The 72,089-nt window shown below is 40.2% G+C and overlaps 2 protein-coding genes and 1 long non-coding RNA gene across 3 annotated transcripts; 2 read left to right on the plus strand and 1 right to left on the minus strand.

Annotated features, from left to right (window-relative positions):
- Positions 1-7,861: 7,861 nt before the first annotated feature.
- On the plus strand, positions 7,862-8,832 carry LOC124274693 (calphotin-like; the record flags this gene model as incomplete). Its single annotated transcript, XM_046710058.1, has 2 exons — positions 7,862-7,946; positions 8,279-8,832. Coding segments are annotated over 2 exons (639 nt in total), but the record flags the coding sequence as incomplete, so codon positions are not given.
- A 2,081-nt stretch (positions 8,833-10,913) lies between these two features.
- LOC124274694 lies at positions 10,914-31,589 on the plus strand. Its single transcript, XR_006898001.1, has 3 exons — positions 10,914-10,925; positions 26,613-26,616; positions 31,475-31,589. It is a non-coding gene; the product is annotated as an uncharacterized LOC124274694 (long non-coding RNA).
- Positions 31,590-48,362: 16,773 nt separating this feature from the next.
- LOC124274697 (disks large homolog 2-like) lies at positions 48,363-68,431 on the minus strand. Its single transcript, XM_046710059.1, is given in 14 exon segments — positions 48,363-51,967; positions 53,126-53,217; positions 53,939-54,048; positions 54,737-54,844; positions 54,847-54,917; positions 55,097-55,198; positions 55,893-55,940; positions 58,176-58,208; positions 62,214-62,325; positions 62,579-62,657; positions 62,954-63,130; positions 63,896-63,998; positions 65,249-65,351; positions 68,299-68,431. Coding segments are annotated over 13 exon segments (1,245 nt in total). The 5' UTR covers positions 68,299-68,431; the 3' UTR covers positions 48,363-51,860.
- Between the last annotated feature and the right edge of the window lie 3,658 nt (positions 68,432-72,089).

The following is a 72,089-nucleotide window of genomic DNA, read 5'->3' on the forward strand; positions in this document are numbered from 1 at the left end:
GGCGCTCGAGCGGGCACAGGCGTTCAGGATCGAGCGCTCGCTAGCGTTCGTGGGCACTCGCGGTTCTGAACACGCCTCCGGATGGTGTATGTGAACTGTGGGTTCGCACTGACAGAGGTCAGGGATTGATGCCAAACACGGACACTGTTATTCTGTTGCCATATTAACCACCATTTACTTGTTACCTTGTTGCCATAGTAACCTACGCAGTTGTATCCTATAGATTGTACCCGATATCAGTTATGATCGTATGACTGTGCCGATGTGACGTTGTTGTGATAAGTGATGGAGGGACTGTGTGCAGGTTAAGTGTGCATCGTGGTTTGAATATATTGGGATGAGGAAGGCAAAGTTGGGGGTAACTGCGTATGAGTTACATGTGAGACACAAGTGGTACAGCATATGTCAATGTGTTCTATAGAATGTATGATAGCGTGTTTTGTCATGTATAGTTGGGGATTTGGGTTAATAAATTTTTTAACCAAATCTTTTTGTTTTGTTTGTGACGTCTCCATAGCTTATGTCTTTGCACAGAATTAAATGCTTTTGAAAAAATCAACAAACAATGCATATAACCTGCCACTTTGAGTATTTAAATATCTTTGTATCACACACTGTAATATAAACATGTTATCAATTGTTGTATATCCCTATCTATATCCAGCCTGAGATTCATTTAATTTATTTATTGTTTCTCCCCAAAATATTAATCTTTGGTTGATGATTGAGGTGAAAACGTTACTAAATATGCTGAACAGTGTGATTTCCCCTGTAGTTATCAACATTGTTCAAATTATTTTGCTTGTGTAAAGGAACTATTATCCCAGGAGGTAGGAAATTTCCCTCTCTAATATCAGATTGAAAACTAACTCAAGATAAGGTAGGAGAAGATCAGCAAATACCGAAAAAAATTCTGCAATTAAATCATCTATTCCTGGGGATTTGGAGAGTTTAAGGTTGTTTATGCTATCTAAGATCTCTTCTCTGGATATTGGAGAGTCAAGAATTTCTTTGTAAGGTCACTGTTTGGGTCATCATTCAACAAAAGTCATGGTCATCACTTTCAGTATTTCTCTCAATATCTACATTTTCACCAGAAAACAGTGTTCTAAAGTGGTGAAACCACTCTTGGGTTTGGATATTGCTTTTGGAACTCGCTTTCGATTTAAATATACTGAGTCAAAAAGAAACTTCACAAAATGTAATTTGAAAATAATGAATAATTTTTCTCTGATGATACATCTATGTATCCGAAATGGGATCCCTATCTTCGACTCTAGAAAACGTTAGCAAAACCCACTCAAACCCATCCATTCCTCGTGCAAATGACGTTAGTGCCAAATCAGGTTTTGCACGTGCAGTCGATCACGTGATCTTCGCATCGAAGTTTTCTTCATATGCACGTGTTTGCATTGGCCTCAAGAATTGAAAAACACTTTTAAACCACAGTTCTAACGGTACTTGAAATGCCACGATTGTCAAATGTGCAACGTGAACGTGCCGTTGGCATGTTGCAAGCGGGAAGATCAGTTATTGACGTCGCAAGAGCAATGGGATGCAGCCGTCGTACTGTGTATGACTTGCGAGGTCGTCTACAATAAACTGGCACCACTTCTGATCGCCCAAGGTCGGGTCGTCCACGTGTGACGTCACGAGCAGAAGACCGTCAAATCGTCCTATGTCACCTACGTGACAGATTTCTGCCGGCTACACGAACCAGGGCTGAGATGTTTAGAGGTCGACTGTCCTCACAGACCACTCGAAATCGGTTGCGGGCTGCCAATCTCCATTCTCGACGTCCATATTGTGACTTGACATTCTGTATACCCATGTTTTGGAACGGCGGTGTAGCCTAATGGAACTGATTATGGCACTCAGTGTATCAAGTACATCACACAGAACTCAGCAATGAAATAATAACAATTTAACCATCTTACCATCTTTTGTTCTTTTATAGTGCCCTGAAGAAAGAATGTGAAGGTTTTTTGACTCAGTATATTTCAGTTCGTACCAAAACCTTTTGGAGTCATTGATGTTTTCTATTTTATTCTGTTTTTCTTTATATACTATCCAAAAAAAGAAACGCATAGACGATCTGTATTTTTAAAAATCTATTAATTACCTATTGTGTTCAAACAATCGTCAAATTGTAACGACAGTGTTGATATTTCCTCACTTTCTTTTCATATTTGATGCGGCTAGACAAGGGCGTCTACAATAAAGTCAATGCTAGCATCAATACATGTAAGCGCACTATCGACTGACTTGTCTAAGAGGTTTTGCACAGAATCTGATAAAATCTTTTGTCTAAAATATTCAAGTTTGTCATTATCCCAAACAAATTTGAAAGCATTATTATATGTGTTATGTGTACATGTGCATGAGGGCGGTGGGGTAGCCTAATGGTTAAAGCCTTGGCTCGTCATGCCGAAGACCCGGGTTCGAATCCCCACATGGGCACAGTGTGTGAAGCCAATTTCTGGTGTCCCCCGCCGTGATGTTGCTGGAATATTACTAAAAGCGGCGTAAAACCAAACTCAGTCAGTCAGACATGTGCATGATTCTCTAACATGAAGCGCACGTAATTTCATAGTGACCGGGACATGTGCTGATTCAGTTCGAGATAGTATCGCAAAGTCGGTTACATAATCAAACAGATGCAGAGGAGATAATATAGATAAGTTATTAAGTTATATTTCTGTTGAACTAAGCAGCCAATACCTACATATTGGATGCATATTAGTTTATATTGTATTAATTAAGTATCATTTCGCATTAGATATCATAACGACATTCAGGCGAATTCAGAAAACCCGTTTATCAGACAATAGCGAAGCATCTTAGAGTATCTTAGCTTGACAATGGTGTAAGATTCTACACCGAAGCGTCGCTTTATGCAATAAACAATGTGTTATCAATAAAGTCGTGTGCTTCATTTTGACACACCTACTTCTAGTATGAAGAATGAGGACTATTCTTATGGAAATACATCTTCTTTATTCTATATAGGCGACGTTTCGACATAGATTATAATGTCGTTGTCAAGCAATTGAATCTATGTCTAAATGTCGCCTATACAGAATAAGGAAGTTGTATATACATAACACTGTCCTCATTCTTCATCTCCTCAACTTCTAGAGTGCTAGAATGCCAATAAACCCCATTTATCATACGCGTACCTCTCCCACTGAATACTTGAGGAATAGCGAAAAGGCTGATTGACGAACTTCGGATTTACATAATACAAATGTACTGATATCATAGTATACACAGTCATATATGTATCTAATGGAATTGTCAGTAAAGAGGTGCATGCGGAATAAAGAGTTCACTATAACAATGAAACAAATAAACCGTCGGTCATAATTCAATAAATACGTATGCTTGATGTTGACTATTAAACTTATGTAAACCAGATATTTTGATACGAATGTAATATATTTTATACCAGTGTCATAGTAGTTTTCTGGTTGTTGGTATTGTGGGAGTGTACTTTGGCAGAGACTCGGCAACTGTTCCCAGCCTAGTAACATTCTGAAACGTTTTTAAGACACTTGATATTTTTATTTATTTTATTATTTTTTTTGGGGGGTGTGTGTTTCAAATACAGTTTTCAATGTATTCCCCTCTCTATACTGTATACCAGTTTATATACTTTATTGTAGAGAGGGAAGTTACATTTGCCTGAATACGATCGCGAATCCTTGTAATCAGGAAGTGGACTCCGTGTGTCCCACTGGGACGTTTTAAACCAATAATTCTCTTTGACTAGATTGGTGATATCGCTCTGTCTGAGTGAACATGGACTATTTGAAGAGTAAAGACATGTCGATTTGTCACGGTGATAATCGACGACCATTTACTATTGTTAGTCAAGCTGATCTGCGAAACGTGACGGTGTGCATTAGGCCGTGAAATGATCGCGCCCATAGCTAGTATTATAGCACGCTAAATATAGCGACAGACAGACAAACAGACAGAATATTTATTAAAGTCTCACCCTGTTATACATATACTGAGTCAAAAAGAAACTTCACATTCTTTCTTCAGGGCACTATAAAGAACAAGAGATGGTAAGATGGTTAAATTGTTATTATTTCATTGCTGAGATCTGTGTGATGTACTCGATACACTGAGTGCCATACTCAGTTCCACTAGGCTACACCGCCGTTCCAAAACATGGGTATACAGAATGTCAAGTCACAAGAAATAAAATGCGAAATTTCTCAGTTCAATATCGTGTATGACCGCCCCGCGCATTCACCACTGCCAAACACCGTCTCCTCATCGACTGCCTGATGCTTGTGAACACGTGGTTGGGGATTCTGCGCCATTGCTCTTGCAAGGCAGCTCCAAGTGCCTACAAATTCTGAGGTTGGTTCCTGAGACCACGAAGCCTTCTCCCAAGTGCATCCCAAACGTGCTCTATTGGATTAAGGTCAGGGGACCTCGATGGCCAGTCCATGACGTTGATTCCAGCGTTTTGAAGGAAATTTCGTGTCAACATCGCGGTATGCGGCCGAGCATTATCATGCTGGAACTGTAGACCTGGGCAATGAGCCGCCATGAAAGGAACGAGTTCAGGGGTGAGCACCTGGTCGCGGTAAGCAGCAGCTGTGAGGTTTCCACGGATGACCAGAAGTCGGGAACGGTTGTTCCCACAGAAAGCACCCCACACCATGCAACTTCCGCCCCCGAATCTGTCGACTTCCTGTACACAACACCGTTCACGACGTCGTCTCTCTCTCTCTCCGAGGGTAAACCTGGATTCATCGCTAAAGACGACTCGATTCCAGTCTCTGGGTCCATCGGAGGTGACGTTGGGCCCACAGCAGACGTTGACGTTGATGAAACGGCGTCAATATTGGCCCACGATATGGACGTCGAGAATGGAGATTGGCAGCCCGCAACCGATTTCGAATGGTCTGTGAGGACAGTCGACCTCTAAACATCTCAGCCCTGGTTCGTGTAGCCGGCAGAAATCTGTCACGTAGGTGACATAGGACGATTTGACGGTCTTCTGCTTTGAGAATATTTCGCCCAAACAAAACCTATGAAAGATGAGGCGAGGTGAAAGTGGATTTAACGTCGTGCTTGAGAATATTTCGCTCATATGACGACGTGCATGCGTGTGTATGTGTATGTGCGGCTGCTTGTACTAGCCCAGACTGAAGCTGGTTTTATAGTGCTAGCCCACTGAGATACCATGCCGCAGTGAAGCAGGAATACCCCACTCAGACACATTATACTGACTCCGAGCCGACCAGTCCTTGTTGTACCCATTAATGCCGAACACCAGGCAGGGACCAACAAGTACCATATTTTAACGTCTTTTGGTATGACGCGGTCGGGGATCGAACCCACGACCTTCCGCTCCTTGGCCGGACGCTCTAACCACTACACCACGGAGGCGGTTAACCTTGCAAAGTGATATTTAGGTAGATATATAGTATTCCCAGAAATTATCGAGAAAGTTGTTTCGTCAAATATCTAATATGTGTATATAAACTATAGAAGTTTTACTTGAATGAATATGTGAAGATATGATTCTCTTACAGTGTTTTTAGTACTTTGTGAGGCCTCCATGCCCTGCGATACACGACTCAATGCGCCGATCACTACCGATCAAAGTTTGTAGGAAATCGTGTGACAGCGTATCCCAATATTTTGTGGCCACGCCTCACTAATAATATTTATTTTCTCATCCGATATCCCTCCTACGGTCCCGTACATTTCTTATTCTTATAAATTAAGTTATGCCGTGACCACGACTTATTTAAGTCGTGTCTACGACGTATCATCTCGTGGCCTCGCCTTAATATCTCATGGCCACATCTTATTATCTCATTACCACGCCTTAGTATCTTGTGGCCTTGCCTTAACTATCTCGTGGCCTCGCCTTATTATCTCGTGGCCTCGACTTATTATCTCGTGGCCTCGCCTTATTATATCGTGGCCTCGACTTATTATCTCGTGGCCTCGACTTATTATATCGTGGCCTCGACTTATTATATCGTGGCCTCGACTTATTATCTCGTGGCCACGCCTTATTATCTCGTGGCCTCGCCTTACTATATCGTGGCCTCGACTTATTATCTCGTGGCCTCGCCTTATTATCTCGTGGCCTCGACTTATTATCTCGTGGCCTCGCCTCATTACCTCGTGGCCACAACTTACTATTGATATTTAGTTTCTCATTCGATGTCCCTTCTACGGTTCCGTAGAAAGACGAGAGGGGCAAACAATTTCACACTCATACGTGTAAATTCCTATGATAGTGATGCATCATATTGCAGTAGGAAATGGCTGTCTGTACAGTTGTAATTAATTAAGTTACTTCCAACCTGCTACGTTGTGATACAGGTAAGCTACAGCATCATGGCTTGGTTGTCTGTAGATACGTATTGGGAAATATTTTAAGCAGAGAAGACGCCGAGAATATTACAGTTCAGTTACAGAGAAACCTCGTTATCCAAAGGTCTTCAGGTTTCCATCTGTGTGTCAAGTTATCCGCAGTTCGTCACAGGCGGGATACAGGTATCAGACCAAGTGCCACTCACGCGCGGAAAGGTCACGTGAGTTCCAGCGGAATATGCATAATGGCCGAAGCTCAGATAACAGAAACTGTTTTCGCGATGAAAACATAATTAACCATATTTTTGAAATAAAAATTTGGGTACATGTTTCGGATGACTTTATCTTTCACCCAGCAAATTATTGCAATTGTCTAGTATTCTCCTTTAACTAAAAAAAGTCGTCACTAATCTTTAGAGAAAGATGCGGTCAAACGTTTTCTATGATAATATATGCCTATGGTGATATCTTGTGCAGTATTTTGAAGTTGTAAATGGATTAATCATTTTCTAATACGTATTGCATTGCACGACATATGGACGCTGGCAGGTTTTCATGACTTTGTTAACACACAAACCTGTTACACCTGCGTTTCATTTTAATAAATCAATCAGCCAATCAAAATATAACACTTGTGACACCACCACATATTTTGAAACTATAAGAAACTGGTATCTACATCAGCCTTCCAAATCACAACTAAACAGTGGAGTGAAAGGTGAGTATATCCACAAGACTCTGAAGGCGAAGACCTACAACAGCCTAACAGTTAAAACTTTAACTTTTACATGCTCTTGGAATCTTTCAAAGGTACTTTTGTACTTAGAACATTGTTTCAGCAACAAGTTGACAATTTACTGACACTTGAGACCAAGGCTATTTGATTATTGTTTTGATTACTTATTACAAGCAAGGGATTATCTCAGGGTTCATTTCACATTTTCATTTGCTCCTAAACAACCAAACGTTTAATCAAAGGAATCAAAAGTGATTGTCATCACCAAATACAAATGCACTTTTTATAAACCGTTTACATGTCTTTTTCGGATATGACTTTGAGACAGCTATACTGACATTAATGGGTGGTGCTATCCAGTTTTCCCCATTATAGTCGGTGCTTGTTTCAGATTACAAGAACAACAACGAGAAGGGAGGGATCAAGTAACGCAATGGTACAGTATTCCTGCACTGTTAAGTTAGACTTAACAGGTGTCAACGTTTTATATGTTGTATATGCCGACTTCATGACATTGACAAGAACAATACTTTGTTACCCGTGGGGTAATTCTTGTGTAAAGAATAAGTTCTTTTGTTTTCTTCACATTCACTTCAAGATAACCATATTCACACCATGATACAAAGTCACTCATATAATCTCAATAACGATCTCCCCGTCCCAGTTCATCCTCATGTGGAGGTAAACGGTCTGGTCAAAAAGTTAAAGTAGAAACCTGTAAGTAAATTGCTGTTAAATCACTGTAATGCTGTTAGTGACTTTTCGTTCTAGACTGTACTTCCCACAACGTGCGCCTTCATCCTGATGATGAGCTTGAGTGTCTTGGGTCAAGACTGTCCGCCACCGGACACAGGCTGTCAGGACTTGGAACCTGAATCGGTTGAAGTTGAAAGAGACTATGCAGCCATTAGGTAATGTTTGTCCTGTACAACAAAGAACACAATGACAGCAGTATCAGCAAACTATTCACTTATACTAATACAAAGCCTTTTGAAAATACCCAATAAGTATCTGCATCGTTCTAGTCATCCCCGTCTCAGTCTCCATCGTTGTAGTCATCCCCGTCACAGTTACCATCGTTGTAGTCATCCCCGTCTTAGTCTTCATCGTTGTAGTCATCCCCGTCAGTTACCATCGTTGTAGTCATCCCCGTCTTAGTCTCCATCGTTGTAGTCATCCCCGTCCCAGACTCCATCGTTGTAGTCATCTCCGCCACAGTTACCATCGTTGTAGTCATCTCACTCCCAGTCTCCATCGTTGTAGTCATCTCCGTCCAAGTCTCGGTCGTTGCAGTCATCCCCGTGCAAGTAACCATCGTTGTAGTCATTCCCGTCCCAGTTACCATCGTTGTAGTCATCCCAATCCCAGTCTCCGTCTATGTAGTTATCCCAGTCCAAGTCATCATCTTTGTCGTCATCTCTATCCTAGTCTCCATCGTTGTAGTCATCTCCATCCCAGTCTCCATCGTTGAAGTCATCCCCGTCCCAGTCGCCATCTATGTAGTCATCTCCGTCAAAGTCCCAATCGTTGTAGTCATCTCCGCCCAAGTCTCCATCGTTGTTGTTATCTCCGTCCAAGTCCCAATCGTTGTAGTCATCCCCGTCCCAGTTTCCATCGTTGTTGTCATCCCGTCACAGTCTCCATCGTTGTTGTCATCCCCGTCCCAGTCTCCATCGTTGTTGTCATCTCCGTCCCAGTCTCCATCATTGTCGTCATCTTCGTCCAAGTCTCCATCGTTGTAGTCATCTCCGTCCCAGTCTCCATCGTTGTAGTCATCTCCGTCCCAGTCTCCATCGTTGTAGTCATCTCCATCCCAGTCTCCATCGTTGTAGTCATCCCCGTCCCAGTCTCCATCGTTGTAGTCATCCCCGTCCCAGTCTCCATCGTTGTAGTCATCCCCGTCCCAGTCTCCATCGTTGTAGTCATCTCCGTCCAACTCTCCATCGTTGTTGTCATCTCCGTCCAAGTCCCAATCGTTGTAGTCATCTCTGTCCCGGTTTTTCATCGTTGTAGTCATCTCCGTCCAAGTCTCCATCGTTGTAGTCATCCCCGTTTAAGTCACCATCGTTGTAGTCACCACCGTCCCAGTCATCATCGTTGTAGCCTTGACACACATGTACTGTCCGATCAGCTGAATTATGTCAAAACCAGTCAAGTTAAGAATGTGTTTCCTGATATTGCTTAGTTACCTGGTATTCTGCTAGTTTGTGAATGGTTAATTAGCTGGACCGATGCCCGCCATTGAAATCAACGCATAGAAACCTTTCAAGTTCGATGTAAATGTGACTGATTTCTTCAGAGACGATCTGTTATTCTTTCAGGACAAAAGCTGAACGTGTACTCACAAGAGTCAATCGATGTATCTCCTCTGGGTTTGAGGATGAGCAGAACTGCCCTATACCAGAGAATCTAACGGACTTCTCCGAGAGAACCGGAGCCAGCAGAAAACGGTGTGAACAAAATATATTGTAATTAATATCAGCTATTTTACTGCATGAGAAACTCCCTGCGTTAAGACTAGATGATACCTACACAGAATGCCATGTCTGAACTACCGTTTACTATAACAAAGAGAGGCCTGTGGGGGGTCTGTAAGCCCATCCGATGTAAGCTTTTACTGCACTGCTTCTATGCTATTTCTTCACCACCCATATCTCAGCAAAGGGACACAACCACAGAATACAGTATACTTAAAAAAGAAGGGACATTACATTTTGGGGTGTCATTATGGATTGTGTCAAAATGTGGATTTTGAAAATGATTTTTCCATTCACAACGTGTTATGAATTTCGGGAACACACGACAATTTCGTGCGTGCGTTTTTCATTATGTGCACGTGAGCATGGTCGGTGTAAATTCCGAAATTTAGAGTGAAACATGTGTTTTGCTGGACCGATTACAACCACGATATCGACAGACAAATACCGTTAGTGACAGACATCGATCTTGGCAATCAAGGACGACGACTGGGTCACAACACCGTTTCATCAAAACGACCGTGTTACGAAACTGTGGTCAAGGTACCTCTCAAATTGGAGATGGGCTTCACAGAACTACAGACCCTTGAAGATCCGGGTTAGAATTGGTCTTCAGTAACCCATGCTTGTCGTAAAATGCGACTAGCGGAATCTGGAGGTCAGACTCACTGACTTGGTTGACAAATGTCATCGTATCCCAATTGCGTAGATCGATGTTCATTCTGTTGATCATTGGATGTTTTGGTCCAGACTTGATCATCGCCTTATGGCTGGAATATTGCTGAGTGCGGCGTAAAAATATAGAATCTTGCCCAAGTGTCTTCTGATATCAAATATCTCAACACGAGTTGATTAAATATTCGAATCTTGCCGAGGATCAACGAGTGTTGATATATTCGATATCAGAAGACACGAGATATCAAGATATCCACCGACCACTCTCAACAAACTTGGCAGATGCCCTGCAGGAAGAATGGGATTGAATGAACCAACTTGACATTTGGCGTTAGGAGTATGCCTCATCGAATCCGGGATTGTCCTGAAATTAGGGACGGATTCATCCGATATGAACTAGTTTGACATTACATGTAACTGACGTGATGGACAGTATAGGCGTTTTGGAAAATCCTCTTGTACCCCNTGTTGAAGCCATTTATGTTTTCCCGTATATGCACACACAAAAATAACGATGAAAATTATTGTTACTTATAAAACGACATCTGAGAAACATCTGTGTCGGTCAACAGAAAAAGAGACAGCAAGATATCTGTAGAAAGCATTTTACGGTTTGCAGGCAGGCCCTGCCGATCTCAGTGATACCTCTCTATGGGAGATCCTGCGAGCCTTGTCCCCCAACAGTTCGTTACCTACATCGTTTCTTCCGGCGATGTTACGTAATCTTCCCCTTCAGACAGTGGACGAGATACGTTTCGTGTCAGTAAGTATTCATATATCACACGGTGATTACATTTCTAGGCTTCCGTGCCTCGGGTTTCACGATTGTGAATGAGTGAGTGAGTGAGCGAGTATGGTTATACGCCGCTTTTAGCAACATTCCAGCAATATCACGCGGGAGACATCAGAAATGGGCTTCACACATTGTACCCATGTAGGCAATCGAACCCGGGTCTTCGGAGTAACAAGCGAACGCTCTAACCACAAGGCTACCCCACCGCCCCTTCACGACTGGGGGTTTCACAATATCTGCGCAGTCTGGTTCCCGGCGTCTGTTGCGCTAACGCTTCGACACTGAACCGAACCGAATCCCTTACCCAGTTGTCAGCTTGTTTACCCAGTTGTCAACTTGTTACTGTTGCCAAAGCCATACAAAATAACGGATGGGTATACATGATATATCAAAAGTCTAATAAAATCTAAGGTAGGTAAACAATAATTAAAATATATTTATCCCAATACCAAACCCGAATTTTGACCCGTTCGGGTCACCATATGGTGCAAGGGAGACAACTCTATTTGATTGAAGGAAAACAGGCTATGAAACCGTTTACGATTACTAGCGCTGATATGGAATTATTTCGATTGGATTATAATTAGTGTTGTAGGGATGTTGACAGTGACACATGCAGTCTACTGTCTATGTTGCCTCGTCGGTATTGTTTGTCACCAGCTCCTTTTATAAATAAAGTTCCAAGAATGCCGTGATTTCTTTTGTAAATTCCATACATTTTATAAACCCCAAAACTTACTTCTACTGTGTTCTGACATTTGGCTGAATACACTATAGAACTTCCTAACATTTGTCTTATCTAACTTTCAGAGATGAATGCAGAGAGCCGTGTTGGTGTTCCAACACAAGGTGCGTGCCAACACGCTACATCCGGGTGTGGGTGTGGTCATGGTGTGTTGGCACCAACCTCCCTTTTGGTTACAGGGCTGGCCTAAACTGGCGCTGGCTGTGGCTGCCACAAGACTGTGAGTGTCGAGAGCTCAGTCTCTTAAGCGCGGTTGTAAAAAAAACACTAAAATAAAGTCTTGACAAGAAGGTAAAGGAGCGTTGTTTTTTATATGAATTCCTTGTTGTCCAAAGTTTCGCATTTCGTTACGCGGAGGCATCCCGTATACGACTCAATTCTGCGACGATGTGTCCAAATCCGCAATTTGACCTGAATGTGATCTAGGTTTGGCAAAATAAGAAATCTCAAGACAGACACTTAACTAGGAATACACAATACCATTTTGGCTGTGATCAAGGGTAACAATATTATATTTGGGATAACACCTTCTCAGTAAAGTACAAATTCTAGTACACTTGTTTGGTTGGGTCCCATCCAGGGTTCGAACCAACGCTCTCAGAGTCCTGCATCTAATCGCCTGCACACAATACTGTGGAAGACCCTTTTCCTAAGTGAGTTAGATCGCTGATCTTGTGATTGGGCGCCAGACTCTTAGAGTGTGAATTCGAATCCAGGATGAACTTTACTGGAAATGTGTAATCTAAAATGGAACATGTGTTAGAGTGTTTGTTGAACACTATTCAAATATTGACGACTTCCATGTGTGTGTATCGTGCCTCGCTACAGACACTTGTCACATGCTCGATTGTAGCTCAAAGTTGTCAAATCTAGACAGCAAACTCATCAATTCTTTAAACGCCAAATACAGCAGAACTTTTACACGTTGTCGAAACATTCTCGTGTAGAAACTGCTGGCGAAGACACAGGGTACTCCTGAAAACATCACTGACGTTATCAATAGACGGACCGATCCACTCCCGGCCGATAAGCCCCGCCCACTTCGGTGTTGACGTTGGGTTGGGTGGCTTGGGGAGGGGCAACCACTGACTAATCACAATGGCGTCACCGCCGGCGAAACGTACGTCATTGCGAACGTTGTGGATGAATTCTGCTCGTGGTACTTTGGTATCCGTCGTTTGTGAATGATATTTAAAGAGAAAAGTTATACGTATGTCATTTTTAACATATTTTAGTTGTCAGATTGCAATTGGCGAGTGAAAATTAGTTACATGCCCGATGTAAAATCGTCTCTGACAGCTGCTGACAGTAGGAAGCGTATTTTCTTTCCAACCAATTAATCTATCTGGCAATTCACGCCCGTCAAAGATATTAGCAGTGGGAGGGTAACTGAATTTTGTTGTTGGGGTTTTTCCAAAATTCCCATCATAATTTTATAAAACCGTGAACACAACCACATGTATTTGATTGATGGCCAATAGGATTTTGCATGCCATAGCTTATAACATAACAATTTCTCTCTTGGAAGCGAGGTGTGTATCAATATAATACTACTTACAATATTATTGTCACTTCGACCACAACCTCGCTTCTGAGGAAGACATCGTTATGTTACAATTTGTGTCATGCAAAATCCTTTTGGTCATCAATCGTATACATATTTTACTACAGCTAGTAAGTAGTTTTGATTCTTTAACTTCCGTGAAGTGATCTGAACACAAGTAAGATATCGTTCCAGGCTTCCACAACGCTCGCTTCGCACTCACAAATATAACCGATTTAGCACGAACTGCGGGGTCCGGTGGAAATCTATGCATGGTGACACCATCGCCCGACCTCTAGGAGCAATTGACGGCAACGCAACTATTCGGCATGTCTTCGTTGACGTCGAGAAATCAGCAAAATGACGAGCTTGTTACACACTTTACGTACAACTAACTGAAAATCCTTCCTCACATAACGTCACTTCCTGTTCACTACAGTGCTCTGTCGACAGAGTTACGTAACCTCTCTGTGGTTTCGTTCGCGGGCGAGAGTGAAGCAGACGACTTTGGGGCAACTTTTAATCGATCGGTATTAATTAACCACAAGTTTTTATGAATGAATTTGGTGTACCGCTGAAGACTAACCACATGTCTTTCATATGTAATGGTTAAAAGAGTACAAAAACAAAAGTTTATTCGTTCTTTAACTTTATGTACAGGTATGTCACAGCACCAGAACACATAGAAGATCCAAGATACAGTCTGCACCTGTACACTGATCCATCTTCCAGAAATAGGAAACCAGTGAATGTTGAAATAACTTGGATGAGTTACGATACAAGCAATCACTTTTTAGAATTATCTTATTAGTAAATATATTATTTAAAATAAACATCTAAAAGCAGGAGCCAACAAACTAAGTTAATACCAAGTGACTGTCCTGCCATGATATGTATAGTATTTGTTTGCCTAGTTCTGCCCTAAAATCATATGAATCTGATATGTCAATCAATTAAATACTTATTTATAACTGATTAGATTATTATTAATGTTATTACCCTTCCACATGTACTCAAAGAAAGCATGATTCTTAAAACATACCTTGCTATCATTTCCAGTGACTTAATCAAAATGACAGCTGTAATATTACTCCTAAAATGTACCAATATATGTGAATACTTTAGAAGACAGACAGACAGACATTTTATTCAGTAATAGGCCACTGGCCCAAAATACATTCATAAATATGATAAGATGTTACATGCGTTTTACCAGGAGACTATATAACGTTGTAGATTATCCCTGGTTTTACATAAAACATCAGAATCTCTTATTTTCCCAACATTATATAAAAATAGGCACAAATTATTTATAACATTTATGTTTGTTGAAGTCATTATGTTTATAAAACTGTGTTGTGAAATAGGATGTTTCAAATATTTACCAAAAACTTATTCCTTATATCTAAGTAGGCTTTACAATAAAGTAAAACATGTATTTCATCTTCAATTAAATTAAGATTATTTTTGTATCAAAAGGACAGAATCTTGAATAATAAGGGACATTGTTATATCTACCGGTCTCAGAACTAAGTTTAAATTTACCGCATCTAAATTTTGTTAAACAATTTCTTAAATATGGGGCAATACCTAAACTGAGATAAGTTTCAACATTTTGAATACTTTATGTTGAAACAAAACTTCAAATACTGTTCTGATAATTAAGAAATACACTTTATATCACTCCATCCAATACTCCAGAATGTCGCTATTCTTCTCCACACATAGCTTTCGTATTCGATCCACATGGAGGAAGGTAATTCAATTCAAGGTCCCATGCATCTCTTAATAAAAATTCTGAAATATTTAAAGCATGGTTTTATCGGCACTCATATGAATTAATTTTGATATTTTGATATTGCATAATAGGCAGCTGCTGACACTGACTATATTTCCACATAATAAAAATATTACTCCTCGAATATTTTGGTCGACCCTAACCGAAATCAGATCGCTGTCAGATTTGTTTACATTGAGTCACGGCTCTCTCGCCTGTCTCATTTGAGCTTTATGGCCTACCAGCGGTGTGCTGTTAGGCCGTTTTAGAAATATACCAGCAATTTCACGACGAGGACACCAGGACGAGGACTTACACACTGTACCCATTTGAGGAATCGAACACGGGTCTTTGGCGTGAAGAGTAAACACTTTAACCACTAGGCTACACCACCGTCCCTTATAGACAGTGAATGTACGCGACAAAACCCTTGCCATGATTATACGGAATTTCTCCTAAAGGACAAGTCAATTGTACAGTTACGTAAGTTTTCTGTAAACTGCATCCCATGGCTTGTCATTAAATATATACTGTTCTATTCATCTGAAACACATAACTTCCATCGTTTGAAACAAGAGATAAACATTAGGGTATAGGAGCTGTAGGTGGTTGTATCGTACTGGTTTAATGGTAACAAGATATTTGATAATCAACCCATGAAGCAAACGACATGACGGGCCAGAGGTGCATGCACTCAGGACTACTAAACACATTTTACTGCCCAAAGTTACAAAACTACATACCCTTGGCCCTGGTTTAGACGTGTTACTGTACTCAGTTACAGAACTTCAGACCTGGTAAAGTAGGCGTGTTACTGTACTCGGTTACAGATCTTCAGACCTGGGACCTGGTATGGGTGTGTTACTGTACTCAGTTACAGATCTTCAGACCTGGTAACGACGTGTTATTGTACTCAGTTACAGAACTTCAGACCTGGTATAGTAGGCGTGTTACTGTACTCAGTTACAGAACTTCAGACCTGGTATAGTATGCGTGTTGACCTGGGCCCACTTGCACAGAGCAATCTTAGTTACAATCAATCTTAGGGCCTTACAATCAACTTTACAATCACCATACAATTGCCCTAATCCACTTGCACAAAGCCGATCTTAGCGCGATTGTAAGACGGCATGGATTTAAGATCGCGATCTTAGCTAAGATCGCACTCTTCAACGGTGGAGGTGCGAATTTCTTAAACTCGACTCCTGTCTACAGTTGTCTGCAAGTGCGCATAGCATACTGCGCAAATAGAGAGTGATACTGGTCCCTGCACACAATACATACCTCCCTCAATCGCACTTTGCAGAATTTTCATGACAAACATTCCAAGAAATCTTCGAAGGAAACGATTACGTGGACGATAGCATATATTTTTCTACATTTTAACTGTCTTGATTTATGAATTGAGAATGTGATATTTCAACCACGGAAATACCTACCCATGTTTTATGAAAATATTGAACTGCGAAAAAATACATTCATAAATTTGGGTCTAGATTTAGTGACTTAATAATTATGAAAATTATAATAATATATCTAATATCGACAATATTTACTTATGATATAACACCTAAATGCATGATTTGCCACTGGTTGTCAATGAGACATTGTTTAATGCACAGCTGTTTTTTTTCCTTTTTTTTTTTTGTGTGTGTAAAATCAAAAATATACCCTAGAAGTATTGGTTTTCTCACAATATAACCAGAAAATGTAATATGGCTACAGAAGTGTTGTAAAGAATTCATGACAGGGAAATACGAATATCAAATAATTTATCGAGAGAGCAGTTGTTAAATACTCATTCACAGTATATTAATGATATGACCCTATTGCGTTGATAAATATTTTTCTAAAAGTGAAATTAAAATTGAATCTTGATTTTGCACGTTAACTTGATTACTTTAATGATTAACTAAGACAAAATCACTCCATCACCGAAAAGAAAATATCTTGAGCTCTGCGATTGGGCATGACAGACTCTACGGCAACGGCATAAGCCAGGGGAAACCACTCCCATCTTGCCCATAAACTAAAATTATCTGCTCTTGAGTTAATGAAAAGGTCACGGCCATTGTTAATCGCACGCGGACACCATTTGCTAGTATCCTTCCTTGATTATCAAAAAGGTATGTTGTTTCACACTTATTCCAACATTGAATCGGTTGGGAATAGTACTTTGTGATATCGACTCGATAGTTCTGTGGTTCACTACAGCAAATAACAATGTATCCGACGTTAAATCGGTTGTGCATTCTCCGTGTTGTTGAAGTGTCGAGGCGAATCATACAGTACAGTTTTATGCAATATAAAAGCACGCTATCTCCAAACGTAAAGCTGATTATTTGCGTGAAACTTGAACACCATTTTGTCACAGACTACAATGATCTTAGCTCCTTACAATTGGTCCGGACCAATTGTAAGTTTCGATTGTAACTTACAACGATCTTAGCCTACAATCGCTTTGTGCAAGTCGATGGCGATTGTAGCCGAAGCCTAAGATCGCGATCTTAAGGATTTACAATAATTGTAGCGCTAAGATCGTTCTGTGCAAGTGGGCCCGTTGCTGACAAAGCAGCCTTTCTTACCGACGCACATCTTCCACCAGGTTGGTACGATGTGCCGAGAAGAATGGTAATGTTGGACCAAGTAGCAAGGCGGCCCTCTTGTTCATCTCAGATTCCCGTTCATGCTATTGGTGAGTCCACACTGTTACGTCACATCTTTTTTGACAGACAGTGTTTTTAATGCTCTGTCTCTTCGCTGCATTTTCCGGTTCATGACTTCTTGGTCAGGGGCTCCTTTCACGAAGCAACCTCTACTAAGGATAACCTTAACTCCCATTCTTTAACATTGCACTAAGGTTACCTTAATGACTTACGATCACCTTAGTGCTTTGTGAAAGGAGGCCCTGGTTTGCTTAAACCCGTAGTCGCAGAAATTCTGCAGAAAGGTGTCATACAATAGATACCTTTCCCTGCTTATTGTGTTAGTGGCTGCCGTTAGGGCAGAACATACTTAATCATGCTACTCTAACGATAGGAGTTAAGACTTTGATCACCAGTCGAGTTGAGAAATATCACCAGCTTCACCTTATTACTCTCTCAGTTGTTTTCACGTAATTTCACCTAAAGACAAGTTTTGCTTGCAAATAAGCTTTTCGATCAGGGTTTCAAATCAAAGACTTAGTTAGGACATTTCAGAAGTTTTAACGTAGACCTTTCAAATGAATGCACTTATCAATAGAGTCAAAGTAGAAACTTCTGTAAACAAAGTGTCAAGTCACACCCTGTTCGTTCACAACCGTCAAGCAACGCCTCCTCATGAACTGTCAGATGCGTGTAAACACATTATTGGGGAGTCGGCGCCATTGTTCCTGCAAAGCAGCATCAAGATCCTGCAAATTCTGGGGTTGGTTCCTGGGAGTGCGCAGACCTCTAACAAGAGCATCCCAGATGTGCTCGATTGGATTGAGATCAGGTGACCTTGAGGGCCAGTCAAGAACGTTGATTCCAGCGTTCTGCAGGTAATTCCAGGTCAAGATGGTTGTATGGGGTCTGGCATCGTCATGTTGAAGATGCAGACCTGGACCATGTGCGGCCATGACTGGAATAAGTTCGGGGGCTATCACCTGGTCGCGGTAACCTGCAGCAGTAAGGTTCCCACGGATAACCAGAAGTCGGGAGCGGGCAATCCCACAGGAAGCACCCAAAACCATGACCTTTCGCCCCGAAATATGTCAACTTCCTGAAAACAACACTGAGCCTAACGTTTACGTCGTCGCCTACACACTCTCATCCTACCATCAGCGAATCTGAGGGTAAATCTTGATCCATCACTGACGACAAATCGAGGTGTCGTCGGGTCTACAGCAAACGCTGACATCCATGTAATGGTGTCAAAATGGTTCCTCGATATGGTCGTCGAACACGAAGGTGAGCAGATCGCAGCCGGTTCTGGATGGTTTGTAGCAACAATCGACCCTAAACAGCTCATTTCTGGTTCCTGCAGACGTCAAAAACGGTTATTTGGTGACGTAACACGTTTTAGCACTGTTGTAAGGTGCACGATTATTGGATTCGCTTCATTGTGCTGTGACATTTTTCTTGAGTCGATAATTGGGGATTAATATTATGATACCCGGAAACTGTATGCCATGACAAATAATATTTTAATTTACAAATATAGTTATTATTTTTATTTGGACTCATTTAATTACTTAAATGCTTTTGCTAGAGGCTCAGTAAATTTGATGATTCCGTGTTGTTGCTTCGCAGCTACGTAGATCGATGCTCATGACATTAATCATGGGATTATCTGGTCCAGTCTCGACCGTTTAGGAGTAGGGTCAAATGTTACGTCGCACGTGGTATTTTGCGATATAGCTATCTACAAATCGCCGGATTGTCTGGTCCAGACTTGATTATTTACAGACCGCCGCCATATAACTGGAATATTGCTGAATACGGCGTAAAACTAAACTCACTCACTCACTACAAATCACCGTCGTGTAGCTCGAATACTACAGTGTGCAACACGTACCCAACGAACAAGGAATCATAAAGGCCGGGTGGGACAACTTAGGAATGGCCAGCGAGTCCTAACTTGACGCATAGAAGGAAGCGAGCTTCAAAGACATAATTTATTTCATTGGAAAGATCTCGAGAAGATGTACCCAAAAAGTTCATGTGCCAGTGCGCTCACGTGTTCATAAGCTCACAAATTGGCTCTGAAAATGCATTTCTGCAGAAATTTCCGGCAGAATTTATTTTTTCCGCAGAAATTTCTGGCAGAATTTATTTTACCACAGAATTTTCTGGCAGAAATATTTTTCCCGCAGAAATTTCTGGTAGAATTTTTATTTCACTACCAGAATTATCTTAATTGAAAATATTAGACACCATTTTAGGATACTCAATATGGACTTTCTTTAAATGATGTTATTTTCTCCTGTAAACAACTTCAAGTGGGAGGGATAATGGTTCCCAGAAGTAGATCGCCGCACAAATCTTACAAGGCATTTTTAACATCTTATCAAGACGAAATGAAAATAAAAATAATATGGTGATTTCTTTATACATCCTTTATTCACGTTCTGTATTACATGAGTTTCACTGGACAAAGTTACAGTCATTTCATCTCTGACATGAGCCCTGTTGTCTTTGAGTGCCAAATGTTTCAGAGATAGATCCTCTAGGAGAAATGTGTGTACAATATATATATAAATAAATGTCAGGGTTGAGATTGCGATCTGATCGGATATTCTACCTTCGCAGTCTTTACCAGTATCCTACTAGTAGAGATTGAAATCGGATCCTACCTGTCAGATCCGATTCTACCAGTACAATTTCAATTCAACTGGTAGAAACTCTGATTGTTCTGTAGGCAAACAACACTTTATTTGCTGAACAATAATATTCATTTGTTATGCATGTTATTTAAAATATGAAAATGTAAAGAAATTCAAATAATTCCATATCAATGTATCTCACTTTAATACAAATTGCATTAATTGATAATGTCCTAATCATGACCATTTTGTTGATACAAACTATGGTTCAACATTCACATATGAAAAAATCATATGTAGGATCAGAATGGAGCTTCCACTGGTAGAGATCGTAATTGCATAGGTTATTCTATATAATAAGTTTCTACCAGTACAGACTCCGCTTGCAATCTCTACCCAGGCATATATATCATCTCTCTATATATACATTGTATATATACTGTATAGTTTAGTTGAATGAATTCATGTATTCAAGTCATTGAAGGCTTAATATTAGCATATATTCTGAACAACATGAAAAACACACTCAGTCTTTATTTATAAATATAAATGCATTCAATATGTTTGGACACATACTAGATACATAAAAACAATATTTGATCATTTATATATTCCTAGAAATGTCACCAGCAACACGCTTAACATGACCAGCGTACCGAGCTGAGATGCCTAAGCGACAATGTATCACTGTTCAAAGTGACAATACCCGAGAAAATCTAATTGTTTTCACACCTGACAATTGGTTGTTTATGGGGCTGTCCCTATAACCGGCCACCGTCCCGGTTCGGTTGTCCCTGGTGGCCACAGCAATTAACGATTGCGTAATCCAGAGAGCGGCCACTCAGGGAAAACACCAAAACAATGTCGGGCGGTGCCGCATGGACAATACACGTCTTTTGGGTTCTATCCAGTACGTTTTGTCTGTTCAGTTAAACACCAGATGATGATATTTTGTTGATTGTAGGAAGACATTAACAGAGAACTTTGTAATGAAACATACATTGGGCCCGCACATTTAAGTTTCATATCTTTAAAGTTATAACTTTATAAATATTCTCTTTCATGTAATCAAAATACTTTTTTTCTAAACGATGCATAGTTTGATAGTTTATCCATGTATATTGTGGTATTACACAGATATGATATAAAGCAGCATGCGCAAATATATTTAAGTCATATGACTGCACCCCCAAGTACTTACAAAGTCGTATCGGAAATATTTATTGTCCTGCAGCAACAACAGGTGTGCATTGTCTGCCGAACTCAAATAACAATATAAACCCGCATACCATGCAGATTTTATGTGGTACAGGAAAAGGTAGGCAACGGCTCAGTGTCTAGTGTTGTCACAAAAAATTTTCACATGACTGAAATAACTAAGATACGAAAAAAAGAATTATATGCATGAATGGGAGGATGGGTGATTTACGATAAGGGTTACTATAATTCATTGCAACTGACAAATCTCAATTAGAGGGGGTAATCATAATTATCAAAGGAGCAGGTGCCCACTCTTTGCACAGATCAGACTTTACAGGGATTAAGTAAAGCAACATGTAGGCATGCATCAAAGGGATTAACAGCAAGAACTATATAACATGTCATGTATTCAACAACAACTATAGAATAGTGGTAATAAAGCAGTGACAACAGGAGGAAGTCAAATGTCCAAGAGGTAGAAAATATACATGGCTGGAATGCTCTGCTAAGTTGTTGCTATCAGTTCATTGTATGCAGATGGGATGAGATATCCTTCATCTTTGTTAATGGAGGGTTTTGTGTCCGTGGATTTGAACTGCTTAATCCATGTTGATGTATATATAAGTCTGCTACAGCTCCTCAGTCTCACTTGACAACGGTATAAGAATCTATACTGAAACGCCGCATCCTATATAATAAAGACGTTGTCATCCATGAAGCGAAAATGTGTTGAAAGAACGATATGAATGTAAGTCACTGACGTGAGGCTCTAAAATCAAATGGTGGTGTGCAAATCATATGCGTTTAATTCGTGATTGGAATATTTTTTTTTATTGTATGTTTCCTTTCACACTCGTATTACGGTGGGCAGACAATAAGCCCACTGGGATAAAAAGCCCTCGGACAAAACCCCTAGGCTAAATGCCCCAGGACAAAAGCCCTTGCAAATTTCAACCCATAGGATAAAACACCCTCGGTGTATATTTTGAGTTGACAGGTGATAACATGATGTTTTCTAAGCAATTCCTCCACTGCTGATAGTTGTTACAGGCTCCTCAGTGACGATGTTGTTATTTAAACAATGGAATGAAGTCTGCTAAATGTTGTTTCAGAGAACTGGCTTAAATTGGTCACTTCCTCTTATGTTTGATTTCGTTGGGCAGGTACTCATTGTGGTATGTCAATGAACATGGTGTTTATTAAGATGGTCTATTAAGATGGTCAGCGCTATTATTATTTAAATGAATTGCTGATTTCCTGCTACCTTCTTTAATGTTTGGAATCCAGCGGCCGGCTATTGGTGACGGTGTTCCCAGCACTCGCTTTTGACTGGTATAGGACACAATATTAGACTGGTATGAACTGTAGCACAAGTATCAACTGCACAACTGCATTATGTGCATGTCGATTTACATTTGTGAAGTATGTGCTATTCCCTCGCGTAATGGGTTTCCGTGGTATTAAGAAATTTACGACTATGAATATGATCGCTCATATTGCAAAGTCATATAAACATAATATAGTGTTAGACGACATACCTTTGTATCATTTAATGTCAATAAAACACTTTTTGTCATTCTGAAGTTCATTGTTGTCCGTATCGGACGACAGGCGGCCATTGTGCACAACTTGGTGACGTCGTATGTTTCCGTGGTATTTCCTTCAGATCAAATTGCGCACAGCACATGTCACAATCTTACACATTGTCAACAGCCGATCCGAGAGTGTCAATGTAGGTTTACAGTAATATCGAAGTTGTTAAATTGTAATACAGTAAACGATTTTGTAGAATTAACACAATAGTCACATTTCTTCAGCATAAATAGACATAAAGTTGCATTAGGTTTAATAGTAGATGACTGTACGTACGCAAATTGATGAAAGTCTGAACATATTTTGCTCAGAGCTGTGCCGATCAACTGATGAACGTAAACAATCGATAGGTGGCGCGATTTGGCGAGTGGCTCGTGAGAAATTATGTCATTAGAAAATACCACGGAAACCTAAGTACCACGGAATCATATGACGGCATGGTTACATATGCTATTTAATGTTATATTATATTGTATTGATGTGGGAATGAAAAAAAGATTTGTTGGTATTCTATTACATCTCTTCATTGAGGACCTTTGAGGGCTTTTGTCATGGAGGCATTTAGCCTAGGGGTGTTTTGTCTGAGGGTGTTATGTCTTTGTGGGCCTATTGTCCTACCACCCGTATTACAACACAAATCATAAAATAGATAAGATCTATATTATGATCTCGGTAGCAACAGCATGGAGAGTGTTGTTCAGTGACAAAACAATGTGAAAATACATCGAGGACACTTACGCAATGGATTGATAATATATCTAAACGATATCAAATACAGAACATCATATAACATATAGTGTAGTAGTTATGTACTAAGCATGTGTTTCAAGAGGAGGTGCTGCTTAAAAACTAAATCCATGTCTACATCTATTAGCCATTGTCAGACAGGCTTTGTCGCCACTGTAGTAGTCAGGCTGTCGAAGACGAAGTCCATTTCTTAGTTAGCTGTCCTTATTATTCTGATCTTCGGTATGATCTGTTTAGAAAAACTAGTATCTTTTACCCACATTTTGCTCAGTTATCAAACACTGAACAAGCTACACTCCTCTTACAAACAGAAATTATTGTTAATCCACTGGCCGCTTTAGTTAGCCGTATGTACCGGCGTAAGCTATCATCCCTATAAATTTCTTTCTTTTTCCTTGGGTCTTTCATATGAGTGATACTCCTTAATGTTTTAATCTTATATTTTATACATTTTATGCACATATTGTCTAGTGTGTCTCATTGGCCATCTGGCCTGGTGTCTGTATTTTTCTATGTCTTTTTACCGTTGCCATTTTTTGACATGTACATTCACGTGACACAAAAATAAACTATTTTGTCTTGCCTGTCTATAAATATTTTAACTACCAGTCCTACGTTCTTTGAAATATATTTGGACTTTGGACCGTAGCCTGGGATGTTGATACGCTTTACAACAGATTACGTGAACACCCAGTGGGGCGTGGAGGGAGGTGTGGGTGGTCGTGTACACCATTGTGTTTGTTTTGCAACGCCAATAACCTTTCTCAAAAAAGATGTGCAAAAATGGTGTGTGTATGGTGTAGTGTGCAGATTAGCCAAGAAGAACGCGTTGTTCATCCTGCAAGACCGTTCAGGCAGACGGTGAAAATATCTCTATTCGTTAAGTCGGCAAATCACAGATACATGTTATTGTGAGTACTTGATAACTGAAGCAACGTTTCTGTGTAGGTTCTCACACCATGTTCAAGCTAACGGTGACAAAAACCAAGTGATTAGAATGATCGAATGCTGTGACAAACATCGTGTACTTGAAAAACAAGGGGTAGATAATTGGACGAGGCCAGGTGGGAAGTAAGAACAATAAATAGCACAGCCATGAAGCCGATAAGCAGGACGGATTAAGTTGTAAAAACAGTCATAAAAAAACGGGTGCTGATTGATAAAGTCTATAGCGTGGTCAGCCATTCGTAGGCTATGGTATGTAGTACCCTTCGTCAGTAACTACATTCGCAGCGCTCGTCACACGTTGCTTTATGCAATGAACAAGAAGTTGCTATTAACAAAATGATTAAGAAGCCGCATGCTAGAATGCCAATGAAACATACAATCATAATTGCTGTTCATAACGTTGTTGTATAATATGTATATATATACAAGCTACTTTAACCGACCTTGTACACCTGAAACATAGTGTATCGAATATATGTAACACAGAACTGAACCAAAACATATAATGTATTGTCTAGTGTCATGATGATATGAATTGTTGAAATTCCTCAAACCGGTCTTGGGGGTAATAACAGAAGTGTATATAGTTTTAGTTTCCTGATCATGAATCAGTTATTGTCATTCTGATGCAAATACCCCAAGCCCAACAAGATCAGATCCAGATCAGTTGATCACACTGATTGCTAATTACCTAAAATAAACAAGAAGTGGCCCACACGCAGGTGTCTCATAAATTATCTGATACAGGTGAAAGGACGGTCAAATACACACTCTCCCAAATAATGAGTCATTACGAGTATTTACACAGGATGGTATTTGTTGGGATAGTTTATTACTACTGTCTAGAACACATGTTTTCTACCCGCATTACGTTATTACACAAACTTTTCACAACATAATGCAGGATTTGAAGAAGTGAAACATTTCAAGTTTTATACAATATGTATATACATGCATCCCTGTCTCAATTCACAACATAATAATATTGTAATCAGAACCCTTGACCTGAACACTCACCACTTGCCTACTACCTATGGAAGATTCGTTCTGTTAGTTCATTCCCGGGAAGACGACAACTGTGATGTTTGAAACAACAAATCAGTGGAGCATGCAAGGATTTTCAAGTCGACTGTCTCTGGAGAACAACGGAGGTTCTGTGTGATTTTAAGTACATGGATGATTCTAAATTGTTAACCGGTAAATAAATGAAATACTCCCTCGAACCATTATTTACACCCCTTAAAATACATATGACATTTTTATCCGTGACCATTTTATCGATAACAAATAATTTATATACATTTGAATGTCATTATTCAACTGTAGAAATATATAGTTTAAGTGCAGTTCTTATCTAGGCACATCCATGATATCCGCGATGCAGCATTGCGTTTGTGACTCACTCTAAACATGTATCCATCTATACAGAGATACCTTCCTCCACGTGAGGTTGGAATGAACTTGTACTCTAACTGCTGATTTGCCATTTCGAAAGTAATGCATTGGATTGCGCGGATAAGCAGGAAATATACCCATAATAATTAGTGAGTAAATATCAACAAATAATTAGTGAATTAAAATCAGTGTCAAAGGCAATCAGTAGTAGTGAATCAATGTCAATCAGTTAGTCATTTTTTTAAATAAATCAATGTCAATTAATAAGCAGTGAGCTGAAATCATGTTCATATTACAATGTGAGTTGATATCATGAAAATGAACACCGATTTCGTTATGCAGTTCAGTTTATAGTATAACCCACCTCACTAATCCATTAAAACAACATGAGTCTACCTCGGCGAAACATTAACACTGTAATACCAAATGTCGTCTTAAGGGGAAGACACCTAATCCTGATTCGATTATTGTAAGACTGTTTGAAAAATAGCTTCATTGTGGTTTCTAGAGTACACATCTGCCATATACAATGCAGTGTTCCATTGTACAGTTCAGTGACTATACAAACAATAGAGATACATAAACCATACCAAAGGGACAACGGCACTCATGTGAGAGATGAAATGAATGCAACTTAGCCCAATGAAACTCATGTAATACAGAGTGTGAATAAACGATGTATAAAGAAATAATCAAATTATTTTTATTTTCATTTCGTCTTGATAATATGTTAAAACATGCCTTGTAAGATTTGTGCGGCGATCTACTTCTGGGAACCATTTCCCCTCCCACTTGAAGTTGTTTACAAGAGAAAACAACATCATTTGAAGAAAGTCCATACTGAATTATCCAAAGATGGTGTCTAATATTTTCAATTAAGATAATTCTGGTAGTGAAATAAAAAATTCTGCCAGAAATTTCTGCGGTAAAAAAAAAATTCTGCCAGAAATTTCTGCGGAAAAAATAAATTCTGCCAGAAATTTCTGCAGAAATGCATTTTCAGAGCCAATTTGTGAGCATATGAACACGTGAGCGCACTGGCACATGAACTTTTTGGGTTCATCTCCTCGAGATCTTTTCAATGATATAAATAATGTCTTTGTAGCTCGCTTCCTTCTGTGTGTCAAGTTAGGACTCGCTGGCCATTCCTAAGTTGTCCCACCCGGCCATAGATTATTGTCTATTTCACCACCCGTTCTTCTTACCGAGTCACTTTCTCAGTTCGATACTTAAAAGCAATGTCATTATTTAGCGTTGACAGAATTTCTAACTGTGATCAGGGAGACTATCCCTGGTTAATATAGAACAAACTTTATGGATAACAACTTCTTTTCATTCAAGCTTCATCAGCCTTCTGCCTAGCCAGTTATGTTAATTATCTTGTTTTCTTTGTTACATTGTTACATCCAGTATATATACACTTCCCCTTCTTCATGTCCCATTATGCTTGATAACGGTACAAGAATCTGTATCGAAACGTCGCACTCACGAATAAAAAAGAAGTTGTTATCCATAAAGTTTGTTCTATATTGTACTTCCCAACTTCTAAAATGCCACTCAAAGAAGTTATCCCTGGTTACATACACAGGAGCTACGAGTTGGGACAAAAACCGGGATAGTATAACGGTTCACACATACGTAAGAAAGGTACACAGAATGCGTTCAGTGAGCCAGCGTTCCGATTAGAGGCTTACAAAGAGAAACGTGACTGTGTACCCAATCAGGAAGTTTGCCCACCCGGAACCGAAACTCACATCGTTGATTGGTTGCAGACAGAGCTGATTTAGACACGAATATCAACATGCTTCAGCGGTTGTCCTTGCCTCACCGGTGGGTCTAAATATGTTAATATTCTAATAAATTACTTAAAAAATCGCCTCTTTTCCCCAACTAACTTGTTTTATAGTCACTATATGTCTTGTGCCCCACAGGGGCGCCCAAATAGGAATCGGGTCTCTTTGAGCTGACAACAGCGGTTTAGTTCAAATTTCATAAATATAGAATGTTACGTGCTATGAAAACAAAAGTAAAGGTATTCTCAGTGTTGTTGTTTTGAGGTTTTTTTGTTTGTTTTATCACTTCACATTTCTTTGTAAGAGCAAGACTGCATATGGTGTATGCATGACAATACACCAATTAGTGGACAAATATGCTACATCAACTCTGTGTGCGTGTGTATGGGAGGGGGCGTGCGTGCATGCATTCAATGGTACCTGGTCCAACCAATTTGCCAGGTTACTTATCACTGAGTACATTGCACCATGATTAGCTGATGTTGACTCATAATAATGATTTATAAGAGTCCTGAGAAAGGTTGATTCAAGACAGGCAGTCAACCTGAGCTGATTGTAGGTCGGTATACATATTAGGCTATTGACTCATGCACAACCCGGGTGGAGCGAGATGCACGTCAGAGGCTGTAACAAAGCCATTGACTGAATCCCCATCCAATCAAAATTCTCATACTGGCTGCAACGAATTGTTGTACATGCGCAGACGAATGGTATTCCGGGTCGGTGTGGTGACGTCTCAATGAGAAAATTGTTCGTTCTGTTCTTGAAGTTGAAAATGACGCCATTAAACATTTCTATTTAACACCTTACACACTCCTAATAGTACTAAGTGTAAGCAGGCTTCTTTCGGAAAGTGGCCGCTTTCAATTTCAAAACTATGGACGACTTAGGTGAACCTGTGTTGATCAAGGTGCATCCCAAATTATCATGGTTGACTTTCAACACATACTTCGTATTTCGGTTGAACTAAGTTTTTCTCACCTACACATTGACTGTAATACAATTAAGTGATATAATGGCGTTATTGTTGTTAATCGAATTTTATATCCAAACAATCAGAACGCTACCGCTCCCACTGAAAACATCATTGATGGGTTCGTGGAAGTTTGCAGGGTCTCAGGTACCCTTCTCCGCCTGGTCACATTTTCAAATGCAGTGATTTATTTGAAAGGCCATGGATATGATTAATTTTTAGATGACTCAAGATATTGTCAGTGCTGACACTGTTATGGAGATGCTTCACATTATCTTTTAATGATTCCCTCAGGTTACGGTTATTAGATGTAATTGTTACTAGCAGCCAGAAATATTTTATCTCATAAAATAGGTAGAGGTCGAAGGTACCTGATGCACTAGTTATACGCCAGTATTCATAACATTTAATAGGTTTTATCATTGGGTAAACATGCAAAGCAAAGAAAGTATCATTCGAGAGTACTTGAATCCTTAGCAAAACTAAGCCGTCTTTTGTTTAAAACATATAATAGCAAATTCACCTCTATATTTTATACGGGTCAGAAATATGGGGTTTCAGTCATGAGGAGTGAGTATGGTTTTACGAAGCTTTTAACAATATTCCAGCAAGATCACGGCGGGGGACACCAGAAATGGGCTTCACACATTGTACTCGTGGACGACTTAGGTGGGGACTCGAACCCGGGTCTTCAGCGTGAAAAGCGAACGCTTTAACCACTAGGCTACCTCAGTCCTGAAATTTGAACATAGGACTGCTTGTAAACGATATTAGTGTAATACATTTTGCAATACCAGATGTCTTCAAAATATTATAATAATATGTATGCTACTCCAGACGATCCAAAATAGTAAAAATAATTCGGCTTCAAAAAGTACATTCATCCTACAGTTGACAGGGTTTGGCATGTATCCAGCGCCTTGAGCATGCACTAGTGCGTGGATATGTGCGCTATATAAATATCCAATAACAATAATAAATAATGTATCGATGTCATCGCGAATATCCATATTACAAATGATTTTCTATGTACATCAACATCTTCGTAAGACCAAGACTGGTGTGCAGATCAGAAAGCTCAAAATCATACAATCATTTTTGGTCAGGAGAAATACATAACTTATTTAACATACAAGAAATCTAGACGTGTTGGACTAAAATACGGTGTAGTTCCCATCATCTTCGGACCGAATCTGGTAGACACAAAATGGAACCCTGAGGCAGCGGCTTTACAAAATTATACAAATATAATTATTCTGAAGATGATTACCATTATTCTAACATGTAAATGTTACCAGCTTCTGAGGGCAAAATATACACGAACATATTATGATTCCCAATAAGGCAAACATTATCGTTTAAATGTCACCTGTCCATCAACTACATTTAACTTTACAACAGACAGACAGACAGATTTATTTCGTAGAGTGGCCATGAGGCCAATAGTACAGTCACATTATTACATCATGTTCTTTGGAGCGCAGGCATGAGAAGTACACTGGCATTTATAAGTATCATAAAACGTTAGGGATTTTGTTTACAAATATGGCTAGGCGTAAAGTAACATTTGCATTTTGGGTGTTAAGTAAATTTACAAACTTCTGCATGTTGGGATTTACACAATAATATTGTGGTATATACCTGATTCGTAAATAAGAAAAACAGGACATTGTAATAGAACATGGTACTCGTCCTGGACAATATTGACGCAATGAGCGCACATGGCAGAACTGATATCTTCATCTTTGGATCTTCTATAGGTTTGTACATTGAGTTTATTGATGCCACATCTAAATTTGGTAAAGAGATCTGCGGAGTTGCATAGAGGATAATACTTCTAAATATGTTTCATGGACAATGTCATTTTTAAATAGTGAATATGCATACAAATATTTGGAGCTTGCAATATCGGATGACCATTCTTGGTAATATATATCTCTACAGCGTTGTTTGAATAGCTTTAAGAACATATTAGGATCTACTTTACAACACCTGTCTGTGTTCATTGTAAAAGCTACATACACATCTTTGTTAAATAAATGTGATCCGTGAACACCCACTGTTTATTTTGCATTCGTATCATGGGCCTTTGCCCGACAACACACTCGAATAAAGAAGTATAAGGTATAATAGTATTTTATAGATGCACACACACACACACACATCCCTTACACACACACACACACTTTGTAATCAATATTTACATAATCGTTCTGTGTATGTGTAGCAGAATGTAAATATTGTGTATTTTAAACCTAAGTATATAATTTAGTTAAGCAATATAACAACCCTTTGAATTAACACAGCACTCTACTAATCCCTTGGTTAAGTTATGTAAGCCTGCATTGGGTTCTATTTTACTTCAGACTCCTGGCCCAGCCACGGCTTGGCCAGTGATTGATTGCTATTGTTTCTAGAGCATGTGACCAGATCTGGAGTTTTCCTGGTCACTGCTACAATTTCAACTCTCTTGACTGCAACAATTCCAACTCTCTCACCTTTATCACAGCACTGCACTTATTGGGGTAAGTTACTTTGGATGTCTTTGTATGTATATTATCATAAGGAGGTTAGGATATGATGTTTTAGTCTAGTTAATTTATCATTTTAATAATATGTCTGAAATATATTATGTGCTGTAATATCATCTACATGATGATATGATGTAAATATTCTATATGCTTAATATCATGACACACTGTTATTTATTCACTTGACTCTGAAGATTGTATCTGAAGATTGGCGGAAATGTACTAATACAGTCCGTGTTAGTAAACAGTAAGCTTTGTGATGTTGACATCAGTTGTACGGAATACATATTCCTTGGTTGACTAGTCTGCGACTTGGTAAAAGTATTTGCAGCTCTTCTGTATCTCCTGCTGCCATAATACTTAGCTAGCATATGCTGTCATCTCTCACGTGAGATTAATTAGTTTGCATTAGTTAGTTTAGATTAGTTGGTTTAGATCAATTAGTTTAGATTAATTAGTTTAGATCACTTAGTTTAGATTAATTAGTTAACATACTCGTTAGTGTCAGTTTCCCTGATTAGTTCCCGATTGTCATAATTTGTATATTTTGTCACGTAAACTTATTCTTGTTTAGTTTACGGTGGTTTAATCCATCTTATTAATCGAATTTGGTATTAAGCGTTAATCTGGCATAATCCATAAAAGTGTTTATTGCCGAGTAAGTTGATATCTTAACTTTGTTGATTTCTGGGTAAGTATGTACTTTCCTAACCTCCTTTATATCCAGTAGTGGTTAGTATTACACGGGTTTGTTTGGTAAGGTACAGCACCACACATCTTGGTTCTCCTGTCCCATCTCTGTCCTTTGGTCTCTATGTATTTGGGGTAGAACCATATATTTGTGGCATAAATTGTGGGTTAACAACTTTGTTCACATTAATACCTTACTAATCTATAATCATTAATACCACCACCGTTAAAACATGTGGTACTTCATAATTTCCATGTAAATACATGTTAATCAATCATACAACATGTAGTTTACAGCTACTTCTCTTTACATTGTGTCATAAGACACATCTAAATTACCCAACGTGTAATCTCGTTCATTGTTTGCGCTCACATACAATTTACGTGAGGATTTGTCCCTGCATCCTGGTGCTGCATCAGTCTCATTACGATGTCTTATCATCCTTTTGATCTCATCCTTTCTGTTACTGCATACTTTGATAGTTGATAATTGCACAATGTCTCAGTTATCCTCTTCAGAGCTTGAATCCTTTCTTGAAAGTTTCAAGAAGTTAGGTGTTATACCTAAAGGCAAGACTGAACAGGAACTGCGAGAATGGATAACCGGCATGGTGGCAAACCCTTCTCCCTCGCCCCCAACTCCACCCACCCAGAATTTGGCAGGTTCACTCAGCGTCAGGCAACCTCCTCGGGTGTCTGTTTTCTCTGGTGATCCTGCTTCTAAGGGTGAGACACCTATTGATGTTTGGCTGTATGAAGTTGACAGTTTATCAACTGATTTATTCTACTCTGAGGAGGAGATTAAGCAGTCACTCAGGAGAGCTCTTAAAGGAGATGCTGCACGCATTGTTATGAGGCTTGGTCATGCAGCCTCACTCACTTCCATTCTAAACAAACTTAAGAGTGTATATGGCTCTTCTGTCATCGAACAAGGCGAAGCTCTCACGGCACAATTCTACAGTGCAAGGCAAGGAGACAAAGAAGATGCTACTAAGTGGGGCTGTAGACTGGAAGACATGCTTGACAGGCTTGTTGCTCAGAGTCATATTCAGCCGAGCAGATCAAGCTCCGTGCTCAGGACTGTTTTCTGGTCTGGACTCAGGCAGGAACTCAAGGACTCTTCTGGTCACAAGTTTGATAGTATTGATAATTTCGACCAGCTTCGGGTTGCCGTGAGACGTATTGAGCACGACCATGAACAGAGGAAACTGGAGACCCATAAGAAACCCATCCCAGCCAAGGCAGTGACCCAGAGTGATTCAATGTCAGAGGTATCTATGTTGATTGGTATGGTCAACCAACTGTCTGCTAGGATTGACAACATGGAGACCAAGATGAGCCAGATGTCATCCCCTCACTCACAACAGCAGCAGAAGAAACAAGTTGTTTTTTCTGATGACACCACTCCCAAGCCGCGGAACCAGGAATATTTTCAAAGGACAAGACAACAGCCTCAAGAGTTTGAGATGCAATCCGGTGTACAGTGTTACAGGTGTGGGCAGTATGGCCATATTTCTCGGGGTTGTAGGGTCAGGCTTGACCACTTGAGGCGTGGTAATTTAAATGGGAGAGGGCCAATGTCAAGGGGCAGACATTAGGTTCTTTTAGACAGAGCCCCACAGAGTTTGTGTGTCCTACCATACCAGCTGGTTTAGTTGGGACTGCAAATGAAGCTATGGTTAGCATCAATGGTGTTTCCCACAAAGCCCTTTTGGATACTGGGTCATCAGTATCAACCATTTCCGAAAGATTCTATCGTGAATATTTACCCTCCTTGGAGAAAAAGCCTCTTTCTGACTTCACTCACATAGAATGTGCAGATGGTGAATGTTTGCCTTACACGGGTTATGTTGAAGGTTTAGTTGAAACTCATGGTTTGTCCCCTGGTCATGCTTCTACTTGTCTGTTTTTGGTTGTCCCAGACAGTCAGTATAATATGACTGTACCTATCTTGCTGGGAACCAACTATCTCATTCCTGTTCTTGACTCTTGCAGGGAGTCTGTTGGACCTAATTTCCTTCAGTGTAGCAAGATGCATACACCCTGGTATCTTGCATTTAGGTGTATTGTTCTGCAGGATAAAGAACTTATTAGGAATGATGGGAGACTTGGACTGATGAGAAGCTGTGAAACATCAAGATTAGTGGTACCACCTAATACTACTGTGACGGTCAGGACATCAGTCTATAAGGAACTGCCTTACCGAGACACTTGTGTCATGATTCAGCCCACTAAAAGAGCTTCCATATTACCAGGACTTGAGATAGCACCAGCTTTATTCCGTTTTCAACATCAGAAGAAAATTCAAGTACCAGTTCAGCTTTCCAACTTAACTAATCAGACAGTAGTTGTATCCCCCAAGTCCATCATCTGTGAACTTCAGCCAGTTCATATTGAGAAGCTAGCCCCATTCGACTTGCAACAGGTGGTAGCTGACAAGAAAGAACACCCTCTGGACAAGGTCAAGATTTCTCCCAAGGTCACAGAGGAACAGAGGAAATTTGGTGAAGATTTACTGCAGAAATACAGTGACATTTTCTGGACTGGGGACCTGGATATTGGACATTATACCGAAGTGAAGCACCGAATTGAACTTGCAGATAATACGCCATTCAAGCAGAGACATAGACGCATCCCTGCTTCGATGTTCCAAGAGGTAAAGGATCATCTACAGCAGCTGCTTCCATGTGGTATTATCAGGAGATCACACAGTCCTTGGGCTTCTAATGTTGTCCTCGTTCGCAAGGCTGATAACTCTCTGAGACTATGCATTGACTTCAGATCGTTAAACCGTCGGACAGTGAAGGATGCGTATGCTTTACCAAGAATAGAAGATATTTTTGATCGTCTTGCTGGCTCAAAATTCTTTACTGTCCTGGATATGAAGTCCGGATATCATCAGATTGAGATTGATGAGGAGCACAAGGCAAAGACAGCCTTTACGGTCGGCCCATTGGGTTTTTATGAATACAATCGGCTACCCTTTGGACTAGTTAATGCACCAGCAACTTACCACCGGCAAATGGAACACATGCTAGGGGAACTGCATTTGGAGATCTGCATGATTTATCTCGACGACTTGATTGTGTTTTCGGATTCCTTCGAAGAACATCTATTACGCCTGGAGAAGATCTTCCAGCGCCTGAGGGAGAGTGGACTCAAGTTAGCAGCCAAGAAGTGTGATTTCTTCCAGGAACAAGTCAAGTTTGTTGGCCACATTGTTTCTGCTGACGGAATTCAAACAGATCCTGCCAAGATCGATAAGATTGTTAACTGGCCAATGCCTAAGAACTCTGAGGAGGTTCGTAAATTCCTAGGATTTGCTGGATATTACAGGAAATATGTCAAGAACTTCTCCCGCATCGCCCGCCCACTTTCAGATTTACTTCCTCCAACAGTGAAAAAGCACCATTACAAGAAGAGCATAGAAAGTAAGTCAAAATGGATATGGGGCCAGCAACAATCAACTGCTTTCCAACAACTGAAACATGCACTGTCATCACCACCAATCTTGGGCTATGCAGACTATTCTTTGCCATTTGAGGTTCACACAGATGCCAGCTCCCATGGTCTAGGTGCAATACTGTACCAGGAACAAGATGGTCAAAACAGAGTTATTGCATATGCCAGCAGAGGCCTCAACAAAGCTGAAAAGAATTACCCTGCACACAAGCTGGAGTTCCTGGCATTGAAGTGGGCTGTCACAGAGAAGTTTTATGATTATCTGTATGGACACAACTTTACTGTGGTGACAGATAATAACCCACTTACATATGTGCTGACCTCAGCAAAGTTGGATGCCACTGGGCACAGATGGCTGGCAGCATTAGCTTCATTCACGTTTGACATCAAGTACCGTCCAGGCACGGGTAATGCGGATGCATATGCGCTTTCCAGATTACCACAACAGGAAAAAGAAGCACTGGCTGTAACTTCTGTCAAGGCCATTTGCAACAGATGCCAAACTCCAACTTATGTAGAAAGCTTGTGTTTATCTGCAGAAGTCATTCAGGATGATGACGACGACAACAAACATACCATCGCCACTATGTCTCTCTCAGGGAATGGAGGAAAGCTCAGGACAAGGATCTAGTGCTCCACAAAGTCATTGCTGGGATTCATCAAGGTAACATCCCAGAAGATATACCAATAGCTCTGGCCAGGGAATTCAACCATCTTGTACTTTGCCATGGAGTTCTCTACCGTGTAACTGTTTATGATGGTATTAAGAAGAAACAGTTAGTTTTGCCAGCCGAGTTCATTAAAGAAGCCTTGACAGGATTACATGATGATATTGGTCACATGGGACGAGACCGGACATTAGCATTGTGCAGAGACAGGTTCTACTGGCCAGGCATGGCAAAAGATGTGGAGCAGTGGGTTAAGACCTGTGATAGGTGCATCAGAAGAAAACCTGGAGAGAACAGGGCACCTTTAACATCTATCACCACAAGCCAGCCGTTGGAGCTAGTTTGTATTGACTTTCTTACTCTCGAAATGTCTAAAGGAGGATACCAGCATATTCTTGTACTCACAGATCACTTTACAAGATATGCCCAAGCATTTCCAACAAGGAACCAGACTGCCAAAACCACTGCAGAAGTTCGGTTCAATAATTTCTTTGTTCATTACGGCTTTCCCCTTAGACTGCACTCGGACCAAGGAGCCAACTTCGAGAGTAACCTTATCAAGGAACTTTGCAAAATGGCAGGAATTGACAAGAGTAGGACAACTCCATATCACCCACAAGGTAATGGAATGACTGAGAGATTTAATCGCACTTTGATAAGCATGCTTGGATCTCTACAGCCATCCAAGAAGACTAACTGGAAGTCCTATGTCGCACCACTTGTTCACGCCTACAATTCAACCCGACATGAATCAACAGGAGAAAGTCCCTTCTTCCTCATGTTTGGAAGACAGCCTCGCTTGCCTGTGGATGTAGCTTTTGGGATCAGTGAGCCTCAAGGAAGTCAGTCCAAGACCGACTACATCAAGCAATTGAAACAACGCCTTGCTGACTCGTACAAGTTGGCCACAGCAGCAGCAGAGAAAGCAAGAGGAAAACAACAGGATCTTTACAACATCAAGATCAGAGGGGCTACTCTCAGTTCGGGGGATCGCGTCTTAGTAAAACAACTTGCTTTTGATGGGAAGCATAAACTGGCCGACAAGTGGGAAGAGGACACCTATATTGTTGTGGATCAACCTAATCCAGATATTCCTGTTTACTGCGTACAGAAAGAAAATGGAGAAGGAAGATCAAGAACACTTCATAGGAATTTGTTGTTGCCAGTTGGTACACTTTGTTCAACACCAGATGACACACCAGCTGTTCCTGTTCCTAAACCTAGGAGGATGTGCATGGGAAAGGAGACTAAAGAACAGAAAAAGCCTGATCCATCTGAATCAGTGAGTGATTCTGATGAGGATGAGGATGATTTTCCCATGTTGCTGACAGTTTCACAGCCTGTTGACCAAGCTGATAGTTCTTCAGAGACCAACATTCCGCCCAATGTTAGTCCTGATACTGAAGACAGAGGACCCTATGGATCCAATGGACAATCAGAAGAATTTAGTTCTACCGATGCCATGGATTCAACAAGGGGAGGAGAGGCTGAGGTCACAGCAGGCAATGTATCTCAAGCTGAGACTGAGATGCAGGACCAAATGGAACAAGAACCACTGCAAGATCTGGTACCGGAACTTCCAAGAAGGACACCTAGGAGAGTTCTCCCAACTCCGCCACCTAGGAGATCCTTAAGAGAGCGTCACAAACCTGCATGGATGAAGAGTGGGGATTACTGCAAGAGTATGGTGCCATTATCACTAAGTGATTGGAAATCCAGGGCATCATTTCTCAAGACTCTGGCTGAAGATGGACTCTTGCAGGATCTTCCCAAAGACGCATATAGAGCCATGTTATCTTTGATAACAGGATCTGTAAACCCAGCCATGTGACATATGTACGTCGGGGACGACGTTTCTGTTGACAGAGGAGAATGTAGCAGAATGTAAATATTGTGTATTTTTAACCTAAGTATATAATTTAGTTAAGCAATATAACAACCCTTTGAATTAACACAGCACTCAACTAATCCCTTGGTTAAGTTATGTAAGCCTGCATTGGGTTCTATTTTACTTCAGACTCCTGGCCCAGCCACGGCTTGGCCAGTGATTGATTTGCTATTGTTTCTAGAGCATGTGACCAGATCTGGAGTTTTATGTACCCCAACATTCTTTTTCCTGGTCACTGCTACAATTTCAACTCTCTTGACTGCAACAATTCCAACTCTCTCACCTTTATCACAGCACTGCACTTATTGGGGTCTTTGAAGTACTCATTTGCCACCGGTTGTTTACCGGTAGACTGTGGATTACCTGCGTCCCTGAGACGAGGGTTTTATCACCTGATCCAAGACAATAAATCCCTGAACCCTCACAAGTATTCGTCTGTTCTCAAATCATGACGTGATACCGCTGTTACAGGTACATTGTGTGAAGCCCATTTCTGGTGTCCCTATTTCTAAAACTCATCTCTTGCTCCGGGGTATAATGTCTTCTTGCCTTTGTAATATGATATTGCTGGAATATTGCTAAAAGCAGCGTAAAACCATACCCACTCATATAACTCAATTTGCTTTGGCAATTTTGACCTGCCGAGGGGCCCCGAAAAATTGTTTTAAAAAAACAAAGAAGTGTGTTGTCTATACACATTTCATGTCTACTTTACATGTTTTTCTTCGATGGTCAATGGCACTATGGTGTTTAACGCCATCATGGTCGTCGACCAGGGCAATCAGGATACAGTGACCTTCATTAGCCGAGTCAGCAGACCTGACCACCCGATGCCCTTCACCTCAAACTTGCTGAAGATCAATTCCACGCTGGATCTTCACTGGTAGACTACGGTCCGAAGTAAGTATTCGATTCAAGCTGTTTTGTACACATAATCCTCTATATGCTTGTATTCAACGTATTGGGAACAACGAAGAAAAAAACTATTCGATTCAAGCAGTTTAAACACCACCTTTTTGTCTGGGTTATGTACACTTTTCTTTATTTAAACTATCAGTCAGTCAGTCCAGACCCTGTAAACCCAGTCATATGGAGAAGTCACACCGCCGACCCGGGTTAAATTCCCTACATGGGTACAATGTGTGAAGCCCATTTCTGGTGCCCCCCGCCGTGATATTGCTGGAATATTGCTAAAAGCGGCACAAAAGAACACTCACTCACTCTTGTTGAGAATCTGAGTTCGATTCTCTGAAGGATCTCAGGGGTGGCCGAATGATAAAAGCCTTTGCTAGTCTAGTGTTCAAGTCCCCATAGTTAACCCTAGTTCTGGGGTCCAACGTTGGGGTATTGTGGCGTGAATCATATTGACTTACTCAACTGTTCGAAAACACTCACCTTTTGAATTTGTTTTGTGTTGCCCTAGCCTGACATAGATATATATAACTTGATAACTTGGGTAAACAAACTCACGTGTGTACTCATTCTCACTAACGCCCTCATTAATATTGATTCAACAGTGCAGAGGAAGTGATACCCCGAGATAAGGGCAGCCGGGGTTTCCTAAACGTATGAGAGACAAACGCAGAGCTCTACATATATACGTTATATTATTCGGTGCAGAAACACTCCCTGCATTCCAGTAGCGCTTGGTGTATAACAAGTATTTGTAAACAGTGTAACGATGAATTGTGTACTGGGCCGTGTAAGTGCACATACGTTTCTGTTCAAATGGAAAATATACTTCTTACTGTGAATAACTGAATTATCACTTGTGTTCAGTGACCCGTTATGTGTGTTATGTAGGAGTAGAGTTCCTTGCTTCGTTAGAGTGAGTGAGTGAGTTTAGATTTTACGCCGCTTTTGGCAATATTCCAGCAATATCACGGCGGGAAACACTAGAAATGGGCTTCACACATTGTACCCATGTGGGGAATTGAACACGGGTCTTCGTCGGGTCTTCGTCGTGACGAGCGAGCGCTTTAACCACTAGGCTGCCCCACCTCCCCGGATCCGCGCGAAGATCCGGGTTAGAATTGATCTTCAGTAACCAATGCGGGCCGAAAAAAAGTGGCAGCTAAAACAGCTCCTGACAAGCCCTTATCTCCACTGCTGATCCCGTACATTGATTTCAAACCCGCTACAAAAAGTTATACTCGGGACCTCATGCAAAAAAGGTGAGACACACAGGTAGGAAGAAATAAACTTCATGAATTAAAACCAACAATTGGTTATACCTAGTCTACTTGGGACGTCAGTCAAGACGTGATGAGGTAGTTTTACGACGATGTCGTATTGGCCACAGTCGCTCTACTCATGACTAATTGCTGAAAACGGATGGGATGGACCCCCCATGTTTGTCTCTTGCGATGAAGTGTTGACAATCAAGCATATACTGCTTGACTGCGTGGACTTTTCAACTGCAAGGGATTCACATTATGATGCGATAAATCTTTAAGCTCTGTTTTCCCGCGTGAGCGGGCATTTCATTATTAACTACCCGAGGGAAGTTGAGCTGCATCATAAATTGTAACTATGTAATGTGAATAACGAATTGCTTGATTTTGAATTTGGTCCTATGACATTTTCTATTCTAAAATGATAATGTAATAGATATAGGCTATATGTTTTTAAAATAAATCTCATTTGGACTTTGTACTTACAATGTTTCATGAATGCAGACTTGATCTCGTCTCTATACTACCCATCAAAAGTTTAGACTCACTGGTGTAAATGTAGCCACTTACTTCAGTCAACTGTTCTGAACTAGCTTTTTGCAAAATATTCCATAGCCTACTGTTTAAAGGTACTGTTTAGTTATGAACTGGTGTATTGTAAAACATATTCGTAACATTGAAAAGATTATTGTCATGAGTTCAGTAAATGATAAAAATCTGTGAAAATTGGCGAATTCTTGAGAAAAAAAAATACACCAAAACGCAGATGTTCACATGCATGATATTTGCTCATGCCTTTCGCAATTTGATGCATGATCCTCGTGCAATTCCTCTGCATAAGGTTTTCAGTTGGTTGTTGGTTCCCCCAAGTTGGTGGAGAAATTCATCATCGATGTAACCACATACATATACATAACATATAGTGTGTGCTTTAAGTGAGTCTAAACTTTTGATGGGTAGTATATATGGCTGAAATAATGCCGGTGGAACGTAAAGCCAAACTCAAACTCAAACTCGTATCCCAATTGCGTAGTTCGATGCTCATGCTGTCCGTCACTGGATTGTCTGGTCAAGATTATTTATAGACCGTCGACATATATATAGCTGGGATACTACTGAGTGCGGCGTTAAACAACAAACCAACCAACCAAACCAACCAACTTACATGTCCAAGTTCGACCTTTCCGTCCCGGACCAATTCTTCCGCTGAAAGGTTTCTCCCGCTTAATCGAGTTTAGCCTAGTTGTGTCTGTTTTGGTTCTACACACGAGTGAAGCACGGGGTACACATCGTCTGTCTCACAGTCTCGAAACCACACCATTTCCCCCTCCACCCAGCCCTTTCTGCAAGCCCTAAATGAAGCAAGTCCAGATTTTACTATGTCCAGACTCTGATTCTCCAATCTCACTGGGTCTCCAGTATATATTAATCGTTTCCATCAAAATTATTTATATTCAGAGACTTGGCGTGAGTCTAGGGGCATACACAGCAGGACGAGCTGCACGTGCTGTCTGATGGTTGTGGGTATTCTTTCTGGCACGTGCGCATGGCTAACACGTGCAAGGTCATACGTCAGCAGCGCGTTATGGTATGTTGTCATTGAGCTTCAGTTTCCTGTTTTACTACATAACATGACCCAAATTTGGTACAGTTGAAAATAAACAGGAAAACGGAAATAGGACAGGTCGGAAAATATTGAATGTCTGTACGCATTTGTTTTATCTTACAATCTAAATTCAAAAGATATATTTAGACCTTAAAGACAAACAGTTTTCATTAGCAAAACATGACTTCTGTGTGTCAAAATAACCCACACCTACATATGGTTAAATTAACCTTAGATACATTTTGTATTCCGCATTCTTTAAATTTGAACGTTTGGCTGCAAGTGTGGAGATTATTTTTTGTGAAAACATAACAGCAGGCCCAACGCTCCGTAAAAAGATTAGGGAATTGCTGACACACGCATTTCATTTCCGAGATTTGCCAAAAGATATTCCCCAAATTTCAGGTGTTTATGTGTGTAACAACATTCCTAATTTCTTAACTCCTTTGATGACGAGAATTATGTAGCTGTTCTGGCTCATTAATGAACGTAAACATTGGAAAACGGAAACCACATTCCGTATGAGGACGGTGGGGTAGTCTAGTGGGTAAAGCGTTCGCTCGTCACGCTGAAAACCTGGGTTCGATTTCACACATGGGTACAATGTGTGAAGCCCATTTCTGGAGTCCCCCGCCGTGATATTGCTGCAATTTTGCTAAAAGCGGCGTAAAACTATACTCACTCACTCTGTTTGATCAGATCAGTCACATGTATCATTGCGTGCTGTCAAAATATATATCGTCCTTGTGCGGAGGTGGATAGATAGAGTGCCAGTCCGAAGAGCGGAAGGTTCGATCCCCTGTCCGTCTCCGTGGTCTAGTGGACATATAGGGCGTCTGTCCGGAGAGCAGAAGTTCGTGGTTCGGTCCCCTGGTCATGTTGATTGGTTGGTTTGTTGTTGCACGCCGCACACAGCACATAACAATATTCCAGCTATATATGGCGGTGGTCTGGACCAGGCAATCCAGTGATCAACAACATGAGCATCGATCTACGCAGCACTCTGTGTCTGAGAGGAGTATCTTATTACATTGAGGTGCGGTAACGGAGTTGGCAAACAAGTCGTAAAATAAGTCGGAGACCATGTAATAAATTTATCATATGGTCTCTGAATAAATCCACTGATGTTTTGTCGTATACAAAAGTCACATCCCTGGGCCCCGTTCCTGAAAGCGATCGTAGCGCTACGACTGTCGTAAGTCTATGTTAAAGTATGGGAGTTACGATCATCTTAGCGCCGATCGCTTTGAACGGGGACTAGATCTGGGGGAGAGGTATGGAGACATGCCTTTAGGACAGCCTCGACACGTGCAACATGTTAAACCCAGTTTCACCTCATCTCGCCATTTCCGTAAAACATTTTAAAGAACTGTAAAATATTGTTGTATTTTAGCTATTAAACCGTACAGGATAGCGAGTACTAATGTCTAATTGGTCAACCGACCACCGACCTTGCTTGCCCGGACAGACACTCTATCCACTACACTATAGAGCACACCCTGAATGTTACACTGATAAATTAACATATCTGATTTTGACAGGTATCCTGATAGGCCAATGTCCGGTTTGACCCGATTCCACTTCTTGTGCAATATAGGCGTTCTTATGGACGCGTGCAGTGTAGCCCGGATCGGGCAAGGTGCCCTTGTATCAACGTGCCAACCAACTCATGCTTGTCAAGAAGCATAATTGCTTTGCTGCTTGTATTGTCATCAGGGGACATTTGCCAGGAATGTGTGATTGAAATACCGTTCCCAGTATGAAGGAGTTGTTTGTTAACGTACAGGTAAGTATAGTCTCAATAAGAACAGCTGAATAGCGGACGTTATTGGGTGAGTATAGTTTTACGCCGCTTTCGTACTGGTTCATGCAGGGGACATCGAGAGGATTCAACAAACCTCACATCTGGGAAAAAAACCCAACTATGCTTGATTAAAACGTGGTGTAAATGTTATGCCTAAATATGAACATGGTCGTCTCATGAGTGAGTTTAGTTTTACGCCGCACTCAGCAATATTCCAGTTATATGGCGGCGGTCTGTAAATAATCGAGTTTGGACCAGATATTATAGTCCAGTGATCAACAGCATGAGCATCGATCTGCACAATTGAGAGAGAGAGAGAGAGAGAGACAGAGAGAGAGAGAGAGAGAGAGATGTTGGTGCATGTTGTGGTGTTGTGGACCATGTATTGTAAACCTGAACATGTACATTTGTGTGAAGAAGGTGGTGGTGTCGACAAGTCTACACGATAGATTAATTCTGATCAGCGAATCCTGGTTAGGCTAGGGGGCGAAACTCGGGCTGTAAAACATGTTTGCCTGTGAAACCCGCAGGCACGGAAATATATGACGGAGAGAACGAAGAACCAAATATGTGAGATTCTCGGATTCGAACCCACGTTAAACAGTTCCACCCGGCCAAGCGACTCCACTCAGAACACAGCCAATTGCAGTACCAATATTTCAACTGTGAAATTAAATAATATTTTTGAGAAAATTTGTAGAAATGTTAATTTGATATTTCCTATATATGCGTGTACATGAGTACCGCAACACTCGATTACCCTGTAAAACATTCATTCAGGCACACCTAGCTAATGTGTCGCACGTCCTATGTTTTAACCTTGTCGTACATTGTTATGTAGGAGTATATCGGTCATTCCATGAGTCACCAAATAGCCTGAACCCCGTTTCGCTACGCCGGACTTGGGAGTTACGGTCACTCTAGCGCTCCGATCGCGTGGCGGAACGGTTTCCTGGCGGTTTTCAATCATTTGTCGTATTGAGTGTGCCTCCAGTTGTTGCAAATGTCAACCAAAGATGATCCCAACAGAGCTAGCATTGGGTCATGTCGTTTACAATAGTCGCTCCATCTCACCCCGGACTTGTAGGGGAGAGGCCTGGGTACTGTTGTACAGAACAACTATAGAGCTTATTACCTTTAGTCTATGTGAGGTATTGGAGTTACGGTCGCCTTAGCGGTAAGATCGCTTTGTACGACGGCACCCGGCCTGGACACGTAGCCGCGGCATTGGCAGCACAACCAACATGTTCTGCATCGAAAAGTCTGTTTCGACACGTGCAACATGTGGGCGGACATTATCCTGCTGCAATGTGTGCATTTGCACAAAGGGCAGTGCATGATCTCGAACGCGAGCAAACACCATTCAAACTGCCACTAACAATGACGATGACCCGCAAACTGACGGCGTTAGAAACGCAAAGGGCGCTTCAACCTCCTCCTAGACGCCTGAGCACGCTGTGGGGCTCTTTAGCAACCATCACGACTCTACACTTGAAACCTGGAAAATATGTGAACAGTAGGTGGTGTCCAAGTTTTGTCTTCTGGGTCCCGATCCATAAAGCGTTCGTAGCGCTACGACATTTATAAGCCTATCGTGAACTATAAAGTTACGACAGGTCGTAACGTTACGAAGGATTTGTGAATCGGGGCCCTGAACCTTAGATGGTATCTTTACCATTGCAAGGTATAAGCTAGGCGCGCCTGACGGTAACTTACCGGATGTTGTGCCTCTCGGTATGGTCCTGACGCTGGACCCTTATTCTCGAAACGTTCGTAGCCCTAAGAATTCTTAACTTTGACCGTAGCCAATTTGTTAAGAATTGGCTTAAGAAGTTCGCAGGGCTTACGAACGTTTCGAGAATAGATGTGTGTGTCTCTATCCAGGATTTGTCCGACTAGTGGCAGTTTGGTGTCATTTCAGTAGATGCAACAGAATATGGTAGTCTTGAAGTGACGTCATACATAAACCACCAGCCCGTAGCAAGTCAGTTATATGAAATAAAATCCTTCATCTTTGAATGAAACTTTTTAATTCATATTTGACCTCCTTGGAAAAACGTAATGGTTTGTATCCCAAAAATAATTAATAAGTGCTTAAAACCAATATTATCCAACGTTTATATTGAAAGTATGGTCAAGGGGTGAAAAGAGGGAACAAAAGTAATCAGATGATAAGGTAAACACTAAGTTGACTGACCAGGGAGGACACTAGCTCTAACTGGCATTGACTGGTAATGGCAATGGACAAGACTGACTGACTGAGTTTGGTTTTACGCCGCTTTTAACAATATTCCAGCAACATCACGGCGGGGAACACCAGAAATGGGCTTCACACATTGTACCCATGTGGGGATTCGAACCCGGGTCTTCGGCGTGACGAGCCAACGCTTTAACCATTAGGCTACCCCACCGCCCCGCAATGGACAAGAGGAAGCAAGGCGTAAATCATAGGCGTAAATGTCCCTTCAGAGTCATCTGCCATACATCAGACCAGTCTACATGTATTAACACTCATTTATTTGTGTGTGCTCAACTCAAAGACAAAAACTCCTAGTCTGACGATAATTTCAGGTTGCCATCGTAACTTGGGAGGGACATAACTCCAGCAGCCCGGACACCTCACCTGTTCACCTGGACATCAGTTAAATGAAATAAAATCCTTCATCTTTGAATGATACTGTAATGAATTACTTGGAAAAACATGGGTTTGTATCACAAAAATAACAAGCATTGTCACTAAGGTGACATAATCCCCCGCCGCAAATTATCAAATTAAACTTAAAAAGTAATGAAAGTGAAGGTCGTAATTTAAAATGAAGTTAAATGTAAACAAAACATGACCAGTCAACATCTCTTGATATCTTGCTCTGTAGTTGTTCAAAAGCAGAAATATTTTCAAGACTCACTTTGACCTTGACATGAATGTCTTAGTGTTTGAAATATGCAAATTTAGTAATAAAAAAATTGCTTATTGAAAAACATTCAAGGGAAGTCTTCAAAGTCTATGAAGAGAATCCAGTGAACTGTTCTTGAGACATCTCGCTGACAATCTCAACATGCAGTTTAAGATGCTGAAATCTTCAAAGTGTCGCCGTGACATTGAAAATTAAGTGAAGGTCACCAAATTGACTGGGCCTTGCACCTTCATCAGATGAAGCTTGGTGTCAAATATGAAGAAAATCCAGGAATGGTTCTAGAGATATCTCGCTGACCATCTTTACATGCAGGTTAAAATGCTGAAATCTTTAAAGTGTCTATGAATGCTTGAAAATGACGTTAAAGTCACCAAAATTGACTGACATTGAAATGAAGGTGAATATTATCACCAAACCCGACTTGGGAACTTTCTTTTACTGTGGGGAACCTAGGTACCAAATATGAAAAGAATCCAGTCAACGGTTCTTAAGATTTTCCAATTTGTACGTACGTACAGACGGACGGAACCTAATACTATATCCCCCGCAGGGGATAATTAAGAAGTGCTTAAAACCAATATTATCCAAAGTGTATATTGAAAGTAGGGTCAAGTGGTGAAAAGATGGAACAGAAACATTTACTTCAGATGTTTTCTTCTGTTACAGGTATATAACCTTATATATTCAGCCTTAAAAAACTGTGATATAATTCAGTGGTTTCCTATCCTGCAGGGAGATGGGTAGCCTAGTGGTTAAAGCGTTCCCTCATGCTGAAGACCCGGGTTTGATTCCCCATATATATACAATGTGTGAAGCCCATTTCTGGTAGCCCCTCATGTGATGTTGCTGAAATATTTATAAAAGCGTCATAAAACCATACTCACTCCAATACTGCATGTTTACAAGGGCATGAGAGTGAGTGAGTGAGTGAGTTTAGGGTTTTACGCGCTTTTAGCAATATTCCAACAATATCCGCGGCAGGGGACACCAAACACGGGTCCTCGGCGTGACGAGCGAACGCCTTAACCACTAACTACCCCAACGCCCACAAGGGCATGAAGTGAATGAAGAGACCCCATACAGACACTCAACCCATAGGTCTGTGTACCCCAAAGTTACACAACTATGAAAAACATACACCTTCCCCAGCTGTGAAAGTACAAAATAACTAGAAAAGCTAAAACAATATGTAGCCGCCATGAAATTTCTGAGTCCTGCGATGGGATTCAAACCACGGACATTCTGATCTAAAGTCGGACACTTATCCACATGACCAAAGAAGTTAACCCCGTAAGCAAGCTGACAAGGTAAGGATGTAATCTATGGGATGACTTTACGCCCTAGTAGATATAGAAAGAGGCACCATCATTGTTCTTGATGATTTAACGTTATCAAGATCGCATTAAGGCTTATTATCAACAATCATCCATAAATACATTTATAATGTATCTTGATATGTTGCATGAACCCCTTTCAAAGCAGTGAGCAGTGAGCACGAAATATTGTCTGTACCAAACATCTCACACCCACATGAATCCTGAACAGCTGGTCCTCTACACAACAAATTGATAAAACACAACAAGTTGTGAAATGTGTAGTATCGGCAGTTTATTTTCTTGAATGCCTACACTCCTTGTTAACAGATTTGTACAGCTAACATCTTCCACACGACATACCTCAATCCTATAGAGGACGGAGCTGTACTACTTACCTAAAGACTTACAGTGTTCAACATGCTAGCTTCCTTCGACAAATCAGGGCTCTATTTCTGTACAATAACTCGCCCCAAATGTGAAGAACAATGCCATAATTGCACATTTTAGTTTCTTCTGCCTAACAAGACACACTAACGCTACTGATAAACTTATCCAGTTTTTACAGCGGTAAAATCTTGTGATTTACTTAAAGCACTGATATTTTTTATGAGAACAACTAAATTATGTTGTAATATATTTCCAAAATCAGAAAAAGTAATTAGTAGCAAATATTTTTCTCATCTAAAATAAACATTTGTAAACTCCCTAATCTGAAGTATCTATAGAACAAATGTGAGTGATCATTTTCCTCCTTTTAAGCAATGTCATTTTAGCATGGATATATTCCCAAGCGATAATTTCAAATATTTACAAGTTTCGTCGCATGTTTTTGCCATGATTATTATTATTGTCATCAATTAAAATACAATTTCACATAAATAAATTTGCTATTTATGATATAAATAGCCTCACTCACATCTCTATAGATAACATATAGGTTTTCCCTGTATCACTTCAGTAATTCTTGATAATTGGACAAGGGTTGGGCAATTCTGTGTCGACGTTTATGACTATCCTTACTATTCGAGTAGCAGCAATTGTGAAAGTTGCAAGGACATTACTATCCTGCATCATTGTACCTTTCGTAATGTACAAAAAACTTATTGCCTTGATGAGATCTATAAAGATCAACAAATATGATTTTCGTATTTTTTTATGTACAAATTTAATTCCAGTGCCATCTTTAATAATGCCAAACCAAGAAGTGCCATGGACATATAGCATCAACTCTCCTCATATATATATGCATCATACGTGTAGTGAAGATACAAAGTCATGATATAACCTGCGTATTGTCCAACCCTTGTGTCACAATGGAGAGCTACACTGTGTATAGGCGGAGGTGAACTATGAGTGGTGACTGTATGACACAACAAATATCGATGTGTGGTCTTTGATATCAATGATATGATAACATGCCTTTGGGAGATCTGCTGAAAAAGTAATCTTGGTTGGTGATAATGACTGGTTCTAGAACCGAAAGAAAAACTTTCAGGTGCAAAACCAAAACCAAGCCAGAAGTTCTTTGTGACAAAAAACTCCCAGAACAAACAAGACAAGGGCAAGACAGAAATTACTTTTCCTGCAAAATCCTCCCAGTGACAAAGAGAGATGTACGGTAGACATATATAGACAAGTAGCGAAAAAAGCTACATGTACAAGCTGACTACAGGTAAGGGAGACGACCCTCTTGAAAACTTACATACATACCACTAAAAACTGAGGACATACATGACACTGTAGGCTGTCGACCTCGGCTGATATCCTGTACATACACTTGCTTCTTATACATGGAACAAAGTTTGTAGGACTCTGAGATGCTATGTAATGACAGAGTGGACCAATTATTCCGATACCTTCTACCATAGCTGTTCTATTGCCATTGAACTTTCATGTATGGTTTAGTATCCTCATACGATTAATCACACTGAACGTAACACAGTGAGGGATGTTGTCTGGTTCCACTATGGGAAACTTCTTATAACTAAGATCCCTTGCACACACAATGGCTTATAAATCTGGACACATACCTGGCTGGACAATTTCAACCGGTTGAAACTTGACATAGCACAATTTAACAAACCATTACTTTACATAACAATAGGTACTTTGTTGCTGGAATTGTTTTGTACAAATGTACATAACTTAAAGCACTAATTAGCCGACAAACACATCAACAATTTCCTCTGTCCTCACAGACATGGTTTCTTAAATAATGGATCATTTTACATCCTCTAAGCTCTTGGCGTACGTACTAGCAAATCCTTGGAGTTGTTGCTTAGCAACCATGTGCCTTGCCACCACAACAACTATCAGCAGCATGCAGGAAATAACACAGAAAACTAGAGGTAGTCAAACCAGAATAAATAGTGGTTTATTTCCGCCAATCACTGACAGTGATTTTCAAGAGGGTCAGGTCAAGGTGAAGGTCATGATACATCTATACAGGCCTACATACGCTGTTCTTTAAATTGCAATATATATATATCAAAATGATACAGTCAAAAAACAGCTCGCTAAACTAGTGTTTAAATAACAAAGCTAAAACAATGCCACCAGAGGGCTGCCGACAATGGTGGAAAGCTAGACTGTGTAAGGAGCTGGTAAAACTTAATGTAAAGTATACAATGCTTCTGAAAAATGTGCCATGATAGTGAACGGTCATAAGTCTACTAAAAGTAACGACTGCATGAAGCTCAACAACTAGTTATGATAAACTGCAGTCATACGACAATCACTGATTACCATGGCAACAGGAAAAGGCATTATTCTATTCAGAAACTAAAAGCCAACTTGCAGAATAAGTTACACAGTTCTGTCATAACCATTCACTCACTCATTTGATTAAAACCTACCATAGTTGCAGAGCATCACAAAAATGGAAATACTTGTGGTTGCCATGGATACACAAAAGTAACATCTTACCATGGCAACGGTTATTGACAATTTTTACATACATCCCTTAATCACAGCAGTATAGGCCCAGTTTCAGGGTTTGTACATCAAAACAATACAATACCTTGTTTAAACTTTAAAAATACTATGCATGATACACCAGCATTTTATGACAGCTTGTTTTGATTTTCTAAATGATCTCGCAATGAAAGATGGAATTTTATCGTATTGTTTGTGCAGGCTGCAGTTTGATGAAACAGCTCATCAATAAATAATTTGGCGAGAACGGTGCTCCATACTTTCACAGCCGTGTAATCATGTGATGGGCTCGTAGCTTATACTTGCTATACCTTGCTCCGACAGTCAATAGCAACTAAATCAAGTCTTAAATAAGTAGTAATACACTTGTACACAAACATGGTGTCTGCAGGTCACCTCTTGAGCCTGCATGTAGTTTTACTTCTTTACCAGCACTTGACCTTTCTGACGTGGCCTGTCAACCATCAAGTTATTGTAAGTGTACACCTGGAAAGGCCTTGAGTACTCGGGAACTGAAAGTAGTAGCAAAAGTGTACGGCTGATCTTCCGATTCCAACCATACACGGGTGAGCAGCATCCGGAAGAGCTTGAGTCAAGGTCAAGGTCGTATGGTGAATGTTGAAAGCCACGATCAGATCTGCAGAGGAGAATCTTGAGATCACCATAGCAACAGGTCCGGTCGTCGTAGCAACAGTATCCCATCATTCCTACAGTATCACAAAGTCTCCGACAAAGAGATAATGTACAGCCTGAGCATCATCTATGAGTCACATGACTGTCACATGACTATCACATGACCGGAAGTTATGAGTTTATTTCCTCTAAGACGTAAGAGTTCAGAGTTTGTCTTTGGCTGGAACCCAGATTGTTGGTCCTGACTGGTCTCGAATAACCTCTTTCACTTTTGCATAGATCTCATCTGCAGTGTCACCCTGGACAACAGCTGAAACAGACATCACAGAATTAGCAATCAACATATTCAAATCAGAACCAACAGTTTGGAAAGGGCACACGCCTTCACAGACAAACATTTCAAATTTGGGGTTCTTGAAATATATTATACCATACCATTAGATTTTTCTCTACTCATATAGTTATTGGCAGATAACCCTTAGTAAGCAAAAGCGAAAAATATGAAGTCTCCCATTGCTATTGGTCACTTGCTGTTTTCCTACCTAAAACATACCTTCAAAGAAAGTTGTTTTAAGGTACTGTCTAGTTTCTCAATTCTTACCCATTGGATTTACATCTAAAAAATCTGTTACCCGATGGGACATTTGAACATATCACACAAAATTGGCTTCCCGGGGAATATAAAATAGTATCAACATCCTTTTCAGACCATTGTGACCCGGGGAATATAAAATAGTATCAACATCCTTTTCAGACCATTGTGACATCATTTGTCAGCATGATGTCACAATCAAATAACATCACTAAACTCTCTGCTACTGAAGTAGTGGCTGAACTTCACGAAGACATTGGTTAGTACTGCTGAACAATTATAAAACTTGGACCACTTTATAGATGATAAATATCTTGTTCTCTTGTCTGAAGTGAGTTACAATAACAAGGCACAAATATTTGTAACTTCTGTCGACTCTGCATGATGGGGATGAGGCAATCTCACAGCATCTATTGCCACAAGTCTCATCCAGTTCCAGAGACCTATTGTTACAGTGAGTCTGGACCACACAATCCAATGATTGATAGCATGTGCATCGATATACGCAATTGGGATACGATGACATGTGTCAACTAAGTCAGCGAGTCTGACCACCCGATCCTGTTAGTCGCCTCTTACGACAAGCATGGGTTGCTGAAGACCAATTCTAACCCGGACCTTCACTGGTAGAGGGGTGGTGGGGTAGCCTAGTGGTTAAAGCGTTGGCTCGTCACGCTGAAGACCCGGGTTCGATTCCCCACATGGGCACGATGTGTTAAGCCCATTTCTGGTGTCCTCCGCCGTGATATTGCTGGAAAATTGCTAAAAGTGACGTAAAACAAAACTCAGTCAGTCAGTTCACTGGTAGCATTGTTACAACCAAAGACACTGCGGCTGTTCCTTTCAATACTCCCAAACAGATTCTGTTCCACTTACCTGTGAAATACTCCCCAAACTCCTGCTCCAGTTTCAAGGCCCGCTCGTAGGTCTTCCGTGCCTGCTCATCTGTGATTCTCTTGTTCATCTCCCTGTCGACACAATCAGATGTCACGTTCACATGATGTTCATACTTTGTACATACCATACTCTGATAATGACAACAGCCTGTAATCAAGTCTGTGCCAGACCATCCTGTGACTGACATATATGTATCTTGGTAGCCTTGGTTGATCTTTATATACTTGAGTCAGTCCAGTGATTGACATCATGAGCATCGATCGGGGATGACATGACCAGTTTTATCATTGAATTTTACATGAACATTACCACGGACCTGGAATCTGATTTGGAAACTTTTTGTGCGGCCAATTCAGTGTTCACGAATCGCGTTTCAAAGGAACAGGACATTGGGTCCTGTAAGTTTCAGATGTCTGTCTGACCCATTGAAAATTCACAGGACCCATAGAATAAACACACATTTCAGATTTAGCATTTCTTATAATTGGCACTGAAATTATAAACAAACATAAGATTTATAAACAGCAAACAGGTGTCACATTTCCCATATAACAACTTCAGTCAAAGTCATTGTGAAATATACAGTCAGACAGGCGGGTTGTAGACTTCTATTGGACCATTGGCGGATCTGCCGGATTTGTCAGAGGGTCAGACGCTATTCGTGAACACTGCCAATATGAAATCATTTTGAATACATAATGAACTGTATCTGTTGTTTGGATTAAAAATGAACCCATGAGGACAACACCGCTAGATTTTGTATACAGTGTCAGCCTATTTTCTTGGCCTTACATGATGGAGTCGATGGACTTGGGTTTGATGAAGATGGCGATGGGGTAGAGACCTGCGACCTGCAGTCGCTTAATGGCGTTGCCGCTCACGTCCAAGATGCAGTGCTTCTTCTGCTTGGAAACATACAAACATATTTACTGTCACACATATGTACAGGCGTGATACACAAAGTGTTACTGAGATAAACATATTTACTGTCACACACATGTACAGGCATGATACACAAAGTGTCACTGAAATAAATATATTTACTGTCACACACATGTACAGGCGTGATACACAAAGTGTCACTGAGATAAACATATTTACTGTCACACACATGTACAGGCATGATACACAAAGTGTCACTGAGATAAATATATTTACTGCCACACATATGTACAGGCGTGATACACAAAGTGTCACTGAGATAAATATATTTACTGTAAGTGGGTAAGGAAACAATGTATTTTACTTTCAGTGGTTAATGGAACAATGTATTAACTTATAGTGGGTAACATTGTTACAAAACAGAGGTTTAAACATCTAATGTCCCTGGGGCATATGTATTATTAGTGAATAAATAACAAAACATTTACTGTCAAAGGGAGGTAAACATATTTGCAGTCAGGGAGAAATAAACAAATATTTTCCATCAGGATGATAAGAGAGGATGTTACAGATGGTAAACACTGTGGCTGGGCAAACAAACACAGAATTAGATGACCATTAGATGTGACAGGGAGTTGACATGTTTACTGTTAGCTGTAATAAACAACAGTCTGGCCATTGTGACCTCCATCTAAGATCTACACTTACATTTTCCGCAACTTCTTTCACTGAGGCCACACTTGTTCCATACAAGTTGTCGTTATAAACACCAGCTTCTATAAATAGATGGTTCTGAATGTCTTTCTCCATCTGTTGAAGGAACAAGAGGCCCACGTCATACTGACAAAATGGTAATCTCGGGCATCCTGCAGCCAAGCTTTATAAAAGTCTCAAATTAAGCTAAAACCAGCGTTGTGTCTGAAGGAACAAGAGGCACGATTCAGTCCACAGGACACACTGAATAAAATGTTCTAAGGAAGTATGTATTTTAATAAAATAAGGTGAAGTTTTCTTGGTGCTATCACTTCTGGATTATATTTTTTATATTCAACAGTTTTTGAGACTCACGAGGCACACAGCTGCCGAATTTGTCTGGGAATTCTGAGATGAGGTCATCATTTATCCTGTCCTTGAGAGGCCCCAGGATAATCACAGGCCGTGTGTACCGCACTGAAACAATCATATCACACACATGATTACCTCCCCCTGTTGGTGGTAACTATAGATCTTAGGGACGATGACACCTCTACTAAAACCATGCTGTGTCCATCGTTACCTTTGTATCCCTGTCAGTGTACATGCTGAGATTTAACGAAGTAGCATTTTTGTTAAATTGGTAACTAAAGATTACAGTAACACCGAAATGACATGAACGTTATACCGCTACCACATCCTGCCCACCCTGTACCTGCTGAGATTGACAAATTAGCATTTTTGCACCGAGTGCAGCATGTATATATTCTGCTAAGAGATTTTAGTTTTATATATTTGTTTTATATTTTTTACTGTTGAGATTTGCAAAAAGAAAAGAAAGAAAGAAAAAACAACACCCCCCAAAAACAACAACACTCCCCCAAAAACCCAAAACAAACAAAAATACCCCCCCCCCAAAAAAAAAGAAAAAAAGAAACAACCAACTGTTTAATTGGCATTTTAGAAGTTGGTGAACATTAAGAATACCAGTACTTTCTAAGTTTCTTACAAACCAACTAACACATACAGTAAATTTGTATGTCCTTAACAATACATCACAATAGCTAGAATGAGTTTCCATTCTAAGACAGGGCAGATCAGGGTAATAGAATAAAAAATATCATTTGCAAGCCTCCAGATTGTAATGAATGGTTTGGGTGTTTCTACTTACACTCCTGCTGAAGCACTGCTTCATAGGACAGAATAGGTTCGTCTCCACCTGCAACATCATCATCATCATCATTAGTAGCAGCACTGGCTTGGAAAGGAGGGACAGATTGTACCTTGGTACGTGGCCACCTGACTACATGTAATCATACCACTGGCTGGTCCAGACACCTATAACTCTATTTCAGTCATGTGGTGTCTGTTCCTGACCACACTGACGTTAACGATGAAACGGCCTGACTTGCTACCATAGGGTGAATTTGGGATTTGAACCCAGAGATCCTGGCAAACCTGAGTATCTTGCTGTGGAATGGGCCGCTGGGCCACCCGATGATGAGGAATACAATGAGATGAGAATAGTGATAAAAGTAAAACTTATGGCAGGAATTGCAACATAAATATATTTCTTTAGCAGATGGAAAATGGTTACATTCTGAAGCTGGGTTACATGTAACAAGAGGAGGTCATCATGGTGATGTTTTCACATCTTACAGCAGACTGGAAATATAGAAGGGTGATTCGAAACTTGAAAGAAGAAAACTGAAAAACTATTTCCAACATATTTGATGACATCTTGAACAGGTTATAGGTAAGTTAGATGATGTAATGAAAGAAACAAAAGCTTGTCTCATCAATATGTTAGTAAGAATAGGAAGAGAATGGAGTTTAAAGACATGCAGATATGCTGTGTTAAAGAGGAAGTGTTAAGGATTAAGGAGTGGTTGTCACATACAATTCTCATAGAATGGTGGTGAGACTAGCTACTGTGTTGCAAGGCAAAGCTTCAGCAGGTCATTGTACAATACACATCCTTGCTACATGGCGTGATAACAGATGTATGGAGGTCTCCCCCAGCATGATAACAGATGTATGGAGGTCTTCCCCAGCATGATAACAGGTGGATGGAGGTCTCCCCCAGCATGATAACAGATTAATGGAGGTCTTCCCCAGCATGATAACAGGTGGATGGAGGTCTTCTCTAGCATGATAACAGATGTATGGAGGTCTCCCTCAGCGTGATAACAGGTGGATGGAGGTCTTCCCCAGCATGATAACAGATGTATGGAGGTCTCCCCTAGCGTGATAACAGATTAATGGAGGTCTTCCCCAGCATGATAACAGGTGGATGGAGGTCTTCCCCAGCATGATAACAGATTAATGGAGGTCTTCCCCAGCATGATAACAGATGTATGGAGGTCTCCCTCAGCGTGATAACAGATTAATGGAGGTCTTCCCCAGAATGATAACAGGTGGATGGAGGTCTTCCCCAGCGTGATAACAGGTGGATGGAGGTCTTCCCTGACTAATGGAGGTTTTATACGGGTGGACTGACTGGGGGTGGATTGACTGATTTGTCTTTTAGGGGTGGATTGACTGATGGGTGTTATTTTGGGGTGGATTGATGGTGGTTATAAAGGGGTGGATTGACTGATGGATATTATATGGGGGTTGGATAGACTGATGGGTAATATAGGGGTGGATTGACTAATGAGTGTTAGTTCACGGTGGACTGAAGGGTCATCTAGGGGTGGATTGACTGATGTGTTATATAGGGAGTGAATGAGTGAGTTTAGTTTTACGCCACACTCAGCAATATTCCAGCTATATGCAGCGGTATGTAAATAATCGAGTCTGGACCAGACAATCCAGTGATCAACAGCATGAGCATCGATATGCGCAATTGGGAACTGATGACATGTGTCAATCAAGCCAGCGAGCCTGACCACCCGATCCCGTTAGTCGCCTCTTATGACAAGCATGGGTTACTGAAGATCAATTCTAACACAGACCTTCACAGGTCTATATAGGGAGTGAATTGATGGAGTTATAAAGAGGTGGACAGACAATGGCTCTATCAAGGATTGACTCGGAATGATGGAAGTTTAGCAAAGGCAGACAATGTAAATCCATCTTAAATTACACAAGGTAAAAAAAGATGAACATTTGGAAGTGAGTTGAAAAATAACATATTACTCAAAAGTTGTTAGGGATCAGCGCGAATAACAAAGTTGACAGTTATCAGAAAATCCACACTGATTCCCAACAGTATTGTAAAGATGGAGCTGAAACAGTGTGGAAGAGTTCACTGCATCAACACCAGGTTTTCAAGAAGAAGAGATGTGAAGCAGGCTGTAGCAAGAATGTGTATTATCATAGAACAATCTGGTTAGCGCAGCCATGCAAGTCTGCATTCCACATTAGATTCAAGGAGATGCAGTATCTTCAACATGAAGGTAGTGGGTTAGAGTTATCCCCCTTGGTTGAAGGTCGCTGAAGCTTTACTTACGATAACTAGTGTCATTGTCACTTGCTACGCTTCCTGTGGGGAAAACGAACATGCCATGAAGTACACAACATACATGATAGGTGGAAGGGACTGTCTCAAAACTCTTTGTGATATTTCAAAGTAAGTGTTCAAATAATCTCTTAAAATGAATTTAATGCTAATAAATCAAGAATAAAAGATGCCAGACAGATTTTTTCCAGAATAAAATCTACATATATTCAAAATACAACCTACATAATGGGCAAAATACAACCTACATAATGGGCAAAATACAACCTACATAATGGTCAAAATACAACCTACACAATGGGCAAAATACAACCTACACAATGGGCAAAATACAACCTACATAATGGGCAAAATACAACCTACATAATGGGCAAAATACAACCTACATAATGGTCAAAATACAACCTACACAATGGGCAAAATACAACCTACATAATGGGCAAAATACAACCTACATAATGGGCAAAATACAACCTACACAATGGGCAAAATACAACCTACATAATGGTCAAAATACAACCTACATAATGGTCAAAATACAACCTACACAATGGGCAAAATACAACCTACATAATGGTCAAAATACAACCTACATAATGGTCAAAATACAACCTACACAATGGGCAAAATACAACCTACATAATGGGCAAAATACAACCTACATAATGGGCAAAATACAACCTACATAATGGTCAAAATACAACCTACACAATGGGCAAAATACAACCTACATAATGGGCAAAATACAACCTACATAATGGGCAAAATACAACCTACATAATGGTCAAAATACAACCTACACAATGGGCAAAATACAACCTACATAATGGGCAAAATACAACCTACACAATGGGCAAAATACAACCTACATAATGGGCATTATTTTTAAATGTATGTGTTGTTATGGTGGTTAGTCTAAATGGAAAGCTTACTTTGAAATAACAAATGCAATGTTTGAGACAGTCTGCAGGGGAATATGATAGGAGGCAATGGAAGCCGTAGGATCTCTATCTACGGTGTAAGTACCACTTCAACCTAGAACACACTGCATCAGGGAACACATGTGTGATAGGTGAACTGATGAGATCAACCCTTTACTTAGGGAACAACCATTTCATATTCTGGTGTTGTCTAATAATTTGAAAGATTCCTGGAAATCTTTGAACAGTTTCACTAAAGTTTTCGCCATCTTGAGAATAAAACCCATGTCTTGAGCCAGATAAGCGAACACATAAACCACTAGCAGTTTCAGAAAACATATTGGTCTAAAAACAGATGTAACCAGAATATTTAATGGTCAACCCCTTATGATGCTCATTAATATTTCAAATGTATCATGGCAGGGGCAGCAAACAAGGCTTTTAATGCTTTAAAACATGATGGAAACACACCTGGATGTTTTTAACATGAAGAGCATTTTCTGCCCTGATTCTCTCAAAAACCCAGTCATTATTATCCTAATGTAATGAACTATTCCTGAATAATAAATTTGTAACTTTCACTTTTATTATAATTGTTATTACTATTGTTTTTATGATTTTATAGGAGAGAAGCAGACAAGACATATAACATATATATGTGACATTTGATACTATATTCCTCACAACTAATGCTATATGACACTGTATCAACCACCATGTATGTCACCATCCTTCAGTCGGGGTGGCATTGATGATTAACTAGGATGGCACAACATGAAAAGTAAAGATTAACATATTGGCAAAAAAAGTCAATTCTTTTTGACATTCAAAGCAAACTGTCACCCTTCAAACAATTAAACATATTTAAATTAAATATTCAGTACCGGACACAAGGCAACATGAAAAGTCCCATTGCAACACATCTCCTTAATAAACAGACATGTCAAATAAAAATTAATTATTTGATCACACTGTTAACATTTCCACAACACTTTGCTGGACAAACCTCCCTGAACCATTAATAATGCTAGAGCTGCTTCAATAAGAAGCTTATTTTTGATTTCACAGCAAAAGCATACACAGGAATCTTTTGAGGATATGAACATCTGCTCTTAACAACATTACTTTGGCGTTTATCAAATCTGATGTTGAAGATATTATAACTGAAATGAATTGAGTTTTGGATTTAGTTTTAAAAAAATCTCCAAAGTCATATCCTCAAATCTGAAACTAAATATATACCAGCACCACGACTATCTAAAACAAAATGGCTACATCTACAGAAGCAAACCCTCATAAATGAGGTATTAAACACAAGTTACCTTCTGTGAAGCAGAGAGCAACAAGTAAATGGGAATTGTTAGTACAGACAGACGGGGGTAGCACAACATTGTACAGTATTATTACACAGTATTATCATAGTATCAGTAGCATGTATTACAAGTTAATATATATCATTTAATATATTTACCATAAACTCAAAAAGAAGTCAATTATTATTTCCTCTTTTAAATATCTAGCTACTGTTCACCACAAACTACATCTAACATCTAACTATTAAAAAAACAATTAATGCTGTCATTCTTCTCAAGTTGCTTCACTACATTATATTTCATGCAAATTTTAGTTGGATCAATAAAATAAATGCAAAAATATCTAATAGCTTTTAGAGGTTAATTAGTACTGGTACTTGATTTTCTTAGTTCCTGCAACATGATAGGGGCATCGCGATCACCACGCTTACACTTCATTGACTGTTGTTTAGGAATAGCCTTTCAGTCTGATGTGAAATTCAACATATATATCAGGATAAAGTTGACAAAGTTTGTGAAATCAAGCCTCTCTGTACAATTACAGTTTCCCTTACTTCAAATATTTTGTAAAAATAAAGAAGTAAAAGTATAAAACAAACCAAACAAATTGTCAAAGTTTTTTATAACATGGTCAAATTTTTAAAATTGATTTAAAAAGATTGAGTCTGAAGTTGCTTCATTCTGTTTTCACCGCACCCTGCATTAATTTCTGCTGATGAGAGTCGCGAAATGCCCTGCATAATGCCCTATGACACAATATACAAAGCAGGTATATTCTAGGACAACATGGACTACATCTACGACAGAAGCTCTGAGCAATAAAGACAAATGATAGTAACCTTCCACTGCTGTCATACCCTCTGGAGATCAAAACACAAGAAGCACTATTAGTAATCACTTTCAGTAACTGGCATTCAAGAATTTTCGGTTTAGTGGGTGGGAATAGTTCTGCCACTGTCAAGCAATATGCCAGCCACATCACAGCAAGGGTGCTGCACCCATGTGGCAAATGTACTCACAAGCAAATGACAAGCAAATTACCAACTAGCCTATTTCATAAAAAATTTTATATTATTATTTAACGAATTAATAAATATTAAGTGTTGAAATAAGTCAACTAATTTTGGTCTGGCATATTCACATGGTGAATATTATCAGTGGCGATTGTAATCATTTGCTCACTTCAATCTGACTACGTTGATTATCTCCCCTTAACTGTACAGCTGTAATAATCAAATCCAGTAACTTTGATTGTATGACATTTGTCCCGCATTTCTGTCCCTTGGTAATAAAATCATTCTAATTATTTGTCTTTTCTTATGTTTGCTGAACAACATGTAGAGAACTGTAGCAAGCTACAAAAGCTGATGGAAACATTACCTTCTGGGAAGCATTAAAAGACAAATCAAACAACATTGAATAACATTCAGGAAAGCATGAACACTTCAAACAGTTAGTGCCCTTCTATAAACACCAGTTTCACTGATAAAAGTATAATCCTGAATTAATATATTAATCATTTATCACACTGAGAAAGTAAAATACCAAATATAACATGTTACATTTCATACCTGACAGTCTCGTCATTACTACAAGAAAAATCTAAATATCACGGTAGATATAATATATATATATAATATTGCTGCATATTTATAAAACAATATATTTTCAGACAGTGTTGTTATTGTTAGATTGCTGGACAGCTGGACTAGTTTCATTTTGCTACAATAGCGGAACAACTGAGTCAGCAGCCAATCAGAACAGGTTTTACTGCGACCTCGGTAAAATGTACATACGTTCGTCAGCGCTGATGTCCTCCGAACCACTGTGGTCTTTGCTCTTCATGAAAGGAAACTTTCTAGAGAAGGAGAAATTCTTCTTTTTCCTGTCATTGGCTGCTGCTGATTGCTGAAAAAATATATATAAATATTTAATAAATAAATTAGAATTTTAGTTACAAAGCCTCCAATGTCATATTTTTATGAAGGGAAATATATTTAGAAAGTTCTTTAAAATCTGAACACAAAAGGAAGTGAAGGATTTATGATGTATCACCGATTATAGCAGGTGCCCTACTTGAGTAATGTGTGCTGATGCAGCCAACTAGTTCATGGTGTGAATATTTTCCTATCAGAGATGTATACGCATTGAAAATACTTACATTGATCCGATCATTGTTGCTGGAACTCTTGCCTGTAAACTTCACATTTTTTAACCTGGCCTTTTCTTTCCTTTCAACTCTGAAATAGTCACAAGGAATATAGGATCACTCTCTATCGACATTACATGAATTCGAAATACCCCAACATACTTGGAATTTCATTATCTCAAACTTTCTTAATAGAATTTTGAACTTCAGTTTGAATTTTAGTTCCAAGTTTATATATCCACTTAAAAGAATGGTTGGAATAATCAAGTAAATATAACATGCTATTCAGTTTTTTGACATACAGACAACCTATATTTATCAAGCATATTCTGGAATGTTACAAGCATTATTACCTCAGCTCCCTGAGGAGAGTACACAGCCACGTACCTGCGTTTGCTGGGAATGATGCCCATCCCTTCTTCATCCCCCTCAGGGGTGATCCGCCTTGCCTGCCACCATTCATCGTCGCTGGCGTTGGTGACATGGAGAATGTCGCCGTAACGGAATGCCAGACCCTTGCTCGGTAAGCCGCTGTCCTTTGTAGGGTCATAGTCAAATAATGCTCTGAAAACAACAAAAACAGAATTACTAACACAGTGACAATCATATACACTAAACACACCTACCATGTGGCTGGTTCTTAAATACCTTTCAAAGCATCAATGAGACGTTGCAAGTTATCTCCCCTTGATTACTACAACGACACAAACTGGCCATTAATTTAGAATGTTCCTTTCGTAATTTTAAATCAAATTTACCTGAATTTACATAACATGTTTGATGAGTGAGTGAACGTTTTTTACCACTGGGCTACCCAACTGTTTCATATCTACATCTGAGTTTCATCTTCGTTTTCCACCATAGTCCAAGGAAAACCAACGAAAAGCATTAAGCATCAACATGGTCTTCTGTCACAAAAATATTCTAGTCATTATTTGACTATGACCCTACAAAGGGCTACATACAACAAACAAGGACTGAACCCAGAACTGTGCCTCCTACAGTTGGCCTTACATGTGGGGTAGCCTAGTGGTTAAAGTGTTCGCTTGTCACGCTAAAGACCCAGGTTTGTTTCCCCACATGGATACAATGTGTAAAGCCCATTCTGGTGTCCCCCGTCATGATATAGCTGGAATATTGCTAAAAGAGACGTAAAAAACTCACTCACTCAACTTACATGTCTTCCAAATAAACTAGCTGTGACCCTAGGGTCATGGTACAAAGTCACCCCATGCAATCTGCAACCTATCTGTTGATGTTTTTAAATCAAACTGGGTTAGAACCTAGACCTGTTGCACCAGACCACCATATGTGCCACCTACAACCCACCTGACATATAATGTCTTCTTCTGTGTGGTCCTCAGGCTGCCAGTGCTCGTGTTCATCATCTGTTCTCGCAGGTCTTGAATCTTCGCTTCAAATCGGTTGTATTCTGAAATAACGCTCTCTATCAGACACATGCAAAGCTAAGGAAGAGACTGTTATGATGTCAGCTTCATTGTTATGAAGAACACAACGTTTCAGAGTATATCCTTACTCCTTCATCCATTTCACCTGATGAAGGAGTAAGGATATACTCCAAAATGTTGTGTTCCTTACAATAAAGACGTGGACATCCATAAAACTCTCTTCCTTATGTGTATCACTTCTAAATGCCCGTCAGAGACCTACACTGACAATCTATCTATTACAAAGCTCTACCAGGAACCAGGACTTGAGATTCGCCGCTTATGATAATACACTTCTTCCTTACATGTCTTTTTATAGTGGAACCACACTCTTTCGTCAGTTGGTCCTACACTGACAAATACCATTATGTAACTGGGCAAAGAAGGAACGACCAGAGATTCAATATCAGACTCACTCCTTCCTTCCTTACGTGGATACATGTCATAATTTCTTTTATTGTTGCCTTTGATCTAATTCAGTTAGAGACGGAAGGTTCCAATTTATCCCTGCCAAGATCCTAATATCTGTAATTAACTGCAAGAGATATGCATAATTTATAGCCTTCTTTGAAGAGATATCAATGACTGTGCCATTACCTAAGTGAAAGCTGATACACTACTGCTAAAAAATAACTCCCACATTAAGCATGGTCTTTACTGCATGATCAAAGAACGGGAACTGAGGAGATTTGAAAAATTATTTAAACATTCACATTAAGAGGGTGAGAGAGCAGGGCAAATGATATACAATTGCCTGCTTGTCAGAGGCTAAACTTCTAAGGTTGGTGACATTTATCGAGGCCACTGAAACTACTAATATGGCATCTCTGTATCAGATTTGTGGAGAGATAAAATATATATCTGAAAGTGGTAGGAGCAATTTGTGAGTTTGCCACCCATGTAACTGAGCAAAGGATACTGTGACATACTTTTACCAAGTGAGCGAATCAGGCTACCCATCCCTGTAGTAGCCTCATGCAACACGCAACGTAATATGAACCTGTATCTTTACACAAGTCAAAGTTTTGGATATGGCCAGCTCCTTAACCCCACCCACCCTGATCTTTGTGCTGTTGTGGAGCTGTGACTGTCAGCAGTCTATGATATGGGTGTTAACATCTTCAGGTTGTTTTGTAAAATGGCAGCAAGATCCTCTTCTGTGACATGCGTAGGAAACAGGAAACCTATCTCTACCCAGCCACCCAGGTCAAGTGTTGTTGACAAGCTGACGTACCTTCTGGTTTATATTGAGCAACTATTTCCACAGTATCGCCAGCGCCTTTGAGTGCAGCTGCTGCATCTTCATGTGTCGCATGCAACAACTCCACATGCTTCATCTGCAACATCAACGACACAATTAACTTTCTCTTCTAGTTCAGAAACATGTGGCATGTTCATACATTGTCAATAATACTCACGGATATATCTAGCTTGAACCAGGCAGGATTTTGACAGCATGAGGAAATATTTGTGAGGCATACATTTAACCAGTACACAGGGATAGTTTTGTTTTAGCTGGTTTTCTTGTTTTACGCCACACTCAGCAATATTCCAGCTATATGGCGGTGGTCTGTGAGTCTGGACCAGACAATCCAGTGATCAAAACTGGGGTAAGTTGACATGTGTCAACAAAGTCAGTGAGTCTGACCACCCAATTCTAGTAAGCATGGATAAGTCTGAGGGTCTAGTCATTTTCATAACATTTTGACTTACTTGGATATGAACAACGGCATCTACCCCTTGTAAAGGCAAGTGATTACATTAGAATGTTTCTGTTTAAGAATCCCCTTGCGATTCAAATATGATAAGAATCATCAACATGGCTAATTCGTACCTGTACACAAAGCTCATATATTTCTATAAACCCTGATACAATCATATAAAAAACTGACTAAAGCAGTAATCATAAACATTACACTGCATGTACGGGTCAGATCCTGATAGGCAACGGGACGAAGTCCACAAGTCAACTGGAACCACTTCATACTGCTGGGCTGCTGACAAACTTTCAAACTCCACTACTGGGGCAGGAATCACAATACTATCGGATCCACACAAACAAGATGTGAAAAATCCCAGACTAATTTTAACAGTAAATCCAGGAATTGTTACAACAGCGTCTACACCAGTTTCAAACCTTTCACAGATATTTGGTAAATCAAGAATCAGTTTTATGAAACTCTGATGAAACTGTAAGACTAATGAAGTGGTGTTGCCAGGATTGATCTCGTGCTATATAGAAGCAGTGAGATGCCTGGAGAAGGAGCAATGGCCAAAGCCTCAATGGCTAAGCCTGGGGACACCTGGTCACATAACTGGATTAAGTCTACTCAGGGATTAACCCTACTCCAGCTGACTCAGTGGATTATCCCTGCTTTGTCTGGGCAGGGATTAAACAGCAGTGTGAAGTGATCTACGCTACTATAATTGATCAAAGACAATAGGGTCAGTTCGGGACAATGCTAACAGAGAGCAATGGGATTACCGTGACTCAATAGGTCACAATCAGGTAGGGGAGGGGGAGGAGGGAGTGGGGGTGGGGCTAGGACTAGGGCGGAAGGAGAGGGGGAGGGGCACAGTCATTCATCAGGGTTTTTGGTCAGTAGTTCTTATTAGTTTGGCTCAGTAAAAACATAATAAACATGTATCTTATTTGGTTTGTGAAGCCTCACTGTAAAACATGAAATGATCTTTAAGTGAATATTGATCGCAAATTTTTCTGTAGGGAAACATGCAGATAAATAGTTCTACCTTCTTTTCATTACTGCAGTTCCTGTTTTGCAAATACCAAACACTTTTTGTGTTGTTAGATCTTATAATAACATTTACAAGATATTCGCATGTTTACAACAAAGAAGAAAATTTGAGCTTATTCAAAGATTTCATTCACTATATACACTATAATTACACTTATATACCCAAAAGCTACACTCATATAACTATATTTACACTTGTATATATTATGACTACACTTATGTTCACTACAGTTACACACTTATACACTATAATTGCACATAAATCTAGTAACTGAGTTGTTGGGAATTGGTTAAAATCTCATAACTGATGACTGGTTCATTACCACCGATCAACCATCGAAAATATTGGTTAGCGTCATTTATGAAATTTGTTAATGCACAAAAAATAAGGAAAAAAACATGTAGTTATTTTGCTTTTTTGTGTGCAAAATTTCACATCTTTAAAGGATGACTAGTATGTTAAGAACAAATTTCTTGGTGTCTTTAAGATATATTCAATCATCACCTGGAACGCTTGGAGTGCTTATGAAATGTAACAGACAAAACCAACATTGTGAAAAATATTGTTGATGAAAACAAGTGTTCCTGAATTGTTTGTGTTAAAGAGTTGTTATCCAGAAAACTTGTTATATAAAGTGTTCCAAGAATTGTTTGTGTTCGACTGTGACCAATCTTCGATTGCTTGGTCATTTAGTCAGATCACCAATCTTGAGTATTTCAATTAATCAGATCACCAAGGGTGAGTTGAAGGGTAGGGAAGGGGGGCGAAGAGCTGGGTGGTACCGAGACCTTGTGGGTGTTGTCACAACAGTACAGGTGTACTCAGTGTTTGACAATCATACAATAGGAAGGTGAACCTGTTAACTTGATTGCAGGTGAGTAATACTCTAAATTGCATTAAAGATGCATTAAAACAAGCAATGAATTGGTAGAAAAAGATTCTGTTTCCATCCAGTCCATTAAAACACAATATTTGAAAGAAGGATTTGATGACAGTTTTGTATCATGGTCATGGGATGAAAAACTGAAAAGCAGATTAGGGACTCTTGGATCACTGGACCAGACTGGGCTTCCAGAAACAGAAAGATTGAACCATGTGGGGAATTGAACCCAGGACTTTTGAGCAATGAGTTAACGCCTCAACTGTTAGGCCACCCCACCACAAACATAAATGAAATATGTATTTTCTTATCATGGTGGGGATGTGAATGTATGTGCTTTGCTACCTTACCGGAAATTCAAAAAGATAATGTATTTGTATCCCAGCGAGGACACGGCTAAGTTGCTTTACACATTGTAACAGTCTGAGGAATGAGCCAATACTGTTACCGCTAGGCTACCATGCCAGAAATTCAAAGGAGATATTTTGTAGCATCTAAGTGGGGACACCAGAAATGTCTTTACACAATTTAACCATTAAGGAAAAAGAACCCAGGTCTTTCACAAGATGATCCAACACCTTACCTGCTAGGCTACCCCCATCATAGAGATAAAGGATGTTGTACTACCAGTAGTATCTAGTACTTACATCTTTTCCACCCACAGACAGTATCTGGTCTCCTCTTCGAAGTTCTCCACTGAGATCAGCCGGACCACCAGCCAGTATGAACGACACGAAGATGCCTTCTCCATCCTCCCCACCGACGATGTTGAACCCGAGACCAGTGGAACCTTTCTTTAATACAATCTTCCGGGGTTCCCTGAAAACAGGAGAATCATCATACAACATTCTGTTACATATGTATCATTTCAAAATTCTGTTGAAGAACAGCAAAACACTGGAAATCATGAAGATCTGCTCCCTGTTTCTCAATGAAAAAGAAAGAAACATTTCCTATCATTGCTTTCCCCAACACCAAATAAAATTGTACTGAATCAAGCAGTATTGCTGCTAAGATAATGATGATATCGTCAAAATGTTGATCTTTACCAATCTTTGCCAGCCAGAACAAGGGAGGTAACTGTGTAAAGGTAAGATGAGTTGTCTGGCATCAAACCACTCTTCAGTATTTGGAAATATCACCAGAAATAAATAAATGAAGCAAACATAAAATCCTTTCTTTTCGGTCCTTTTATATAAGCTAGATTGGCTACTATAGGTTCTACTATACTAAATAAAAATCAGTTATTCCCTGAGCTAGTATTGTAAGTAAATGTCAATTCAGATGGAGCATGTCACAGTTGTGATTGAATGATATTGTGTAATATATTTACTATGGAAGTCTATGCGAAAACATTTGTTTTTGTGTAACCTGTAAGATGGTGTCATAGGCACATATTCTACCTGTGTCCACATATTGACGTCACTACATCACTGCTGTCTGACCGCCTGCTGTGCCACGCGAGTACAGACCTACACAAATACAGCCAGACTACACAACTGCTTCAGCTAAGGCGTGATCCTGAATCCATCAGTTCTCTATGTCTTCCATTTTCAATACAAGCACCTTAGCCAAACTATCTCATATTTCTCAAATACCTTCATTTGTTCATACACAGTTCTAAGCCCCACATACAATGGTGGACAAAACCAAAGCTGACAGGGATAAGAGAATGTCTCATCTCCATGGCAACACAATAACTGGTCTCCATGGCAACATAACTGATATCTGCGGAAACACAATGTTTCATCAAAATACTTCATATCCATCCCAACACTGTCTCATTTTCATGTCAAGGTAACACAATGTCTCGTCTCCATAGCAACAACAATTACATCACATACAATGTTAGTCTCGACATAAAACAAATGAAACATGGTACAATTTTGGCTCGCCTTATAAAAGGACGAAAATTTATGTTATTTCATTTTCTGGTGTTTCAATACTGAAGAACCTTCATGCTCCTTGTTCTGGCTAACAGATAACGACTGTCATCGCCCAGCGGCAATACGCTGATTCAGTGTTCTTCAACGAAGGCCGTATTCATATGCTTTGAAATGTTGTATGATATTCTCGGAACCCAGGCCAGGTAAAGTTTCACTGATAAGTCGTGAAGAATGAAGATGCGTGCGGCTGATGATGTCAGTGGAAGAACAGAAAATACCTATCGATACCATCTTTATCTCCTTGATGGCCACAACTTGAAGAGCGGATCGTCGAATTTCGCGACTGCGGCATGTTAGCCAACGTATTATTCCGAACTGACCACGGCGTGAAGCTACCCTTTCAACTCTATCTGAACTCTGGCAAACATCATTCATCCCCCGCCATGTCTTGTGATGGTAACTGGTAATCGTGCTCAAAGTCACTACGTATCCAATCTTTATAATGGTGCACAACTCACTGTTCTGTTCTTTAATCAAATCGCTCTTCAATATTGGCTGTTGAAACAATACCAATTCATTGCTGACGCCAACAAATATTATCGGTGTTACTCACCTGCGGTTTATTTCTCTGTATGATTGTCCTGACAACGCCCACCTTTCGTTACCATGACTCTTCGCCCACTTCCCCTGCCGCTCGAAACAGATCTCGATCAATATTCCAGTAACTCGTCTCTAAATTTACAATGGTCGAAGGGCTGCACTAAATCAGCAATGTTTCTGATATCGACCATTTCGCAACATCAGCGTTCGGAAGTGATGAACAGTATATTAAAGATTTTCAAGTACGTTCTGTACTGGTCGTAAGATATTGGTACGCAAAAACGAAGATATTTATGTTTTCGCTGCTGGTATATAGATGTTGACGCATAATGAATGAATATAATAGATTACTATTTAACATTCTTGATATTGAATCTATTTCAACACAAAAAGTGTTGTGTGCCGACAGAACTCGAAAGAGGTAAGTACTGCATGTTCCAGGTTATCAAAATCTACGCTTTACAAATATCTTCATGATGATATGCTACGATAAACCCGACGAAGATGTCCCCTCGCTATTTTAAGTCTGGCCCGCCCGCCCTCCCCTCCCTGCAGTTGGCGACCTGTTAGTCCGCGGTAGTCGGTATGCTCTCTGTTGGTGATACGAACTGACCTATTGTCTTTGATCAATTATGGTAGCGTGAATCACTTCGCACTGCTGTTTTAATCCTGCGGAACAGAAACCCGGGGATATCCCACTGAGTCGGCTGGGTGGGGTTAATCCTGGTGAACCCAATCCGGTTGGCGACCAGGTGATCCCCGGAAGCAGCCATTGGGGCTTTGTGTTGCTCCTTCTCCAGGCATCTCACTGCTTCTGTATGGCGAGGATCGATCCTGGCAACACCACTTCATTAGTCTTGGTTTCATCCAGGTTTTTTCATAAAACTGATTCTTGATTTACCAAATATCTGTGAAGGTTTGAAACTTTGGTGTAGGCTGTTGTAACAATTCCTGGATTACTGTTAAGATTAGTCAGGATTTTCACATCTTGTTTGTGGATCGATAGTATTGTGATTCCTGCCCCATTGGTGGGTTTGAAAGTTTGTCAGCAGCCCAGCGGTATGGAAGTTTCCCGACGGCCGGACCGTCCGTTGCCTGGCGAAGATCTGATACCATTACAATACGGTGTAAATAATTTAACCGATTACTGCTGATCAGTTTTTATCATTTATAAATATGACTTTGTCTTGGTAAAATTCATCCTTACCCTGAGATGTTCGCTCAATGAACAACAGACCGGAAGTCGTTTTCGACAATGACGCAATCGCTTTGTTGTCTTCAGTCTATCTGAATTCACCGCTCCTGCTGAATATTACCCCGGTAATAAAAACAAAGCTGGCTATCCTGTCAATACTGATAAATACAATATAAAATATTAATCGTGTGTCCAGTAATATAATACCACGGATATTAACCGTTAATCGGCAACATGTGGAGACGACGCATCGTGCTCAATATGCGTGAAAGATGCGTCGGCTTTGTCTGGCTGGCTGGTTTCTGTCACCACGACGTTGGTTTCTGGGCTATCCTGAATATACTCAACAGCTCTCCACGGCCTTCTTTCGGCATGATGCCGGCAGAAGTTTGGCCTGCGACGAACGGTGTCGACGCTGCCACCTCTTGTGTTTGAAATAATTTTTCATTCCTCGGTTCTTCATGTCGAGATGCAGCGGCTCGTATAACAAAGAAACTAAACAATAGCTATCTCTTGTCTTGGCTTGAGAACAAGTATCGTGCCCTTGTTCCTCAGAAGGAAGAGTGATGATATTCTGCGGTAGTTCTCTTTGTATTTGTTCAGTAGGCTAACGACCGAAGTGATTTCCATATGGGCGTGGCAGGAAATTGGCCAGCATCATGAGCGTCTGGTTCCTGACGGCATGAATAGTTGTCGGTGTGGGCAGCATTGTTGATACGCATCGGGAAGGTTTGTGGTCGTCGCGTCTTCTTGAGGA

This window comes from Haliotis rubra, unplaced genomic scaffold (genome assembly GCF_003918875.1).
Source record: "Haliotis rubra isolate DU_JTF1 unplaced genomic scaffold, ASM391887v1 Scf1930, whole genome shotgun sequence".
Taxonomy (NCBI): Eukaryota; Metazoa; Mollusca; class Gastropoda; order Lepetellida; family Haliotidae; genus Haliotis; species Haliotis rubra.